Source organism: Amblyomma americanum, chromosome 8, assembly GCF_052857255.1.
Source record: "Amblyomma americanum isolate KBUSLIRL-KWMA chromosome 8, ASM5285725v1, whole genome shotgun sequence".
NCBI classification, from domain to species: domain Eukaryota; kingdom Metazoa; phylum Arthropoda; class Arachnida; order Ixodida; family Ixodidae; genus Amblyomma; species Amblyomma americanum.
In genome coordinates, this window is record NC_135504.1 from 88,210,478 (window position 1) to 88,282,566 (window position 72,089).

At 45.6% G+C, this 72,089-nt stretch overlaps 1 protein-coding gene across 1 annotated transcript; it reads left to right on the plus strand.

Moving 5' to 3' along the window:
* Window positions 1–21,904: 21,904 nt before the first annotated feature.
* Window positions 21,905–54,025, plus strand: B9d1 (B9 domain-containing protein 1). Its single transcript, XM_077633449.1, has 8 exons — window positions 21,905–21,993; window positions 22,566–22,633; window positions 30,231–30,299; window positions 32,106–32,217; window positions 34,393–34,489; window positions 48,328–48,458; window positions 52,391–52,520; window positions 53,913–54,025. Coding segments are annotated over exons 2-8 (597 nt in total). The 5' UTR covers window positions 21,905–21,993; window positions 22,566–22,576; the 3' UTR covers window positions 53,914–54,025.
* Window positions 54,026–72,089: the final 18,064 nt, after the last annotated feature.

Below are 72,089 nucleotides of genomic sequence, written 5' to 3' on the forward strand. Positions count from 1 at the left end.
AGCACTCCTAAAAAAGTATCGCCTGTCCGCAGAGGCCTTTCGGCGCCGCTTCAGGGAAGCCAGAAAACAGCCTAACCAGTCATTTCCGGATTTTGCGTATAACCTTAAGGCAGACCTGAAGGAATGGCTAAAGGGAGAACAGGCTTACGGAACTCACGATAAACTAATAAAAGTGATCTGCCTGGAGCAGTTTTTTGGCTCTTTGAGGGAAGAAATGCGCGTGTGGGTGCAGGACAGGCCGGGAAATAAAGCCCTAGAAAGTGCAGCACAGCTGGCCGAAGAGTTCTATGCCAAGCGCGTAGCAGAGGGTGCGCGTGCCCCCGTAAGCCCCAAAGTAGAAAAAAAATTTCCACGGATCCAGACAGGAGGGGCTGCAAGCCGCAACTGGGAGCGGAACGAGGGCCACAAAGCAGAATCAAGCAACCCCACAAAGGGGGCGACCGAAAAAGAGAGGGATAAGGCTTTTGAAGCCAGAAAGAAACCAGTGTGTTTCCGTTGTCACGACCCCGGTCACTTCGCCCACGCTTGCAGGAAGCAGGAAATCGTTCTCTCCTTGGTGGAGGCGGGCGATGAGAACATGCGCCTGCTAGAGCCATACCTGAAAGACATGCAGGTTAATGGAAAACCGTGCCGGGTTCTGAGGGACTCCGCGGCCACCATGAACGTAATCCACCCCACGTACTTGAACGCAGCTGATTTTACTGGGGAATGTGCAGGGATTAGGCAGGTGGCCGAAGAGAATAGCGCGTGCTTGCCGATCGCACGAGTTACAATAGAGGGCCCGTTTGGCGTTCTGGAAACGGCGGCAGCGGTATCACAGAATCTGCCGGAAAAATTTCCGTACCTCTTTTCAAATCGGTCGGAGCAGATGCTCCAAGAAGGGGGTCGTAGTTTCGGCGATCGAATCGTCCAGGCGCTCACTCGTGCGAAGGCTCGCGAGATTGCAGCTGAAGTAAATCGTAGGAAGAACGAAGGCTCTCCCACGACGGGTCGGTCAGGGGCAAAGCCAAGAGGCGATGCTTCTGAGACGAGCGGAGAGGCTCGCGGCAGGAACAGATGCAACGCCGAGTACAAGGACTCAAAGAGGGTCCAGTTCGATCAGCTCGTGGTGCCGCAGAAATACCGCGCAGGCATCCTTAAATTTTGCCATGGTGGGGGTTGGTTTTGCCACCTTGGAGTGAAGAAAACTAAAGCTAGGTTTCTACAGGAGTTTTATTGGCCTGGCTGCTCCAGGGATGTCAAGCAGTTTGTAAAGTCCTGCGACACCTGTCAGCGTGTCGGAAAGCCCGGGGGTTTAAGGAAGGCTCCGATGAAGCTAGTGCCCTTGATTAGCGAACCCTTCCGTCGGTTGGTGTGGGACGTAGTCGACCCTCTACCAGTGACTCAGTCGGGCTACCGCTACCGAAAAGGGCGGGAAGACGGGAATGCCGACGGTCTCAGTCGTAGCTTTCCTGCATATTCTGGCGTAAAATGCCCTAATGCTCGAGAAAAGCTTTCGTATCATTTTTGGTTTTTGTTTTTTTTCTTGCTTCTCCGTACCTACCTCATTGCTGAAAAAAAATGGTTTCTGACTAAATTTTAGACGCATGTCTTTTGAGAAAAAGGGAAAAACAAAAAGAGGAACTAGTTTGGTTAAGCAGACTTCCGGGCGTGAGCTGTTGGCGAGGGTTAAGTCATCCAAAATTTGCAGCCATAAGCCCCGCCGCGGTGGCTCAGTGGTTAGGGCGCTCGACTACTGATCCGGAGTTCCCGGGTTCGAACCCGACCGCGGCGGCTGCGTTTTTATGGAGGAAAAACGCTAAGGCGCCCGTGTGCTGTGCGATGTCAGTGCACGTTAAAGATCCCCAGGTGGTCGAAATTATTCCGGAGCCCTCCACTACGGACCTATTTGTTCCTCTCTTCTTTCACTCCCTCCTTTATCCCTTCCCTTAAGGCGCGGTTCAGGTGTCCAACGATATATGAGACAGATACTGCGCCATTTCCTTTCCACCAAAGACCAATTATTATTATTATTATTGCTCGGTATTAAAGACCTGGCAATGTTCTGAGGCTGGCCGCGTGCTGCCTAGCCGGAGGTAGGGGCTGAGCTCAGATCTGATCGCTAATGCTCCGTTGAGGACCCTTGCCAGCTGTGCAGGTCAAGTGGACTGACTACTACGAGGCCGACTGGGACTGCGACGCCCATTCGTGGTGCACCAACCAGCTGCAACCACTTCGTGGCGTCTTCTTGGCGGCGGACGGATTGTTGCGATCGGATGCCCCGACAGCTGGAACAGACGAGCCCGGCAGGCGCCATCGAACTATGTTTGACCAAAGGTGCTGTCGTCCTGAGTAGAGGATTAGGAACGGCTCCTGGCGACGGTGAGCTGTGACGACAGGCCTCTCATCCCTTCGTCCGGAGTATGGAATGCGGTGATAACGGGGATTTGTGTGACCTTTTGTACCTGAGCATCGCAGTTGACTGCGGACAGCAAGCAGCTTATTTTTTATTCATTTCGAGAGAGCAGGGAATGCAGGCGCTAAATCCGACGAGTTGAATTTCTTTGGCTCGCCGCATGTCTCAGAAAGATATGTGCAATGTTTTTCTCTAATTTCTATGTCACCCTGTTACACTTATCAAAGCCGACGAGCCATATATCTTTAATTATATACGGTTTAGTTCTTAACTCCAAGAGATATACCATTGCGCTTCATTGAAGGTACAAATACCAGAGGTGCTCCATATTCCACTAACTTTGCACGCATTAAACAAAATTACTGCCACATTTGATCAACTCGATTGCACTTTCCTGCCGCTTTACAACAGCACAGCGCTAAAATTGAAGTTGGTTGATGCAAACGCTTGTCTCCCGCATTAGCGTCGTAGCGGTCACGCGAATGTACCAATAATCCCACGGCATTGGCAATAACACATCGCAAACCTTCATTTCTTCTGACGCAGAAAAGAGCACCTTAAGATGGCTTGTAGTATCCAGAAAGTGTGTGTGCGTGTGTGCGCGAGCGCGGGCTGGAAACGTGCCTTGTATTGTTACAAACCACCAACTATAGCTGAGCTCCATGTGTCTAGTTTTGGTTATGCTCGTTTTCGCAAGAATATGAGTGAGAAATCTAATGTGGCTATTTTTGTTGCGATGCAGACTCCCCGGGCTAGTGGATTGCTTTTGATAATTAAAATGTAGAAAAAGACAGCAATTCATTCACCACTGCGGCCGGAGGCACTGCAGGGGGCCGTGGCTGGAACATAAAGAGAAACGGAATAATGATGTAATAAAGCGGTTTAAAAAACTTCATGGTAATCATACAATGTTTCATAAAACTTGGCACATTGTAGGTTTCATCAGTTCAAAAAATTTCAGCACGACTGCAGTTCCTTTCGCTAAATGTGACAGAAAGAATTGACCAAAAATGGCTGAGTACTTAAAGGGCCAATACCCATACCGCGCGTACATATGTATAGACTAGGGCAAAGTGTACAGCGCATGTTATTTTACAGCAACGCGAACGGTGCCACTGAAACGTTCGAGGGAAGCTAGCAGACTACAAGGCGTCATCTGTATACGCTCGTGATTCACAACTAGACACATGAAATGTTTAGCGGCTGTGTCGCGCACAGCCGTGCCGTGGATGCCAGCAGAGTGAAGACGAGATTAGCTTTGTCGAAACGCAGTATGAGCTTGCGGCGACCTGATTAGATAATCGTTTTGAAAGCCCAAGCCGCGCCTGAAAGGACGCTAATGCATCCATGGTTTGAGAGCAAGATGACGGTAATCTTCGAGCAGCCAATTGAGCCCCCGTCGGCTTCGGGGAAGTGCCTCCCACTTTTCTTATCTGAGCATTTGCACTACACTGGGTTAGTAGTCCCACTGGAAAATTTGATTGTTTTCTGTTCTCAAGCTCTTAATGCATGGATATGACATTCTAAATGCGGAAGCACCGATCTGTGCCCATAAAATGTACAGATTGCACTGCCATCTGCAATATAACTTCCAAAAAGAGGGAAGTAAATTCTAGCATTGGCCGCATGCTTTTCGCTCAAACAATAGAGCGTTAAGGGTTCAGCGAAAAACCCGGGGTCGACGTCATTGGCGCGAGCGAGAAATCCAAACAAAAATACCCAGAGATTGCTCATGAAGGGCAACCTGGGTCTCGCAGCGCACCGGTGTTTGTGTTTGAAACCCAGGGAAGGGGCGCATAGCTTAACCGCTGCAGCAGTAAGCAAGGAGGGACACAAGGACTCCCGGAGATCGATGAATGTAAAGTGGTGAATGACCAACTCCGCACATGTGGGCATCAACCAATTAACGCTGTTGAGTTCGCCTTAAGGCAAACAGTGAATGACCCCTTCAGTTTTTTTAAGGTCTGCCTTCTGCGAGACTGCGTACAATGCACTTTGTAGCCGTTTTGTCTTTAGTCTCCGCTAAACAAAATGAACGGTTTCGCGGGCTTATTATATGGCTTACAATTCTCGAGTCGTTTGATGATTAGGCTGTTTTTAATGACTACAAAGACCACAGCGAGAGTTAAGGATGGCTTGAGACAGTCAGCGTCAGGAGTATTCAGCCCAGTCGACGAGCTAACGCGAGCAGATAATAAGCAAATCAGCTCAGACTGACGACTCGCATCCCTCAAAATTCGAAGGATTCTGGTAAGAAATTGAAATAAGTATTCGGAGGGGCTTACTTTCTTTGGCGCTTGCGACTTCGATGCATCCATTCTTCTCTGTGTTCTTCTTCTTCAGACCGTAGCTCCAGCGTGCAGGTAGAGCGCGAGCTTCTTTTTTTTTTTTTACCGAGATTTATTGCTTCGTGTCATCAATGGGCGAACGTGTGGTGAAGGATGCAGAAATGATTACAGTAATGCAATAAGGTTCTCAGATACACAAACGCCGCAAAATCAATGCATGGGAGTTAATCGCATGTGTTCGTTTTTAATGAAAATAAAGGAAAACGAAGTAGTAATTTGGATGTTTTTCTTCGCTTAAGATATCTCCCATGTTACCAAGAGATTCAGTGCACATAGCATCTCTTCCTGACAAGTGAGATAGGATTTCCAAGTTTTACAATACGTGCTTGCACTCCACCGCCGTGCCAATTACGGTTTTCTTTTTTAGCTTTGGCCTGTTGAACTGCCCTTGAGATATGGACAGACACTACAATCAATTCGCATCTATTCGCGGTCGATACATAAGATCAGCGCGGCTGTATGGCGTCGAGAAAACATCAATCCGAAGAAACCGAAAATGAGAATAAACCGATGCAGAACGGCGTATCGTCGAGATGAGCATCTTTCGCACCGAATTATTTCTGCTGTGTGTCGGTATTATGCGGCGTGGACTCCCTGCTTTCTGGGGTATGTTGGGTAAAGTGCGCAGAGCCGCAGCCTCAGCAGTGCACCTTGATTAACCCCAGGTCCTCCCCATTCCCACTTCTTGGAGAAACTCTTGGAAGTAATGACCTGGTGTGACCCAAACCATCAATACGGTACCTTTCGACCTCAGCTGTTGAATCCACAAGTCGCCAAACCCGGACAAGACTGACAGCTTATGGCCGGGATTTGCTACAGGCCAAAGGCTTCTCGAATGTCTCTCCAATTAACCCTGTTCTGTGCCTGCTCCGGCTAAGCTATATCCGCCAATTTCTTAATCTCGTCCGCCCACCTAACTTTCTGCCACCACTGGCTACGCTTCCCATCTCATGGAATCCACTCCGTTACCCTTAAGGACCAGCGCTTATATTTCCTTCGCAGTACATGCCCTGCCCCAGCCCATTTCTTCCTCTTGATTTCGACTTGGGTGTCATTAACCCGTGTTTATTACCTCACCTACTCTGCCCGCTTCCGGTCTCGTAACTTTACATCTATTAATTTTCGTTCCATAGCTGGCTGCGCTGTCCTTAACTTAAGCTGAACCCTTTTCGTTACCCTCCACTTTTCCGCCCCGTAGGTGACTAGCCCCGTAGGTAACTAGCGGTACGATACAGCTGTTGTATACATTTCTCATGAGGGAAGTTGGTAAACTGCTATTCATAATCTGAGAGAAGCTGCAAAACACGCTCCACACCATTCCGAAAAAAAAATCGGAAGTTCCAGCAATCCATTGCGCTAATCCTCTTTTAAACAAGAAAAAATTGAACACAAATTCTGAGGCTGCAGTCATTTTGCATCAGAAAGCTAAAAGTTATAATCTCAATTAAGCCTACACGAGCGTTGCAACCTCAGCCTGGCGAATTACCGTCACCGACAGAATTATAACAAATGCATTTTTTCTCTTTCGTTACATAAAAATTGTGGGTGACGGAAAAAAAACCGGTTCGCAATGACCGCTTCACCGGCTTCGTCACCCGTAGATGTTGACATTAGAAAAGACAGTTCATGCATGCGTAAGACATTGGAGTAAACTTCAGTACAGGAGTAAATAAAGGAAGCCAAGAGCCACCGAAACCAAGGAGCATAGGGGACGTCTTCTTTTGAATTTACAGCTTTTCATCGATGGGCGTACGATAAAAGCCGAACAAAAACAACCGCATGCCGACGCTGGGATCCGAACTTACGACCACCGAATTTTGCGTCCGGGGTTTTACCAACTGAGGAACGGCGGCGGCTGTCCAATCCGCTGCTTTCGGAGATATTTATGCGAAGTGTAAGCTAACCTTCACAGTGTTCACCAGCACCACGCCCGTTCATAGCGTTGGACGTAGTACGTCCTGTACTACCGCGAGTGCCACGTAGGAACGTTATCGAACGGCGAGGGCGGAAGCTGTGCGAGAACCCCCTTATGCTACCTTTGGTATTAAGGCTGCCAGATTCGAGGCCTTCGTTAAACTATTAAGCATACAAGTGAAGGGAAATTTGAAGGGTAAGGTGTTCGTCATGGCAGTGCGCTAACCACACCTGTCTAAGGAACGTTCTCTGCTCTCTGCTTTTGCAGATTTTCTGCACGCCGCATCCTGCGCTACCTCGCAACGAAAACCAGTTCGCCGTGTCCCAGACAGATAGCATTCTGGAAGCAATATCATCGTTTGCAACGCCATACCTACGTCACGGAAATCTACAGGGGAAGAGGCTATCAGCGCTTCCGGGGCCATTCACGGCATAAAAAGGCATCCGCAACGAGCCCACCACGCAGTTCGGCGGCAGTGCGCTAACCACACCTGTCTAAGGAACGTTCTCTGCTCTCTGCTTTTGCAGATTTTCTGCACGCCGCATCCTGCGCTACATCGCAACGAAAACCCGTTCGCCGTGTCCCAGACAGATAGCATTCTGGAAGCAAGATCATCGTTTGCAACGCCATACCTACGTCACGGAAATCTACAGGGGAAGAGGCTATCAGCGCTTCCGGGGCCATTCACGGCATAAAAAGGCATCCGCAACGAGCCCACCACGCAGTTCGGCGGCAGTGCGCTAACCACACCTGTCTAAGGAACGTTCTCTGCTCTCTGCTTTTGCAGGTGAGAATTCTAGTGTGCAACTGTTTCTACCTTATGTATTTTGTCTGTTATTGTGGTGCACTGCTGCCGAATACTGCCCTTGCTGCATGATGTGTTAGAATGGGGAAGGGGAACGTGAAAAACGCTGGAAAAGAGTGTGAAAAAGAAACCACAGATATGAAGGAGCTGCAAGAGTTGGTAACCGCATTTGAAAATTTTAAGCGTGATTTCAGGGCTGAAATGCGCGAGCTAAAAGACAGCGTTTCATTCTGCACTGATGTTTGCACCGAAGTAAAGAACACGGCCGATGAAATAAAGCAGCTCAGGCAAGAAATGCAAGAAATGTTCAGACAGAACCAGGAACTGAAGGCAGAAAACGAACGCTTAGCGCGCAAATGTGAAGACCTTGAGCAATATGAACGATTGAACAACCTAGAAATCAAAGGTGTTTCCTCCGGATTTGATCCCCTCACTGTGGTTCAAAAGATAGGTGACCATGTTGGTGAAAAAGTTGATACTGCCGATATCGATGCATGCCACTGGGTTCGTACGCAGAATTCAGATGTGCAAAACATCATCGTGCGGTTTGTGCGCAGAAGCAAGCGAAATGACATTCTGAACAAATGCAGAAAAAAAAAGAGTTGATACCACTGTGCTGGGTGATGAAACGGGAAAACTAATTTCTGTCAATAAACACCTAACTCAGGCAAACAAGGTACTGCTTTCTGCTGCAATCAAGAAAAAGAAGGAAAACGGTTGGAAGTTCGTTTGGACTGCAGGCGGAAAAATACTTGCCCGTAAAGAAGAACATGGGTCGGCTATTCAAATCGCTAGTCACGCGGACCTGGTCCTGATTACTGCATAAGAGTAGCAAGCGAAACACCAGCAAACACACCAGCACACCACAGGTTAAGCATGTATAGCTACTATAGCACCCAGGAATTCAATAACCAGCACAGCAACAGAGATAGTACTTTTTCCGCAATGCATGTGAACATTCGAAGTATTAAAAGAAAGAGTGACGATATAAATACGTTTCTCGAACCTTTCAAAATAAATTATGACATCCTGGCCTTTTCCGAGACATGGATTACAACTCCTGATGATGCACCACTTTTCTCCGGCTACATTCCTCGGCATGTATATCGCGAACACAAGAGAGGCGGAGGAATCTCTGTATATTTTAAGGAAACACTCACGTATGAAATATTACAAGATTTCTCGTTTATATCACCAGATATTGAATGCCTAGGAGCACGAGTTGGGAAGTTTGTGATCTTAGTTGTGTATCGTCCTCCAATGGGGCACAAAAGAAACTTCTTGCAATTTCTTGACACGTTTTTTTCCTTCGTTGGTGCAAAACAATATTCCTGCGTTATTCTGGGAGATATAAACGTAGACCTTTCTTCCAATGGCTTGCACGCCAGCGAACTAAAGACTCTTCTTTCTACATACAATTCCGAAAACAGCATACGCATGCCAACAAGAATAACCACACAGAGTGCAACACTGTTAGACGTATGCGTAACAAATTTAGAACCTCATGAATTTTATTCTGGAGTGCTCTCATCTGACTTGAGCGACCACTTGCCATTATTTTTTATTGCGGTATCCCAAAAGAAAACCAGGAAAGACCCGGATGCGCTGCTTCATACGCGTCGAAAAATCACTGATGAAACTCTGCAGCGCTTTGCTCGTCTGATAGAAAGAGTTGACTGGAGTGAAATCTATAAACAAAAAGACGCTAACAAAGCCTTCGATATATTCTTCACCTTGTTACGTTCCTCGTATGATGTGGCATTTCCAGAAGAAAAAGTCATTTCTCGTAGAAACAAAAAATTCCGAAAACCATGGATGAATTCACTTCTTTACAGCCGCATAAAAACAAAGGACAAAATGTACCACGAATTTTTGCACAAAAGAGACCCAGGTTTATTTTTGAAATTTAAAAAGTACCGGAACGCACTAACATCCGATCTGAAGAAAGCTAAGGCAGAATTCTTCCATAGTAAATTCGATAGCATAAGAGAAAATCCTAGAAAGGTGTGGGATGCAGTAAATACACTCACTGGAAGAACTAAAAAGTGTTTAAATATTACTGAAATCACCATTGATGGCAAGATTGTGCGCGGTGATGCTCTCGCCAATGCTATGAACATGCATTTTATTAAAGTAGGCTCGAATGCCTGTACAACAAAGAATTGCACTGATCAGTCAGTATCGACCATAGCACCGTTATGCGAGTTAATTTATATGCGCCCAACAACTCCTCACGAAGTAGAAATGTTAATAAACAAGCTTAAAATAATGCTGCTGCTGGAATCGATGTCATCGGCCCGATTGAGTTGAAGTATATATCCGCAGTGATATCCGTTAGTTTGGCCTTTATTATAAATCTTACGTTGTCCACAGGAGTCTTTCCACAAAAGTTAAAGGTAGCAAGAGTCACCCCTATATATAAAGGCGCGGGCCCTGAAAACTTAGCAAATTACCGCCCTATATCCGTCCTGCCAACGCTTTCAAAAATTTTTGAAGGTGTCATTCATAACCGATTAGTGTCATTTTTTGATAAACATAACATTATTACAGAAAGTCAATATGGATTTCGAAAAGGGAAATCAACGGAGCAGGCTTTGTTATACAATAAGGATAAAATAATTTCTAACATTGAGGATCGAAAATACACTGTAGGACTTTTTCTCGATATTAAAAAGGCGTTCGATTCTATACAATACAACATCTTACTACACAAATTATCTATGTACGGTGTACGTGGTGTTGCCCTGCAACTTCTATCTTCTTATCTTTATGATCGATATCAAATAGTACTCATTAATGGCTCAAGTTCATCACAGTTAAAACTAACTCAGGGTGTCCCACAGGGAGCGATATTAGGACCGTTGCTCTTCCTCGCGTATATTAATGATATTGTGAAAATACCTGAATCACCAGAGATCATTATGTATGCAGGTGACACTAATATTTTTTTCACATCGCATGAGATAACAGCACTCGAAACCAAAGTAAATAACTATCTAGTGCACTTGTCCAGCTGGCTGAAGAAAAATATGCTAGAACTGAATTCAAAAAAGACAACATTTATCGTATTTCGCCCAGTTAACAAACCACTGCACAAAAGAATAACACTTAAGTTTGATGACCAAGGTCTTTCCTTGGTTAAAGAACAAAAATTCCTTGGCGTATGGTTCCAGGAAGAGTTGTCATGGACGCCACATGTGAATCATCTAACAAATGAACTAGCACGAACCGAAGGATGTTTATACAAAGTAGGGCACATAATTCCTCTATGGCTAAAACAATTGTTGTACAACTCCCTGTTCTATTCAAAACTAATATATGGGATGATGGTGTGGGGAACCACAACAAAGGGCAATTACAATAAGCTCATAATACTGCAGAAAAAGATATTACGTTGTTATGAAAATTATTATGGACGTTACCAGCTCCTACAAACTTCTCCTTTGTTCTTAAAATATAAAATGCTGAGGACTGATCAGCTATACTACTATAAACTACTTCAGTTCGTACAACTCCGGAAGCTGCACATTTGTGACAGGGAAGAAAACTCCACTTATCCTTTCCGACACAATAAATGACGCATACCAAAAACTAGAACCAATTACGGTAAACAAACAGTTCCTTATCAAATGGCTTCGATTCTTAATAAACTTGAAGGTAACTTGAATTTCGCATCTAATATTAGCACATTCAAAAAGCACAATAATGATGTCGTAATAATATCAGGTGTTTTGTACGGGGAGTGACGAGTACATATGACATGCATACTCAGGATGTATTCTTCTTTTGTACTATGGTTTTTCACTTTATTTTTGTAATAAGTGTCCTTCAATGTATTGTCTACTGAACAAAATCTCTGTATAATATCCTTGCATTTTTTTTTGTACTTATCATATTGTGGTAATGTTGTGGTTATAATAGCATAATTTACCCATATTTGTTTTAGTTATGTGACTTACCTTCTTGTTATGCTCAAATTTGTATTGCACTTCCGTCGACTGCAGAGGGACAGAGGCCTCGTCAGGCGCCACAGCCTTTAGCCTCTGCCCCTGCAGCAGATGCTGTAACTGCTCTGCTGAAATAAATCTTTCTTTCTTTCCTTCTTTCTTTCTTTCTTTCTTTCTTTCTTTCTTTCTTTCTTTCTTTCTTTCTTTCTTTCTTTCTTTCTTTCTTTCTTTCTTTCTTTCTTTCTTTCTTTCTTTCTTTCTTTCTTTCTTTCTTTCTTTCTTAAATGACAGAAGCCAAGAGCCACCGATACCAAGGTGCATAGGGGATATCATCTTTATTTTTATTTTTCATCTCTAAGTCGCATTTTTTTCGCTTTGTGCCGCATAACAGCACTTTTTGCTTTGTACTTGAATCCGAGCACGATGTTAGATTTGCCAGAAGTGCGAGTGGGGTCACGGAGCGCGGCTTTAACATCCAAATTCGTTATAAGTTCTTTAACTGCATCCCCATGTATTGGCAATCTCGCTCACATTTTCATGCTCATTTTCTGTGACACCTAGAATTTAAATATTAATTTTTCGAGAGTACTGTTCCATTTTTACCAGTAGAGTCACAAGGTTCCTAGATCTTAATTCCAAGACAGTACATCTGGAACCAAACTGCTCATTTTCGCTCATTATGTTTGAGTTTTTCGCTATTTCAAACTACAGTTTTCTTCTTCAGTTCCTCACTGTTCTGTGTACACTTAATGTTGTGTGTCAGCTCCGTCTGCTCCTTTTTTACTTCCCGGATTTCATTCCTCAGGCTGCATTCGCTAGATTCAAGTAACGTCTTCAGTTCTCTTTGAAATTCTTGCTTGATCTTCAGGACCTCATTTCGGAATTCCGCTTTCAATTTCGCAATATCTTTGGCCATTCTACCGCACACAAAGTAGTACACTCCGACCTGGCAGGAGCGGCGACAAGAAAAAAGGTTCGAAAGGTGTACATGTATCAACACTAACCTGCCGAAGGAAACAGGCGAGCGCGTTAGGCGTTTCTGTCAAGCTGTCGTCGCTGGTGCCAAAGTGACCAGGCCGGCCGGCGAATGATCCTTATGTAGCCTTTGGCGTCCCACCGAGTCAGTGCTGAAGATCATGAGAGGCGATGAAGAATTACGCCTCCTGGCGCTGGTTGGCTTTGATGGCATCGTTGATGGCGCGTACGAGCCGCGCTGCCTTGTCGGCTTTCGTCAGGCCGTCTGTGCGGCTTAGCAAGGTTAATATGCCGAAGGAAAGAGGGGAGCTTGTTAGGCGTTTTTGTCAAGCGGTTGTCGCTGCTGCCAATAACCACACTTCGACGATCAAACTCTTCTGACATGCTAAGTGGCGAAAATATCATACGTCGGATATCTGTGCAAGGAATACCCGTTGTAAGTTTGCGCATAAGAAGATTAAATCATAGTAATACTGCTGCGCAAGGCGAGGAAGGATTTAGAACACCGCAGCATTGTCCATATTAATGTTCGCGACCGAAACACGTTTAAGGTGCAAGACCCCATCGGCGTTATGGTCAACAGAAGCGCAATTAAGGTTTCTGAGAGACGCGAGGCCAACACCGATCTATGACATACGCAAAATGCGGGACGCTGCCGTCGCTGGCTGGTCCCGACGGGGGGTAACAGTTAGGGTTACGCGTCATAGGAAAGTATGTAAGCAAAATTTTACGCATCATTACTATTATTTCACATTCCAACCATGACGGCGTCTTTTCTGTTATCAAAAGGCGACTATATCCTACAGCAGAATGCAAATGTATGCAACCTAATTTCAAAGGCGATCACTTTTTAAATATCCATGAGGCGTGCGTTAAGCAGGCACCCTTCACTTGGGTTATCAGGCAGAAGCGCATCGCAAGGACACACAAGTAAAAAAAAAACAATTACTTGAAATATTTTCTTGTTTCACCCGTTGCCCATTCATCCGACCTTTCGTCAACAGTTGTATAGTTCTTTGAATAAGAATGTTACAAAGCATGCAACTACATTTCGAAGCTGATATATAAAAAATCGTAACGACCAACGTGCATTATGCTGCACGACATAGCCCCAAGAGGCGCTCTATTGGCCGGGTGCTTCTCCGAATCGCTCAGGCTTCTTGTGAAATGAGACACGCGGTCGTGCGCGACACATTTGTTCACTAACACGGCCGTGAAACGAAGGTAGACTAGACAGCTGTGCACAATGAACAGCTCTGCTCAAAACCGCTGTAAGCAAACGAAGGCGAACCGCGCACTGCAGCAAATGATGGCGCAGGCAGCACTCCCAGTCGAATTTGTCGTTCGCAAGCGCCCTTTGTGATTTTAAACACGAAGTTGGTCTATATGCGCCCTTAAAAATGCTGCGTGTGTGGGCGTCAGAGCTTTCGTGAGTTTCGTTTCATCTTTATCGCCTTTGTATGCAGTAGCCTGTAAGGTAGATTACCATGCAGCTAAAATCGCCAGTGATCGTCAAAGAATGCCGCCAAATCCTCATTGCGTAAAAAAAAACCCTATGCGTGACGTTCCAAAAATACAGTATCCGCAATAAAGATACTGTGGACGTAGCGACACCATTGTTCAGGCAAAAGTTGGAACCGTCCCCATTCGGTGTTCCGTGGGTTCATGTTTTGAGCATCACTCCCGATATGACATCAAGTTGATTTGCAACCTTTTGTGGTGAAAGAAAACAGCATGTGGTAGGGTATTGACGTAGTTAAACAGAATACACGTGCGAAAGCAAGCGTTTAGCCTGCTTGGCTCATGGTTTTGCTTTGCTGGGTTGCCGGCAAGTCTGGCGACGAATTTAGTTGGATAGTAAAGAAGGTGGTTTATTTGGACGTTGGAAGCGCTGGCGACTAAGACTCTTGCACAAGTAATCGATGAAACAGCAGGGCGATAGGCGAGATGCATGGTCGCAAGGAGAAGTTCTCCGGCACGAGCGCCAGCCAGCCGCCTTAAGAGCTTCGTCGTGGCTAGCTTCGGCGCATGATGACCTTCTTGATTGAAGTGGTATTAGTTGATGAACACAATGTTTTGCAATGTAGAGCGCGAGAGTGTGTTGTAGTTTAACACGAGGAGACCTTGAACACTATGTTGATAAAAACATTTTTTTCTGAAGTCCTCTCAAATCAGCTGCAGCATGCAATACCTTCTTTGTTTGGACCTTAATCAAACATGTGCTTTCAGGGGTTGGTCCATACTGTCTAATCTACATGTATCGCGCACGGTGTTGCAGTATTGTAGTGGCGCTCATGAACAATCAGCACTATTACAAATTGACCTCGCAAAGGCATTCGATCGAGGGTCTCATTGATTGCATTTTACTCTTTAAACCAGGTCAATTTTGGTTCAATTCTTTAAACGGAGATACGCGTTTGTTCCAAAAACTGTTCCACGCGCTTGACTGTTAATGGCTGTCTCACAGCCAGTTCGCATTTAGACCTCATCCAGTCGCATTTAGTCCTCATTCAGTCCGCATTCAGTTCCCTACTCACCTCACTCCTGTTCGCGCTATACTTGGAGCCCCTTTGCATAAGTGTTAAAAAGAGTAGACCTGTCAGTGGTTTCCGTATTATGCGTCAGGAACTGAAGGTATTAGCTTGTGCAGATGACCTCGAGTTTTTCTGCGTTCATAAGCTAAAACGATAAGTTTATTTTATTACCGGAAGACTTTGGTTGAGTGCCGAGGGCTCGGATTTCTCGTTCTAAATGTTGTGGTCTTTGGTTTGATATGTGAGGAAGGACACGTGCTGAATATGCTGGTATGCAATAGACACGAAGGCCAACGAAGTACGGTGTCGTCCCTGTGAGTGCCTATAAGCACAGTTAACATCACTGCAAGTACAGCGTGCCAACTCTGCAGCATGTAATCTGTTTCTCGCTACTAAAATTTAATATGAACTTGAAATTATTCATTGCACAAGAATTTTTATTCAGTGTTACCACGCAGTTTTCCCAACTGTTGTATGGGAATCGTCTTTTGTATAGACGTTATGACCTTTTCCGGTATGTTCTCGCTGCAGGGCTTGGTTTAGCCCACCTGTACGTCCGATAGGTAGTTTCACGTTTCATGTTTTTGCGGGGCACTACACACCAATTAGCGCATGCATTCCTGCAAGTAAATTTAGTTCATGTTTTACGGAGCCTCATTGCGTCTTATGTTTCTGATCATCCGTGTTTGAGGGGATTAATCGATGAGCTGTATTTAGCTTTTCGTTTCCTACTTGTTCGTTTTTCGCCCGAGCTTCTTGCTGTGTCGTGACAGTACATGGATTCGGTTTTGTATGCTCTTCCGTCCTCTCATGTGCAGCTCTGAGTATTTTAGTTTACCGAGACAAGACTTTCACTCAAGAAAGTGCGTAAAATGCCTCTCTCGCCATGGACTCACACAGTTTTGTATCAGCTACGCACAGAGACATTACCCGTTAACTCTTGGTAAGAGAAGAAGGATATTTTTGTGCCTACGGTAAATTGTCGCCCTTGTGACGCTTCCGAAATGATTGAGCATTGCTTCCCAAATTGCAAAGATGCAAAACACTTCTGGGACACAATGCGACGGACATTAAAAAAAAGACAACTTTGAAACGCATTCTGTAAGATATCTCACTGCACTACCTTTGTCGATGAGCCCTAAGACATGTTCTTTTTAATTGAATTACACGTCCTCTGGAAAACTCTCATGATTGACTGACGTTGTGAATCTGTTGTGTCTGCTAGCGATAACTTCAGTGAATTGATTGTACACTTAAAACAAGTGTATGTACAAACTGAGTTCGAACCCGGTTTGTACTCACTTCTCGTGCTGTGCTCTTCATTGCCTTTTCTTCTAGTGCTTTGCTGTTTTGCTTAGGCGTGCCGTATTATGATGTATTAGTTATGTTCTCCGTGTTGCCTGTTTTTTCGTGTTTGGTTGCTTAGTTGTGTCGTGTTATGCATAGTGTTTATTTGTCACTGTCTTCCTAATTTTTGTGCATAGTTCAGCACCGCCGTCAGCACGCTTAACACGAACGCTCGACAGCGTGGCTTGGACTGGCTTGGACTGACGCCAGCGCCGCGAAGCGTTGTCCACTGTTGTTTAAATAATATTTATATTCGCGACGGCTGACGATAGCTGGAGCGCAGCTCGATTCGAATAGTAAACCTGAGTTTCGCCGTTGTCTGACCGGCGGGGAGAGTGCGATTACTTGACTTGAGCCATTTCGACACTTTTCGCTCGTGGCTGCGGTGCGGCAGCTCACGCGCGTTTCCAGTTTTACCTAAAAAGATCAGATCGGAAGATCTTCTGGGTTGTTGCCCGCTCCTAAACTGCTCGCCGCACAGCATCTTCTATTCTGTCTTCATCTCTGAATGCCTGGATGACTCTGTCCACAGCGGAAACGGGCCTCCTTAGTGTAGCAAATGCTTCTCATTGAGACATTATGCGAGCACCGTGAACTATGGCGAAGCGCTCTTGTCATCTTTTGAAGAAGATTCTTAGATGCAAGGCTTTATATGATCTCTGGTCTAACTTCGTTCTTCAGTATCGTAAATCTCATTGGCTTTTGCCGTGCCTCTGCCGGCATTAGCGGTGTGGTGCTGAAAACGAGCTACTTCGCGCTTTCTTTACGCTTCATGCTCCCGTATTATCAATGGCTACGCTGTGTGACATAAAAAGCCCCGAGCTATCACGCCGTGGTCTGCGGCCGTGACGAATTTCGTGCATGAGCAACGCCAAAATACACCTGGGAAGGAGCCTATAACGTTGGGATCAGCAGCCAAACGCCAAAGCCACTGGGAAACTGCGGCTATGCCGGTTATTAGTTTTAAATTAATAATACCTCAACCCAGCTTGAATTGAGTACCTCAAAACAAGGTATTTGTTAAGTGCTTGATGGCGTTCAGTCGTCACAGAGTTATGTTTGTCTGCTAGACGCGCGCATGTGGAAGCCTAAGTAACTCAGAACATTGCTTCAACTTCGTCTGTAACAACCTCCATGCAACGCTGGGCAACAGAATCTGACGTTACTGCAACTTTGCGTGAGATACGTTGTAAATAGTATTTCAGAATTACATCGCAACAACGTTTATGGGCATGCATAGCATCACATTGCGTACAATCATCTCGCCAACGTTTCCCAGTCCATGTTTACACAACATTTGGGAACAGCAAGGTGCTGCATAATACTGAAAAGGCCAATGATGCACTGGTAATATAATTTATCTAATCCTGCTGTTTTTCGCGAACGAAGTGAATGCAGCGTAACTGGAAGATACTGAACGAACATATGAGTAGAGCTCGTAAAGCGGCCTTCTTGAGAATTAGCTTGTGCGTTTTTATAGAATGCAGTTCGATAATGCTCACGCAAACACAGCAGCGCGTACTTATACGGCTTTTTTAATAAAACGTATGTGCTGCATGATCGGGCTCACTTGTATTCTAATCTTTGCCATCAGAAGTTCGAAAATGTACAAAATAACTTCGTTTGACTGGTGAGCGTCACTGGCTCTAAAATGAGGGCCCCATGTGTGTGTGTGTGTGTGTGGGGGGGGGGGGGGGTTGTAAGCATGCTTAAAGTCACACTCGTGCCTTTGTGTGCGCAACGTGGTGGTGTTTTCTGGCTCGTAATCGCTGTGGAGGTGCTTGTTGTGTTAATTACATTTGCCAATGGACTGTAAATAAAAATGAGCACGTTGTGATCAGTTATATTTGAAATGTTCTTGAGATCTGCTCTTCAACTTTGCAGTTTGTGCAGAGGCTCATTATTTTTTTCACGTAGGATATGTGCATATGTTTTTCACAACTGCTGACACAAATTAAGCGGCAACGTTATTTTGTGTACTTTTTTAAATCAAACCTCGTGATAATGTCTTATCAATGTTACCAAATTATGGCATTAAGGTTAGTGTGTACCGTTACCTGGTGATCAAAAAGATTTTGTTTGGTTTATAGGGGTTTAACGTCTCAAAGCAACTCAGGCTATGAGAGACGCCGTAGTGATGGGCTCCGGAAATTTCGACCACCTGGGGTTCTTTAACGTGCACTGACATCGCACAGTACACGGGCCTCCAGAATTTCGCCTCCATCGAAATTCGACCGCCGCGGCCGGGATCGAACCCGCGTTTTTCGGGCCGGCAGCCGAGCGCCATAACCACTCAGCCGCCGCGGTGGCCCTGGTGATTAAAAAGAGCGACATTACCAACACTCAGGCAAGGTTTCACTCTGGCATTTGCGGCCATTCAGATAACGTTTCAGCAACATTTTGCGTTACCTGGGAAGGCACCGTGTCACATTTCTACAGGCAACTAGAGAGCATATATATAAAAAAAGAAATTCGGCTCCACTGCTCTTGCAGTGACGCCTATGTTGAGCCTGTGAGATTTACAAAGTCACCCGTGCCACGACTGGCAATATCCATTCTCTAATAGGCACCGTTTGGTATATACGCTATTTCATATAATTCTGTCAGCAATTTTTTAAATTACGCTTTTTTAGTTAGAGTAGCGCTTTTTTCTGGCTTAGTGATGAAGAAATGTGCAACGTGACCGTATACTGCCACTGAGCAAAGCACGCAAAATTTTCGCTAGTGATCGTATACTTTGTTCATGCCAAACGGTATTGCTGCAGTGAACGAGACAACCTGGTGCACCACCGGGTTATTCTCTGAGAAGCACCAAATCTCGAGAATTTGCTGCGAGATTGCCAAGCCGATAGTACATACGAAGTAGTGTCGGTGGATTGCTGGTGTGCGTGCTGCTTACGGCGGTTCGTGCATGACGCGCACTTGCCATAGACTCTATTAGAGATAGCTGAGGTGTAATGTTGCGGGGTGTAACAACTGGCGCACCGCGGTTTGGGCTCTCAGTTCAAAACTGCGAGGCCACGCTTTCATAGCAACCAGCATTTATTGGCCCTAGGGCGATGCCAAACAGCAGCGACTGTATTTTCACAGCACGCTTGAACTGCATATCACGTTGGAGCAACTTAACTCTTCGGCTATAATAGAGCTGAAGTGGATGTGCGGTTCATGTATTAGTATTCGTGAAAATAGCCTTGACGTTCTAGACGCATTCGCGATATCGTTGCCCCCTTGCTAAGTGAATAAGTAAACCTATTAAGTGGAAGTAAAGTTTCATTGTGCTCATAGACCACCTGCCAGCCGAGAATAACCCCGGAACTTAAGACCTATTCAGCTGCGTGCAGGTGCCACAGCTCTAGCTCCTTATTAGAAGGACCTATTTTCAATAACCCTATAAAGTGAAGGAACCTTAATTTGTGCTTTAATGTGCACATTTTTAGTCATATAAAGAATTTCATGAACGATAGATAAAAAGAACACTAGCACCAAAACCAACACCTATGGGCTTATTCACACCGACAGAGTCGGGGCGGCTGTGAAACGCTAGGGCATATGCGTACCGTCATAATCGAAGTGACGCATGTTACAGTGCTTAAAGGGTCCCTGAAAAATGTGTCTGAGGTTCGCTATAATACGCTTGCCTTATGTAGAGTATAGGCCACCCAGCGTTCATGCCCTGTACAAGACTTCAAAACCGAGCCGATCACTTACAATACATTTTTAAAAATTCGCCCTTCTACGCCTCGGGGCGACCAGCGGGGCCGGGCTTTCGCCCGAATCCGAGCGCTACGCGTCATGCAGCGCTCGTTACGTCGGCATCGGATAGCTGTCATTGGTTCGCCATGCCCACTCTTTCTGACGTCACGCAGCTACCATGCCCCCCCCCCCTCTCCCCCCCCTCGGGAACTCCCGCGCGCTCGGCAGCCGGCGGAGGGGCCTAGTGGGTGGGACCGGCAGAGGCGCGCCGGTACTTCAGTGTGCAAAAGTGGCGAGAGGAGACAGAAATGCGCGAGAACTCGGAAATTGGAATTATAACTATATACAGATCACTAAGCTTCCACAAAACGCTTTTAGAAACTTCTTTCAGGAGAATATTTGAGGAGCGGCGCCCTTTAACATACTAAGCATCCCTCAACATTTTTAAGAGCCCCTTTTATGATACCATGCGCGGCTAAAATAATGACTCCCCATTTATTGGCATGCAAAAAGCCGTTATACTCCTTACACATGAAAGGGATCAGTATAGAAGAAGTACAGTAAAATTTATGGTTTTCACTTCTCTATGCGTCTCGAAGAAGTCACAAGTTGAGAATGAACGCTGAAGATTGTTGTGCAAAATGTTCGGGGTAGTTCGTTTTGCGGATCCTTACACACTTCTTCGAAAATTTCGAAAAATATCCCGGAATAATTTTGTTCTTACATGCTCCAAAGAGCTGAAGAAGTGTTTGTAAAGTCAGCGACATTAGGACGAGATGAAAACCCGGCTGAAAATATTTCTCACCCAATGAACCTGAAACTGCCTTGGATGTCCTGGGAACGTTAGAGACGTCCGGCGGACGTCCGGGGTAGTTTCAGTGCCTATTGGGTCAGGCTCTTCAGAATAGACCATGTATATAGCTGTCTTCTCTGGTGGTCGTCCTCCCGGTATAAATACAAGATTCTCTTTTTGTTATTTATGTATTGCAGATCACAGAATTACCGCTGAGTGGAAAAAAGCTGTTGAATATGACGTATAGAAATTATCACTGCAAAAAACACATTTATTTTGTTTCCGCAAGTTATATATCAGGCATGAAAATTTTCGAAATAGTAAAAAATCTTACTTGAGAGATCCATGTGACTTTTGACATTAAAATTACAAATTTATCGATATTTTTGTAAAAACAATGCTAATTCGTCGGTAGTGGCATATTTTATGCCTTACGTGAAAATTTGTGCTACGGGGCAATACTATATTTAGGACTGTACTTAAGTTGTGGCTGGACGCACTGACTAATAACGAAAATCGATTTCCTGTACAAGGCGTAGTTTCTACAATGAGCTGTTTTTTTAATTACGAGGACAGATTTTCTATGTTTTCAAATATCAAAGTGCGCAAGTCCATGACACTCACAGCTGTTTTTTGAAGAGCATAATACACTAGGGAAAAGCTTTTGTACTGTTTTATGCAGAATATATTCGGGCCACATTCCTTATTTCTTTTAGGGGGCGTATGCGGGAGGTGCGGGGTTCGATCCCCAGTGCCGCCGGGTACCCACCGGTGATACAATGGGTGCAAGCTTTCCCCTGGTCCGGTGCTCGGCTTATTTAGGGTGAAATGCTTGGGAAATGGGTCTTTGACCCCACCTTGAGAAAAAGAAAAATACCTTGTGACATGGCGCTCTTTGGCCATAGCTGCCCTTGCGCCATAAAAATCCACAATCATCATCATCATCATTTCTTTTAAAGGGGGGGGGGGGGGGGATTTAGCCATCGTCTGAGTTTCGTTTCCGCAGCGTCGTTGCTGATTCTCTGCTCCTGATTTGAAATACGCGCGCCGCACTTGTTGTTATTCGACTGCCCGGCAGACGGCGGCAGCGTGCGTGACGGCCGCGCATGAACGCCAGTGGCTCTGCAGGTGGTTTCCATGGCGACGCGTTTTGTTACGGTCGGCTGCTCACGCATGCTTCCTCGTCGGGCGGAACGCCGGCCCGCCTTCGTAGCCATCGTTCTGCGCGACAGCTGCTGCTGGTAAGCCCTGAACATTTTTATCGGTCACACACTTTGCCAGTTCATTGATCCCCGAAATAAGTCGCAATTGTCTACAGTAAAAATCTGAAATAGGAATGTAGCACATCGAAAGTGCGAATGAATGCAAGACCACCTTTGACAACCAATAGTGGCGCCAGCGAATAACTTCAGTTCACCAGCTTCGCAGAAGGTGGCGCGTTTTTCTGGTCTGGTTTAGGCACTTCTCGTTTCAAGCTCGCGTTAAATACGAAAGACGGTAGGAACAGTATCAGATAACTCAGTTCCGTAAGCAATGATATTACTACAGAATCAAGTACTCAGATAAGTGTTTCCACCTTTGTGTCGCTTTGTAGCAATGGGTTCATTTGGGTTTTAAGCCACGAACTACCCGCCGAGCAGTCAATCATGGCAAACTAATTTAGTGCTTAATACTCTAGCATTGTTGCTTTCGAAGAACCAGCATATGTTTCAGTTTTGATTTAAACTGCTATAATGGTACCACATCTAATGCACATAATTTAATGCGCCAGACTTGTCATTTAAACCGGGGATCTGAATCTTGTTCATTACAGATGCCAGAACCATGGAGGCCAACGTTCTTTTCATGCTGAATGTCAGTGGTCAGATTGAATCTGCTCAGGTAAGCGACTTGTTCGCATACAAGCGGCATGTTCATTTTGGCTTCCATAAAACGGCCCACACATATGAGAGATGTGGAGCCACAAACAGCGTTTATCTCGTACACGTCAGCTTCACAGATGGTGTTCCGGACACAAAAAAAAAAGGCTCCACTCAAAATATTCCTCCACAGCGCATACTTCCAGTTTTGTTCTATGCCGGATTCAGCATGAACGCATTTGATTTCTTTAATGTCAGTGACAGCTACCGTGCAACTTGCACTATCGGTCCGAGTCATAAAGAGAACACATATCCCAGTTAAACTAGTGGTTACTGCAAAGTCCGAATGAAGATATTTCCTCTTTGTTCTTAACAGTTTCTTTTATTGATTTATTGATTATTTATTGATTTCTCATGAAAGGTTTTATCGATCTGTGTAGAAAACGCACCAGATTTTATTTTAGTCTGCAATCCTGCAGTTCCCTTTTATACTACAGCTGCTTGCACCCTACTGAACGCTTCAGGCAGGCACGCGAATAAGAAGCGCGAATAACTTGTGGGAAACTTTCGTGCCGGAAATACCAGTTTAGTTCGCATGTACTACAGTACTGAGAAGCAGTCTTAGGAGGCAGAAAATAAAACTTCACATATCGGTTATGTAAACATTTTTGTTCATTATTGTGAGATGTATCTTTGCTGTCTATAACTGCCTGTACACAAGGTATCTGGAGCTGACCTACATGCTCGCGATTTAATGTGAACGATAGAAAAAGTGGCTAACGGTGTCTCCACAAACATCGCCCACTGCCTAAATATCGCCGCTTATACCTGTTGCCGTTAACAGGATGGCCAGCGGGAAACAGTACTGCATGACACTCCGCCCAAATATTGGTGCTGAAAATCCTGGAGAACAAAAGTCCGTCACGTGTAATGGAAATGCAATGATATTGGGACTACTCTTAAAACAGCAGTAAATTACACCAGACAGTAAGCTTTGGCCCACGTGAAGAAAATGTTCGAGCTTGCTAACTTGGTTTATTATTCAGTTTCACTACATCGCCATCTGTGTGGTAAAAAAAAAAAAGGTTCGTCATGTTAGAGGAATCCTCTTTTCGCTAGTACATTAGACGAAAAATACCCAGATCCTCCCAGATGCCCCACAGTGAAGAAGAGCACACCAATATCGCGCACTATTTTCGAGTTAATGTATGGAAATTTTGATTTTCGAAACAATTTACTATTATCGGCTGTATATTGACAATCGGAAGTAACGACAGAAATCTTGATATTAGGAAAGAAATGATACCGAACGCGCGCGTGTAAGGGCCGCACATGTTTTTTGAGAGTTTGGCGACCTAGTGCCGTTGCACGAAAGTGTAATTTTTCAACTTAATTCTTGCAGTTAGATTCGAACATATATTACGCGTGCCCTCTTTGTATGACGACCCAAAAAAAAATGCGATCCAGGTAAACCTTTAATAGAGAGAGCGCATAGAAAGTCTGTATGTCCACAAGAGTACAAAATCGGAATACAAAAAAAGAGACTGGTAAGGCACAGGCATACATCACATCACCCCATGTTGTTCCGAATAAAGATTAAGGCGGTGACATGTGACCGCAGCTATGTGAATTTGTGCTTTCACCATAGTTACACCTTTGGCGGTGGCTCGCCACTTCATGCTCGTAACCCGCGGCCGTCGGTACCAGATGTGCCGTGCGGGGAACAATATAAACACGCACAGCGCTCTTTCTATTCTAGAAGATTTTTTTTTCTCCTGAGCGGCTGCGAGGTTGCGGGAGGAGCACTTACGCGAGGCGACACTAACACGAAAGTTTACGATCACAGTTTAGGAATGACACAGAAATAAATTTATACTAGAAATTGATGGGTTCAACGTCTTGGAGCGACACATTGGCTGTGAGGGGAGCCGCAGAGGAGGGATTCGGATTTAGACCATGGTGTAAAAAAAAATCACAGGCACGCTCTTTAGGTTATGCTTGGCAATGCTATAGCATTCACTATTTACTCATAATTTATCAAAGAACCCAGAGCACCAAGGCATTACAGTGGGAGGGGGTACAATAAGGAACACATAAACTACACAAATTATGCATATTTGCTCCTCGGCAGAGTAAAAAGTATAAACACCAGAAAAAGACAAAATAAATATAAAGCGCTAGATATGCGCATACATTTAAAACAGAAAAGAAAGCATCATTTTATGCAGCACTCACATTACTAGGCAGCCTATTTCATTCCCTAATGGTTTTAGGAAAGAACGACATCCTTAACAATGTAGTTTTTGTCAGAATTTTCCGAACCTTAAAAACAAGGTCCACACGCCTAAATTTGTAATAAGGGTGTTGCAAATAATTTTCTCGATCAAGACGAATAGTTTAATAATAAATGGAATGAAAAAGCTTCAAACGTAGTTGAGCGCTTCTTCCGTACGCGATGCACTGAACTGAGACCAACTTGTGTCCGACGCAAATCGAGAGGCAATGTTTTGCCCCTTCTCCAACTTATTTTTATATGAAGCAGTAGGCGGATGCCAAACAGTACACGCGTATTCCAGAGTCGATCTCGCATACTTCTTGTAAAGAAAGTTCCTTCCGTCATGACGTGGGAAAATTGCTTGCCTTTCGGTGAAGGAATCCTAGGGTTTTACATACTTTAGCAGCGACATAATCGACATGACGGCGCCAGTTCAAATCAGCAGTGAAATACACACCTAAATATTTAAATTCGAATACCTGTTCCAATGGCCCATTGTTAATAACATATGAGTGCACGTAAAGATTTTTCTTTCTAGTAAAGTTAATGTGAACGGTTCTTGACAAATTCAAGTTCATATTCCATTTAACGCACCACTCCGAGTTCCTGTCCAGGTTATTCTGACATGTTTCAACATCGCGATCACAAGTGAATACACTATATAGAACGCAATCATCCGCAAATAACCGCATTTGAGACCTTATTCTGTCACCGATAAATTGACACAGAGAAAGAACAGATGCCCCAGCACGGATCCTTCGGGAACACCGGAGCCAACTTGCACCGTTTCAGACTGAGCACCACTCACAACTACGAACTATTGACGTAAATGTAGGTAATCATTCAGCCACGATATCACTTGAGGGCTGATATCTTAAAACGCCATTTTTTTAATGAGTAAACATTGAGTCGCAGTATCCAGGGCTTTTTGAGTATCCAAAAACATAGTCAACTCCCAGCCGCTTGTCCAGTGCCCCGCCAGGTCATGCGCAAATTCAATCAAGGCCGTAGTGCAGGGCAGGCAATTGCGAAAACCATGCTGATGGGGATTAAACAATGAATGTGTGTCGATATGCGATGCTATACTGGTATACAAAATATACTCAAGTGTTTTGCACACAGCTGAAGTTAATGATGATGGCCTATAATTTGACACAATGTCACGAGCACCTGATTTGTGAATTGGCACAATGCTTGCAATCTTCCAGTCATCAGGAAGACGAGATTAGTAGAGTGATTTTTTTCAAAAATAATCTTTAAGTACGGTGAAACCGACTGACGACAAACTTTATCGAATTTTTTTGACAAGATATTAGGACACCTAGCCTTAGCAGCATTCAGGTTCTGCAAGAAATACTGTATACGATTCGTGGTGATAACAAGGTTATCCGTAACACTCGTCCCTGCCTGGAAAGTAGAGGTATTCATATCAGCATGATCGATTTCAGAACAGAAAAGAGAGCTAAAACACTCATTGAAAAGCTGAGCTTTTTCTGTGCCGTCATCAACAAAGCTCTTATAAAACAGAAGAGGTGGTATAGCTACAGCGTCTTTTCCATTCCTCTTTACATGTCCTCCAGAAATCTTCTGGGTTATCTTTTAGTTTGGACTGCATTGACACGCTTAATGAATATTTGATGAAGCTGTTCGTGCGTTTACCGGAATTGATATCACTTTCTATATGAAGTCTCACTTTAGGTTTTGGTTAACACAACTTGACGTAACTAAATACAGGGGTGAGAAAGCATTGAGTGAGTGCAAAATAGGAGTTAATATTGCCACGCTGCTGACTTTCTGCCGGCGCCACCTGGAGGTCGAACTGTGTTCCCGAGCGCGTGGCCGAACGTCTTCTTTGTCCAGAACGAGCGCGGCGGTGTTGGCAAACCTCGCCCGAGTGAACAGCTTTGTTCTCTGTATTTTCGCCGGTGACATTTTTGGTGGAGGTGCTGGGTATCATCCCATGTACGCTGACCGGGACGATAGCCCTGACGCTTCTCCCCGACGAGCAGACGCCACACCTGTCCACAAAGCGAGCCGTCGCCTGCGAGGCCTGCAACCCGAATTTGAGCCACTCACGATTCCTGCTCGGGCCATGACTTCCGCCACTGGCAGCCAGACAGGTCAGTCCTTCGGCATTGCCCCTCGCCGACGCGACGGCTACAGCCATTCCGACTGACGTGAACCCGCACCTCTCGGCCAGTCAGAAAAACTGCGTGCAAAGCCTAATCTATTCCTTCCGCGACTGTTTTGCGGAAACTTCCAAGGTCCGACAGACGCCGCTTACCAAGCATCGAATTGTCGTTGCTGACGACCAAAGACCAATTTGCCTGCGCCATGCCACCTTCTTTTCATCCCTTGACCTCCGCAGTGGGTATTGGCAAATAGAGGTCGACGAACGCGACCGAGAGAAGACCGCCTTTATTACGCCTGACGGTTTATACGAGTTTAAGGTACTCCCTTTTGGCTTGTGCTCGGCCCCTGCCATGTTCCAACAAATGATGGACACCGTGCTGTCCGGTCTGAAGTGGCAGACATGCCTCGTATATCTTGACGATGTCGTGATCTTCTCTGACACGTTTGATGAGCACCTGAAACGCTTGCGTGCTGTTTTCGAGGCCATACGTTCCGCTGGTCTCTCTCTCAAGCCAGAGAAATGTCACTTTGCATTTCAAGAGCTGAAGTTTCTTGGTCACATTGTCAGCGCACGAGGTGTTAGTCCAGATCCCGAATAGACGGCCGCCGTAGCTGCCTTCCCTAAGCCAACAGACAAACGGAGCCTGCGTCGTTTCTTGGGCCTCTGCGCGTACTATCGCCGGTTTGTTCCCAATTTCTCCCGGCTAGCAGAGCCTTTGACCCGCCTGACGAAGGATTCTGAACCCTTCATCTGGGGCCAAGACCAGGACAGCGCCTTCACAGAACTCAAGTCCCGTCTGCAGTGTACGCCTGTGCTTGGCCACTTCGACGAAGAGGCCGACACTGAACTGCACACTGATGCTAGTAACGTTGGCCTCGGCGCGGTCCTTGTTCAGCGGCAGGATGGTCTAGAACGCGTGATTGCTTACGCCAGTCGCACTTTGTCCCGTTCAGAAGTCAATTATTCCACAACGGAAAAGGAATGTCTAGCTGTGCTGTGGGCCGTTACGAAATTTCGTCCGTACTTGTATGGCCGCCCGTTTCGGGTCGTGAGCGACCACCATTCACTCTGTTGGTTGGCGAACCTCAAGGATCCCTCGGGGCGGCTTGCTCGATGGAGTCTTCGGTTACAAGAATTTGATGTCACCATCGTGCACAAGTCTGGCCAGAAACACAGCGATGCTGACTGTCTATCCCGCGCCCCAATCCTGTGCCCCACTGACGAGTCCGACGACGATTCCGCTTTTCTTGGTGCTCTCACCACGTCCACCCTTGCCCAACAACAAAGGGCCGATTCTGACCTGCTGCCCCTCATAGAATACCTTGAAGGAATCGCCCCATCTCCACCTCGGCTCTTCAAGCGCGGACTGTCATCGTTTTGCTTGCGCGATGGGGTACTCTACAAAAAGAACTGCGGCCCAACGGACACTGTCTATCTGCTTGCAGTGCCAGCTGCGCTTCGTGACGAAGTTCCTCGCGCGTGCCACGACGACCTTTCTTCGGGCCATCTCGAGTTTTCCCGCACGTTGGCGCGCATACGCACCAAGTACTACTGGCCCAAGCTTGCTGCGGTTGTCCGCCGTTACGTCCGAACCTGCCGAGCATGTCAGCGCCGGAAGACGCCACCGACTAAACCAGCCGGGCTCCTGCAGCCTATCGATCCCCCGCGCCTCCCATTTCAACAGGTCGGCATGGACTTACTCGGTCCGTTTCCGGCGTCTTCCATGGGTAACCGGTACATTGCTGTTGCCACTGACTATCTCAGCCGCTACTGTGAGACCAAGGCTCTTCCCCGTGGTACCGCCGCCGAAGTCGCAAGTTTTTTCATTCATAACATTGTGCTTCGTCACGGAGCTCCAACGGTCGTATTAACTGACAGGGGAACCCCGTTTACGTCGGCACTTACGAACGAGGTACTTCGACTCAGTGGCACCAGTCATCGAAAGACAACAGCTTACCATCCGCAAACCAACGGACTGACTGAGCGGCTTAACAAGACAATTGCCGATATGCTTTCTATGTATGTCGACGATGACCACGCGAACTGGGACCGGATACTTCCTTACATAACGTTCGCGTACAACACTGCGCTTCACGAAACGACGCGCTTCACTCCTTTCCATTTGGTGCACGCTCGCGAAGCCTTGACCATGCTGGACGCCATGCTTCTTCCGGATCCTACTCCCTCTTCTGTCGTGGATGCCGACCAATTTGTCCGTGACGCCGAAGTTGCTCGCCAAGTTGCTCGACAGCGAATCCGGTGCCAACAACAACGCGACGCCGAGCGTTACAACCTCCGCCGCAGGGAGGTGATTTCCACACCCGGTGACCAAGTCTGGGTGTGGAGCCCAATCCGTTTGCGAGGGCGCTCCGAGAAGCTTCTTCGCCGTTACTTTGGTCCGTACCAGGCGTTACGCCGCCTCAGCGCGGTGACCTACGAGGTGCTCCCTCAAGGAACTGTCCGGTCCTCTCGACACCCGACGTCCGAGGTCGTCCACGTGGCGCGAATGAAGCCGTTTTATTCCCGTTAGCCCCGGACCCAACCACGCCATTACCTTTCGCATTATTTTTTTTCCTCCCCTCGCGTGCGGCATCGAGTCGATGCCTCTTAGATGGGAGGGGCAATGCCACGCTGCTGACTTTCTGCCGGCGCCACCTGGAGGTCGAACTGTGTTCCCGAGCGCGTGGCCGAACGTCTTCTTTGTCCAGAACGAGCGCGGCGGTGTTGGCAAACCTCGCCCGAGTGAACAGCTTTGTTCTCTGTATTTTCGCCGGTGACAATATCGAAACGGACGCTCTTGCCCGCTCGAAGAAACGCAATGATTATGCTGATACACCTTAATGTGCATTGGGTTACTTGACACCTTCCTGTTATTCTGAATGCAGAGAAACACTGCATGAAGTCGTCTGCCTTGAATCTTGATTATCACTCCGATTTTTTTTTTACGCGAGCTGGAAGTCAGCGTTCGTGACTTGTCCGTTCTTCGTGCCATCTCATCTCATCTATTCCGCACTGTTTAACGTAACACTGTAGTGGGTTCTAAATGATCTGGGAGACAATAAGTTAGAGCTACTGGAAAACAGCACAAGCTAAGTTTGCTGAGAGTTTATGACGTAGTTGCTCATAGTATCCTCGGTGCTGAAAATGTTCACGGTCAGGCATGGTCCATCGCACAGCGTTTCTTGCTCTTTTCCAAACTTCCCTCTCCAGCTGACAGGAGCCGACGACGTCTACTGCAAGTACTGCTTCGTGCACGGAGCTGACTGGACCGTAGCTGCGGTAAGTATATTCCTCGTAGGGCAAGGCTAAATTTATGGCTGAGCTTGTGCTGGGTGACGCATTGAAATTAACGCCCATTTTAGAGTAATAAAACGAGCAAGACGCTACTAAACTGGGTCCTGATAATTTACGGTGGTCTGCAACCCCCATCAGACATTTTGGTGGCAGAGATGGCTAAATAGGTTGCCCGATGATCCTAATTTTAGGAATTTAAATGCATCAAACTGACAGCAATGTTTACAAAGCTTACAATGTTTACAAGCACGGTACACTGCTCAAATCGCACTGAAAATTTACAAGACATTTTAAGTGCTGAAAGCCCAGACAAAAAAAGATTGCTGTCATTTGTGATGACGACCGTTCGTCACGAGTACTCGGTCTTTTCTCTCGCTTCTCATATCTGGATATGATATGACATGTGGTGCATGTGGTTTTTACGTCCCGAAGCGAAACATGGCTTATGAGGGACGTCGTATCGGAGAGCTCCAGTTCAGATTTCATTGCCTGGCTCTTTAACGGACACTGATATAGCATACCAGACGAATGTCTTGCATGTCGCTTTCACCCAAATGAGGTAGCCCCGGTCGGCATTGAACAATTTTTCCGGACACAGCATTCCATTCCACTAAGGCAGCCCCGTGGGAGTGATCTGGGTTCACGTAGAAACGCTCGTAAGATCTTCGTAATTGGCGTCATTCATAGCTATGTGTCCACTCCAGTGCTATTGCGTATGAGGTCGCATAAAGATACCACATAACTGCATCCAAGAATATTAGGCGAGAAAGTACGCTCATCTCATGCCGACATAAAATCATGAGTGGATTGCTTTCAGATGGCGAGAGCAGCATGCCACCATTTTTCTCATTTCATAATTACAGTTTTTTATTATTACCACGAGTTCTTAGCTTCCTTGTTTCTATGATAAGTTGTCCATATACCTTGAAAAACCCTTGCCAGCGAACGAAAGTTCCCTTTAACCATAACGCTGATATCTACACTGTCTGCGGCAAATAATCCGCGCAGCTCAGGCGGGTCAGGGAGCACCGCCTCCAGGAAGTGGGGTCGGCGGAAGAGTGCCGACCTTCTAGCGTGCAAAAAGTGACGAGAGGAGAGGGAAGGGTACCAAGACGCTGAGAATAAAATTTTGACTACAGATAACTCAGGTCCTGCAGTGCGCATTAAAAAAAATTCTTCGTGCACAATATTCGCGAAGAGGCGAGCTTTAATTTCCCAGGCGCACGCCGCAACTTTATTAGGAGCCTCTTTCAAAGCGTCTTTAACAACACTGTAGCCGTGACTATTTGTATCGGTCGTCTCCAAAACCGCCTCCTCCGGGATCCTCCTCGCCCAGTGTTCCCTTTGACGCTGTGCCTTTGTTCTGGCACTTTTTTACACATCCGGGCGAAGAATGCGTGGCACAGTCGATTTCTGGAGCTAAACAGTGAGCAAACATCCGCCGCTTTTGAATCGTGCCGGCTCCATTGAGGTGTGAGGTCAGCGGTCGTATGAGGTGTCGCATCTTGCTGGGAAAGCTTGTTCTTCAACCACTGCTGTTTGGCTTCGGGGCAATGCGTCGTCTTTCCGGCGCCGGTCTGTCGATAGCACAGAACCGCGCGCACGTCCTGCCGCATGTTTGTTCAGTTGCTCCCCGCCTTTCGTGCACGCACGAATACACGCGTGCCTGTCCTCTACCCGCGCGCGAACCAGCGGGCGCGTCAGACAGGCACTACCCCCTCGAAGGCAGTTTTTTTTTTTTTACGAAATGAGTCAGCCAACCGACCAATAAAAATGGTTGTCTCCCCGCAGGGCGTCGAGGAAGGCATCTCGCAAGTGACGAGGAAAAGCAGAGATGCCCGCCGATCCTTCATTTGGAACTTCCCAATTGAAATCACGTACAAGAGCAGCAACGTTTGGGGATGTAAGTATACTGAATGAAAATAATATTTCTTGCCAACTTGTCGTGATCCACGTATGAATAAATATGCTTGTTTTAGACGGAATTCTTTTCTCTGCAATTGTTTTAGCTAAGGCTATGCCACAAATGCTCCTCATTCTCAGTATCTTGTACTCATTCGAGGCACTTTTCTATGAACACAATGAATGCAGCTATTTTACAGTTTGATAAGCCTCAAGCGTATACGCACCCATTTGGTCTGGTTGCTCTGAGGTCTGGGGACACAGCTGCCAGGGCCACTGCAATGTCTTCGTCGGTAGAAACGTTCGCAGCGCAGACAGCCGGAGTGAGGGGCTGAAGCTACTCAATGTGGTGGCTCAGCAACGCCAACGTCACTTGGACGTTGTCTTTTTAACCTGCCAGGGAAACAGACATCTGCAGTTTGCTCGTCCGAATTCCCGAGGTCTTGATTAAGCGAGCGACAGCCGTCGTTGCAGTCAATCATGGGGACACTCACGAGCAGCGGGAGTACCACAGCACCGAGTTCGGCTCGATGGTGTGGCTGACCTCAGTGCTCTGGCTGAGGAATGCAAAACACCCCGGGTGAAGTGTATGCGTATCTAAAGCCTCATCTTTTCTTAGGGTTGCTTTGATGGGGTCGGCTTGGGTTTGTTTCGGTACGAGAAAATGTAGAGGAAGGTGCGCAAAACGCGTTCCACCATTCTGCTTATACCTGTAACCGGGAAAATTTTAGAACTGAATATCCAATAAGCACTTAAAGTTGCTATTTCGATGGAACTTTGGGCATATTCAGTCTGCATTTACAAATATTAGAAGCGGAACCTAAGATTCTTTTTGCCTTTCCTGAACATTATCGCGGTTGCTAACAGGTTAAGTTTCAAGTTAAACTCGGAGGGAGTTATTACGCTCACTCGTTCCAAGTAAGCAGCCACGGAAAAGCTTAGCATTTCATGCTCTGACCGGGTGTTGGTAATCTATATACATATTTGTATGGCAAAAGGGGTAAGAAAAATTTCTTCATTGCATCAAAAAGGCGAAAAACTCGACCGTTGCAACTCTCATAAGTTTAGGGAATAAAACGCGTTGTGGATAAATGCAACGTCTTTGGGGGCTTCCATAGGCCACGCAATGCTGTGGTATAAAATGGTCGCTTTCTGGTACGTCACGAGGTCATCGTGCTAAGGATGCCGGCAGTGCTAGCAAGCAATTTTACGCGACAGCGTTAAGGTGCTCGTATTGCATCGAACATGACGTCGCAGTCGGCGTCGTCGATGTCGTTGAAAGAGGGCGAAAAATTCCCGAAAAATCTCCAGAGAAGCATCCTAGGAGACAGGTCGACCACATAGATAACGTAGCCTTGTGGTGTCATCAAAACCTGTCCACCGGGTTGTGAGAAAACTGCGCACAGTGGCGGGTCACAGTTAAGTTAATGATTGCTCGCTCAGGAAGAGCAACCTGGGTAGCACAAGCCCCACCGGCAGCAGCACCTGCCATCGCACGGCAGTGGCGCATTGCTTAAGCGCTACACCACTTCGCTAGGAGTGCTATGATAACTTCCATGAGTATATAATGTCAAGTATAGAATAACCAATACTGCATCTATGGGTATTAACCTATTAAAGCTGTCGCATCACATGTGCACCCTTAAGGCCGAACTGAAGTCTCCCGCCAAATCTTTGTTATCTCTTGTGGTTCACGTCGATGAAATTTAAGGCATCACCATTTACTCCGCCAAATGCATGCACCAATGTATGCTGCGATTACTACTCAATGGGGCCAGGTGATAGAATTGACAGGCGTGCGCACAGCAAAAATAAAATCGTGCTTTGAATTACTTTTCGTCCGCTCCTCGCAGTATATAAAGATATTCAGTGGTATGCGAATTGGGCCGCAAATGTGGCGTGTTATTGCTCCCGAAAGCATAAAAATGCAGCTGAAAAGCAGCTGATAGCTTGTATTTTGTATAGCAAATCACGTTGTTCCTCTAGATGTATATGATTTTTTCTGGCTTATGTTATTCTGTGTTTTTTCAAGGGGTTCTCGGGGAGACGTTTTCAATGATTCCCCATGAAGAAAAAGCAAAAGCTGTCTGCTATCCTCCCAAGATGTAATATTAATTGAATGGATAAACGTTTCACAATGCCAGACCTTCAATGATTTTTTAATTTCTCCAAACAGGGCCGCAGCTCGTCCTCTCAGTCTACGGTCTGGATGCCTTTGCCAACGACGTGGTCCGTGGCTACGGAGCAGTTCACGTTCCCCCCGTGGCTGGAACGTGAGTGTTCTGCAACCTAGCTGGAGGACCCTAATCTAGCGGAGCTGTTGCGTTCTGGGTAGTTGCAGACTTCAAAACACAAAACTCCGCTCAGCATATGAGCAAAGCAATAGAAAAATTTACTGACCCCTATGCGACAAGCAGAAAGTTCTGGTACGATACCTATGGGTAGTCCTTTGAACGTCCGTTTTGCGATGGCGTTCCTCATAAGTGTTCTCACTGTAGTGTGCTACCTCCAACTCAATCCTCACAATTTAACAGCACATTTGTTCACGTTTATGGTGCATAATGCAAACTACCGGTTCCTGCACTCCATCTCACTCGCGCTTGGCGCTGCGCGAAGAGCAGCTTGTGAGTAGAGGAAAGACTGCCGCGCAAAGCCCTTCCATTCTATACGTTTGGTGATGCACCCAGGGCTGACAAACATAAAGCAGCGGGAACAACGTCATTGCGCTGAAAAGATGAATTCTAGATCTTTTACTACTACTGATCAGTTATAGTTAGTGGCTTGGGAAGCAATTTAAAAAGAGTCTATTGTTCTACAACCAGTAGAAGAAATCGACGACAAATTTTATACTGCCCCATGCGTGGCATCCAGAAGCCGTCGGTTCGAATCGCATTGGCACCTGGTTGTTGTTGTTCTATTTTCTTGTCAATTATATTTAAGGCAGAACAAAAACTGATTGCCCTCGTTATTTTGCATTTATCAACACAAGTAAAAAAAAATTCTCCTTTGCCTTCGTAGTAGAGCGGCAAGCTGGACTAAAGCAGGGCAGAATGGTGGGCCTATTGGTATGGCATGTTAAAGAAGAAAATACGAGCCAAAAAAAGACGAACACACCAGGAGAGAACAACACAGGACAATGGCTGGAGCCGTTGTCCTGGGTTGTTCTCTCATGATGTGTTCGTCTTTTTTTTTGGCTGGTATTTCCTTCTTTAAGCTGGACTAGTTTGAGCACCTGCACCTTTAAAACTGTGGCAACTGCGCTAGCACGCACAAGCAAGTGTGCGTGTCCTATCCACTACCCTCTTCGTCCTGTCTGTGTCTGTTAGTGGTGTTTTCAAAATTTCAAGGACACTAGGCTTTCATCCGTTTGGGTGACTCTTGGCTTCCTTTAAACCGAAATATATTTTTACTTCCTGAAAAATTTAAAATTTTTCAGTCGCAGTGCTATTACATATGTACAACCTTTGTCAAAAAAATTATTGACGATTTAACCCTTTTTGCAATTATATGTGTGATAGCAGTTTTCCGCCCTTGTGAAGCCCTGTCAGGCTACGAAGAAATTCTCTTGAGATCCACGGCATAAGCATATCTCTTGAAAGTGTTCGAAAGGTAGGAAGTTTTGTTGACCATTCTCCGCTTAATATTTACCAAATTGTAATCGTCGCCCTCAATTTCCCACGGCAAAACATTGAGCATGATTTCGGTCTCTAAAGGAAAATTAACAATTTACTGATTGATTACGTACTGCCCAGGCTTACACAAGGATCTTGAACCTGAATGAACGGTATTCGTGGGGAGATCACCCGTCCCAAAACCGTATCTAACGAAAGGAAATTAGTAGGTTTGAGAGGATATGCGTAACCATCACTCACAGAGTATGAAAGACCTCTTGCTGTCTCAAGGAGATCTTACAAGTCGTGAACAGAGAAGAGAAACTTATAGAACTCAGTTAGGGAAATATCGTCTCTAAGACAGCAAAAGTGTTGGCTTCCTTGGGGTTATAGGTATTTATACGCTTGTGCCAAAGTCTGTCACACACAAAACACGCATAACCAAATGAATTGTCCAGGAAATCCCGCTTGAATATGTTTGTCGCGGCAACGTGCTGCTGCTGTCGTTCCTCTGCTTTCCGCTGCCGTCGAGCTGCCTTAGCCAAGCAGCCCGCTTCCAGTCGAAGGGCTTTCTGCTCTGCAGTTTCCGAAACTTGTCAATCCCGTATGTCAGCAGCGCGCTCTACCGGAGCCTTCGAGATTCGTTTCCGCTTGGGGGTAAGGGCATCCGCATGGTGTCGCTGCGCTCGTTCTTCGGCAGCTTCAGCTTGTCTGGCACGCTTATACCGTTCATGCCGCACCGCTTTTGCCTGTCGCTTCACTATGACTGCAGGGTCTGTCGACTCATGCTGTTGTTGCCGTCTTTCGCGTTGGCGTTCAGCCCGCTTTGCTCAGCCCAAAGCATCTGGATCGCCATTAGCAGGCTCGGCGTGAAGTGAGCACAAAAGCTGCGTTTTTGTATCTTGAATGCTTGTGCAGCCAAACACAACTGTCATTCCATGGCAGCAGTCCGGGGAACTGGCCAACAAGTTCACACAAGAGAACCCCTTTCTCGGGTTTAACAGTTTAACTCTTCGGTCGGTCGCCCCTCGCCGTTATATTATTAGGTGGCTGGAGAGAAAAAGGCTCTCAAGGAGCGTGCTCACAACAGGACAACTCTGCGAGCCGCCTGCTCTTGGGTTTCCGGAGGCGGGGTGCACAAACCCTCGTTCGCTGACCGGACTACTTGGCGCAGTAAGACTGCAAGGTGACAAAGGAACACTCCTTTTTTTCTTGCCTCGCTTCGGCTGCAATGAATACTTTCAACCAGAAGCGGGCCTCTAATCGTTCAGAATGTGGTCTCGTGCGCGCAGTGGCCCAAGTGGCTAACTGCAGCAGTTTTTATTCAGCCTCCCAATGGAACACTTGAAGTGCCGGCAGGGCAGAGCAGGTTCCCAGCCGCACCGAGTGAGTCACGTTACCCTCCTTTCTCATCCTTCCGCTTGGCGCCTACCTTTGCAGTAGCTGGGCAGCCTCGTCAAGTCACCCTCTGCGACTCCGCCAAACAGTACGTGCACACGAACCTCTGCTCCCGGCTCATTCATCTTCATCGCGACACAGGACGCCTTCTTCACTAGAGGCCCACTTAGTGATGTCGTACTGAAATGCACAGGCCGATCGGGTTGGTTTGCAACTCATGAAGCACCCACGCGTGTCATAATTTTCGAAGGGTCCACAGGGAATGTTGATAGCACCTTTTAAGAATCTACAACGCTCAGGATTCAGAACGAGCCTCACAGCATAGCGGTGGAGTGAACCCGTTCCCCTCTGTTTATTTTGCTGTAGTTATATTGAAGAGATTTGCTGTCTTTGAGTGCGCAGCTATCATTTTCATTACATGAGATTTTACGCAATTCCTATGAGAACGCAACCTGAAGAAGATTTTGCAACATTACCTATTATCAGCTGGTTCCTCAGTTTCGCACCATTGTCGGCATCCGCAGCGTCACTTGCCTCGGTTGGCAGGAAGAAAAGTGTATAGCTTGGGAAGAGAGAAAAGGTTGGAGACGACAGGTGACCAAGGGTATTGGGTGCCCGGTTTGGTTGCTGGAAGTGGTTGGTTCGAAACGCGTCATGGGACAAGAATAGGTACAAACGTTCCCCAGCCTAGCGCCCGGCTTCTTTAGGAATGTCCACTTGAAAGAGCCTCCGGAAACCCCTCTGCGCCCTTTCGGAGGCAAGCACAATTTCGAGCACACACATTTCGTAGTTTCTAATCCCACCAGCTGCATGCAGTTGTTGTTGTTCTGCTTTGATTAGGCATTATATTTCAGTCGTAAAATAATCACGCTATAAATTTCCAGTTCATTAATCACAAATTGAGAACAAAATACAGGGGATACTTAAGCGCTGGCTCTTACGGTATGACGCGACAGTGGTTCCTCTTGCCAGTGCGGACACAGATACTGTTTCCTCTTTCACGCTCAGTAATTATGTGGAAGACTACACCACGTACAGTCGTGAGCAAAAGTGGTATACAACTCGCAGACGGTGGCGGAGCTCGGGATAGATAAATGGACGGACGAACAGACAGGCAGACGAAGAGAAGGAAGGAAGGAAGGAAGAAAGAAAGGAAGGAAGTAAGGAAAGAAGGAAGGATGGAAGGAAGGAAGGGAGGGAGGGAGGAAGGAAGGAAGGAAGGAAGGAAGGAAGGAAGGAAGGAAGGAAGGAAGGAAGGAAGGAAGGAAGGAAGGAAGGAGCGTCCTCTTTGAAACGGGGTGATTGCAGTTGCCGCCATACTCAGCTGTTTTTCCCTTTATTTTTGTTCAACTATGTTTGTAGGTTGTAATTGAAACTTGCCATTTTCTTTAAATACGTCTTCCCACACTTCTGAACTTATGTCACCTCTCTACTTTTGAGCCACCAACCTTCCAATCGCTTTTTGCTAATTTCTACCGCAGACTTATTTGCATGACCATTTTTATTTCTAAACCCCAGGGCCTCAGGAAGAGTGACTATGACAGCATCGACATCGGGATGGATACCACCACATTTCAGTATGAGGTGTTCTACTGTTTCTACGGATTTAGCACACTCAGCACAAATGTCATCTTCGTTAAATTTCTTTTTGTAGCTGCGCGTTCTAAGGCACCCTGACCTAGCTTCAAAGAGTAGGGCACTGCCTCTTGAGTTATCATGAAAGGCTTGCTTACTGATCTTCTTTTTCCAGTATCTATATCGTTCTGCACTGTGCTTTTTTTTTCAATGAATTTCTCCAAATTTCACTTTCGGCGTTTTTAACCAGTCGTTTAATGCTCTTTCTTTCTCCGCCCTCGTGTCTGTCATACTAACTTGTTAGCTTCCTAGTTCTTTTCCGCCGTTGTGAGTCGACGGCTTGTCTGTTTAGTTATTTAAATCTATAGCTGTGCACCTGTTACCGTCCAATTTCCTCAGGCGTTCTTCAGATAGTATCTTACTCTGAGCTTCCCGTGCTTCGAATGATGCCCAGCACATATCCCCTTAATGCCTCGTTTGTGTCCCGTTAGCACCTAGTGCTAACCTTCCAACAGCTCTCTGATTTTCTTCTAATCTCGACTGAACTTCTGCGTTTAAATACATAATCGCAATCCCATAAGTAAGCCTCGGCACCATTATTCTTTTCCAAATACCTCTCAGTACATCATATTTGCTGTACCCCCACAATTCCCTATGCTTCATTATCCAGGCATCTCTTCGCCCTTTTGCTATGAGAGACTGCTCGTGCTTTTCCGTTTGCATCTGCCCTTCGTTTGCCCATATCCGGAGACATTTGTATTCGGCCACTCAGGGTATTTCATGGCCTGTTATTGTAAGCTCCTGATCCGTTGTATCGTTCAAAATCATCTGACCTGACTTAGTTGCGCTAAAACTGAAACCTAGACGGTCTCCTTCGTCTGCCCAGCAATTAACCCGAGTGCAAATCTTCCTGGCTATAAGCTAACAGTACAATATTGTACCCACATTAAACCCGGTAGTCGCTGCTCAATGACCGTTCCGCCTAATCTGTACGACAGATTATAACCTACAATGCTTCCTTGTAGCCTTCTTTCCACATCTATTATATAAACATGAACAACAGCGGTGATAGGAGGCAATCTTGACTTAATCCTTTGTGTACCTCAAATGTTGTCGTACTCTTGATCCCTTCGAATGTTATTTCAGCTTTATTTTCTCGATTTATTTCCTGTAGAAAATTAATTACCTCGTGACCGATACCTTTACCTTTTAATATGGTGCTCAGGAGTTCCTTGTTAACGTTGTTGTATGCACCGCTTATGTCCAGGAAGGCTAAATACAGAGGTCTGTTTTCCGCCTTAGCTATATCTATCCATTGGGTAAGTACGAACAGGCTATAATCTAAGCGCCTACCCCTTCTAAACCAGTTCTGAAATCCTCCGAGTATTGTATTACTTTCTACCCATGCCTATATTTTTAATTTCACCACCTGCATCGCCAGCCTGTATATGACTGATGTTATCGTAATCGACCAGAATAATTTTATGGTCATCTGATCGCATTCCCCTTTATCAATGAAAATAATTGTACTGTGTTTTCAGCTGTGCCTAATTTGCTTATTTGTTATGACTGCCTCAAATGGTTTTCTTAGTGTTTCCTTGCCTCTCGGGCCAAGTTCATCGATCAACTTGATTGGAATTTCGTCCATCCGTGCGGATGTGCATTTTGGAATATTTGCTTCCGCCTTTTTGCAGTTAAGACTGACCAGCTCTAAGCTGTTTTCTATTGTGCTCTCCTGTGTTGCTCACTCATTTATGGAGGTTACCCTATCGTCGTTACTAAATAACTCACCTATAACCGATGAAATGTAGACGCTCGAGATCGAATGGTCGCGTATCACGAGATCACTCTACATCACCGTGAGCAACGGCTAACGTATCCCCCTCCGCACAAGTCTCTCACTAATTGCAGCAGGTGACGTGGCGACAGCTACAATCCCGCACCTTCCTCTCCCCTGCCCACTTAGCCCTGGTTCACCCGGGACTGTTCACGCCAGTATGCACCCTCTGCGGCGCTCCAAAAGCGGATTTTGCACACATTCTTTATTCTTGCTCTGAGCTGCTTCCACCAGCCGATTGGCAACTCACAGACCTCGAGCGATGTGAGGCTGCGGTGTCCAGTTCTGACCCGGCTGTCCAACGGCAGCTAGTGGACTGGGCTTTGGAAGTCGCTGAGAAGCATCACCTTCCGGCCACGACACGCATCCAAGAGCAATCCCATCACTAGGATGTAACAATTAAGGCTTGCTCTACTTTATAAAGTTTTTCACCACCTCCACCATCCCTCTAAACTTTTTTCCTCGGCATCCTGAATCTGTTCCTACTTTCGGTCATTCGCTTTACGCTGCCAGCTTATATGGTCCCAGAATATTCTTGACCCCCCTTTAGTTGCATCGTGAACTACAGCCACCCAGCGATGAGAGGACTGTTTTATTTTAGCCTGGACGAGGACCTGCACTTGCTGTTTCTTTTGTCGATAAGATTCCCAATTTTGGCCTATTTCCTTTTCAAATAACTGCGGCCTCTTAACTTCCGTGTTCCCTTGAAGCCAACCGTCATTGTTCGATGGCCTCCCTGATTTCCTTATTCCACCAACTTCGTGGCTTCCTCTTTCCTTTACAGCGGTTTACTCCTTTTACATGCTTTATTTTTTACTAATGAGTAGTTCTGACTGATTATAATCTATTTTCCCATAGAGCGTTTCTCTATTGCTTCTGCTATTGGCGCTATTTGTTCGTCGGTTAATTTTGCGTTCTCTTTCTGACTTCTCTGTATTTCTCTTTTGAGCGGGGCTCCCAACTGCAGACTAATACACTTATGATCACTTCGTAGGTTGTACTTCTCCTCTTCGTCTATATGCATTATTGCGAGCTTGCTGTAGATCCCCTTCGACATTACGCACTATTCAAAGGTCGTATTCCTCTTACGGAATTCACACGTCGTTTGTCCCTCACATCCAGTTTCTCTGTTTACAATGACTAGGTTGCGCCGTTCACAGAAGTCTAGAATTAACTTCCCGCTGCACTCTGTGTATCCATCCAGATCCTCGATGTGGCGTGTAAGGAAGTATATGGGTCCAGTGAAGAGGGGACCACTTCCAACGACGGCGTCTAAGAAGACGTCGTAATTAGCTCTGCTCAATAAAGTTGTTTCTCTCTCTCCATACTGTTTATATCGTCATTGGGTGACTTAACTAGGTCTTTGTTTTCTTGCCTGCATTGACCCCTGTCAGTGAATAAAGTACCGCTAGCCATGTCCTTTTACCGGAAATTGTACCTGATAACCAGACATGTCCTTTACAAGTTGACGTTATTATTTGACAATTTGTTCCTTGATGTATCAGCATACCTGACCCTCCACATTCTTCTTCGTTGTTGTTCTGTTGGTCACTTCGCAGATATAGCCGTCAATAAACGATTGATCTTCAAAGGTCCCTGAGATGTGTCTCGCACTACGAGTACACACCTACTTATTCTTCCTTTAAGTGCTGTTCTATTTATAACCATTTCGCTCTCTTTCTACTGCCTTGCATGTTTACGTGCCTCATTCTGTTGCTACATTTCTTTTCAGTAATTTTATTCTTGGTGTTACTAGTGGTCAGTTTGTTGGGCTCAGTCGCCATTGTTACATTTTATACTTCGCTCCCACACGCCCCTACGCCCCGAGCTGCCGTGGACCCCATAAAAAAGCTACTGCCCGGCCTGCCAGGCGCCAGCCGATCTCTGATCCTAGCCTTCCGCTAAAATGAATGCCATCTCCTGTAAAATCTCTGCCAAAGCCTGCTCTATACACTTCCCTGTTTATGTCTGCCACTTCAAAGCCTTTCTCCTGGCTTAAATTCCATATCTCCCGATTAACAGCCACAACGTCCTTGTCGATTTCTCCGTTCCGTCCTTTCACCTCCGGCACTGTGCACACCGCGATCTGGACTTGCTGCGCTATCGCCCTTAAATCGTCCACTCCCTCCGCTATTTCTTCCACTACTTTTACGGCTTTACCATTCAGGACACCATTTAGCGCCGCCGCTGGCACTACCAAATTGGGCTCTGCAACATTATCGTAAAGTTTGCTTTTTTGTGTATCTCAGTACTGCGTCCATTGTCCTGCCTGGAAATGCCCCGACAGCTACCCGCTTATCCCCCTTTACACGCTGCATTATAGTTCTTTTGCACCAACTCATATTTGAGTCACCACCGATAAGCACTAGGGTATTCCCTTCCTCCACGCTAACGTCCGGATTATTATGCTGCTTCTTATCTGTGACTGTCACCCCATTTCTGGGAGTTAGCTTGTTCCCCTTCTCTCCATCGCCTTCAGTCTTCCTAGCTGCCACGTGTGCGTAGCTGTTCCTGTCTGAACCTGCCTGACCTAATTCCTTATCGCTGTCCATGTCAGTGCAGGACCCATCCACGTGGCTGGCGCTGGAATGTTCGCCATTGCGGCTGCGCATGGCGGGGCTATTCATTTCTACGTCCAACAATTGACTAAGCTGTTCTTGAAGTTTGCGGTTCTCTGCCCTCTCTACCTGAAGCTCTTCTAGAACATCCATACGTAAGGCTAGGTTGGTGTTCGCTTGGTCAGCTCTGTCCAGGCGTGCTCTTAATACGCAACATTTCCGCGCCTTCGGCCTCCTCTGCAGATTCGAACCGCGTTTCCTTCAAATTCACAGACGTCCCACACTCCTTGCATTTCGCCTTCAGTTCCTTGACCATCTCAGCAGCACCCAATTTTTGCTACCGCAAAATGCTCGAATATCTACTGGCTAGAAAAAAAAATACTTCCAAGGAAACTGCATCAGAACGCCATCTTGCGACAGCGACAGGGATCGAGACAGCCCAAAGAGGACCTACCTTATCTGCATGCGTGTCATTTCGTTTCACTAGGTGCGTCGTGCTACTGTTCGGTGAAATGCGGAGACACCACAGGGATGGCCTTTTGTTCACCGACTTAGCATCACGCGAACGCCCATTACGCTAGCGATATCGCAGCCAGGCGAGCGCTGCTCATGCGCTGGTTGCCTCGCTGTAACTCGACCATGCCGTGAAAACAAAAATACGAAAAAAACGCCACCCACGCGAATTTTACCACATCGGAGCATTTGGGCAAGAAGGAGCGTGACTCATTGAGTCGAGCTAACGGACATGCTTGTAGGAAAAATGGGGCGGCGACACGATTGTCTCGATCGCAGATAGCTGTTGCTAGATGGCATTGAAAAGCAGTTTTCTCCGAGCTCCGACACAGACTGCGTGTTGCAAAACACGCGACGCTAGGAACGTGAGTCGTGGTCAGCTGCGTGGTTATATGAGAGTGAGGATGGTTTAGTTTAGGGGGCATGATGACCCAAGGCGACTCAAGCTATGAGGGACGCCGTAGTGTAGGGCTCCGGAAATTTTCGGAGTCTGGGGTGCTTTAACCTACACTATAATTTCGCCTGCATTGAAATTAAACCCTACGGCCGGGGTCGAACCCGCGTATTTCGGGCCACCAGTCGAGCGCCACAGCCACTGTGCCATCGCTGCAGCTTAGGGTAAGGACGAATACAACGCGACGGGCGGCTCGTGCGTTTCGCATTTCAAGCGGTTGCTCTGATCATTGCTGATCCGATGCGTTTTTGTGCATTGCGCCATCTGTGAAACCCTCTTGTCACAGTCACTTTTTGGACCAATCCTGATAATTAGCTGACAGCTGAAAAGCCGATGCTGGCTATTTTGCTGAACGGGGCCTTCACACTGTGGCGTAAAAAGTAGTTCATCGCGGTCTTTGGTTTCGATAGGTGTTGGCTTGCTTCACATGTCAGCCTGCAAAAGTGGTTTGTGTTACCGTTTCCAAACGGGGATTGAAGTTCAAGCTCTTACGCGCTGACCAGCGACGGGTGACATAGTAGAGAGAGAAAAATCACCCTCTCCACTTCTAGGAGACATTGAGATTTCCGTGGCGGATTAATAGTCACTGCTGTAAACAGTCTTTCGAAAGAAGTTTGTTTCAGAATATCACTGCAGCCCTCGGCAAGTCTGGATTCACATCCGGCTGTCAGACATTGCGAGAAACAAAAAACATGTCCGTGAAAGATTCTTCGTAGTCCCACCAAACTAACGCTCAACGATTTGTGTGGCACACTCGTAACCGTCCCGTGAATTTGTTTTGTTCATCCAAAATCAATGCACGTTGCAAGCTATTTAGTGCACATTTCCATTGAGAAATTTTCGTGCGAAACAATACAGAGCAACATCTTTAACCGTGTGATGTTTGGTCGTAATACAGAGTGGCCAACTACGGTTTCGCCCATTTTATGTCGTTCCTATTTGTACGTTCCTCGGGCACGCTCCTACCTTTTTTGATACTTCCTTCAATCATCGAGGCAATTTCACAGAGATACTCTCAGTTTTTAAGCCTTTGCAGCAGGAATGTAGCTCTGCACGGTTCTTTTCTTGTTCATGAGAATTTGGAAGAGCACCGCGCAGGACATTTTACACCTAATTTCATTTTATCAATATCAGACACGAGCAGATCGGATAGTCTGGAATGCTCTTTTTAGAACAGGGCTGAAGCCTCCAGCACGTCATGGTTTTTCCGCACACATTACGAATGTACAGTAACTGCAAATATCCCTGCGCTATAGCAACTCGCGATTGAAACTCAGAATGAAAGCGCACTCTTTGATCGTGTCTACAACTCAGTTGGCAGCCATCGAACAATTTTTGCTTGAATTTTTTTGCTAGTTTCTCATCGGCAAGACTCTTGAGAAAGGACAGGCTCTGTCCGAAACGTCGACTCAAAATGAATCTATGGCTAAATAAAGCGTTTTCAACTTCGAATTTTTGCCTCTAACAACCAAATACGTTTATTTTTCTATACTATATATATATATATATATATATATATATATATATATATATATATATATATGTGTGTGTGTGTGTGTGTGTGTGTGTGTGTGTGTGTGTGTAGGAAGCCAACAGTAACCGAAACCAAGGTGCATAGAGGAATGTTTCTTTTTTTTTATATCTAGTGCCAATCAATAATTTTTTAAAGAAAATTACTTATAAAGCAGCAGAAAAAACAACCATGCCGCCGTTGGGATCCGAGCCCACGACCTCCGAATATCGCGTCCGGTGCTCTTACCAACTGAGCTACGGCGACGGCTGTGCAATCTGCTGCTTTTCGTGGGTATTTATGTTTAGCGTGTAAGCGAACCTTGAGAGTGTTCACCAGCGCCACCCTCGTCTATAGCGGTGGACGTAGCAAGTCCTGTAATACCGCAAGTGTGACGTAGAACGTCATCTAACAGCATCTATATATATATATATATATATATATATATATATATATATATATATATATATATATATATATATATATATATATATATATATATATATATATATATATCAGGTGTTTCAGCGAAGGTGATCACTCGTGTTTAAAAAAAGGGTTGTTGAGGTAAACAGAAGCTTTTTCGGCATAGTAGTGCCAGTGTTGGCGGACGTCAAAAAAACAGGCGAATCATCTTAACAAGCTAGGTGATTAAATAAATTCCAGTAGTTTACTTTTCAACTATTACTTATAGGCACTTGATTGCAATTAGGGATTTGTAGCCAGCCGTTAATAATACTCATATAAGTTTATTGAATTTTACAAACGCCATTACTCTTGCCGCGGTGGCATGACAAAATTTGGCTACATCGTGCTAAAATACATGCACTTTGGAAAAGTATGTAGGCAAAGTAACCCCTCCAGTGGTGCCAACTAATCGAAATAGCCACATTTTGTCGTGCCACAGGGGCGAGAGTAATGGCGTTTTCGAAATTCTAAAAACATATATGGCTCTTACTAACGGCCGGCTACAAATATCTAATTGCAATCAAGTCCCCATTGGTAATAGTTAAAAATAAACTATTAGAATTTAGTTAATCACATAGCTTCTGAAGATAAATCTGTTTTTGACGTCCTCCAACACTCATATTATATGTCGCAAATTGCTTCTCGTTACCTCAAACCTTATTTTTAAAAATGAATGAATACCTTCCCTGAAACACCTGGTATATGCCGTTAGGTATTTGGTACGCCTGTGCAGTAAAACTGACTGGAAGCGCAGGCCTTGTCCTCTCTTTTTTTTTTTATTCCTGTGCCCTTGGTTACTTGCGCGGTTAAAATGTGTGTCCCTCAGAACGCTCCTTCATTACAGTCCGGGCTTCTTACTCTACACGAAAGTTCTGGGTTTGTCGCCATGAAAAGATGAAGTTTTTAGTCATTTCAACGTGGCTGAAAATTCGCAGTGCCTATCACATAAAAGCTTCTTTTCCCGCATTACGCAGACAATTCACTTTTTATTAAATTGTCAGCGAAATTCGGAAACATAAGCTTCTGTGTGATAATTATTTTTTAGAGCCACCGCGGTGGGTCAGTGGTTATGGCGCTCGGCTGCTGACCCGAAAGACCCAGGTTCGATACCAGCCGCGGCGGTCGCTTTTCGATGGAGGCGAAGTTCTAGAGGCCCCTGTACTGTGCGATGTCAGTGCACGTTAAACAACATCAGGTGGTCTAAATTATTCCGGAGCCCTTCACTACGGCGTCCTTCATAGCCTGAGTCGCTTTGGGACGTAAAACCCCCATAAACCATAAATACATATTTCAGTGCCCTAGCCCTAATAGTGGCTGTTCCCCACATTTGCGCGTCGTGTGTTCGTCTGCCTGTCTGTCCATCCATCCGTCTGTCTAAGCCGGATTTCTAACAGGCTGCTGACCTGGCCACCATGTCAGTCGGCAGCCCATTTAATCACAGACTGCTTTGGAAGAGCAATCTGGGTCACAACCGAACCCAAGCAACCCAAGTCCCATCGATTCCAACACTAGCTACCACAGCACGCGTCTTGCGCCGCTGCGTCACAGCTCACCTGCCCACAGGGTGGCTTACATGACAAGGTGTAGCCGGTGGTAATAAGGCGACGACATGGGGCTCTAAATAGGCGGCACCGCCCCTAAGCGCACCGAGCGAAGCGGAATGTGCAGCAGCGGTTAAGGGGAGAACGTGATTCGAATGATGCTTGCAAAGTAGCTGACTGGAAGAAGACGTTGGGTTGGTAATTAGGTGGCAGCCGGGTGCCACCTAGTAGGTCGCACCTCCAACCGACAATGCGCGCCATGCTAGCGCAAATATCCGCATTTGACCTAATTACCCAAATCAACTGACATTTTTTACCAATTTGACTCTGAGCTAAATAAGGGCAATAGGTGGGCCGGTGAGTGCGCAATCAAAGATAGAAGGAACACTTACGCATTAATGAGGCGAAAGCATAGAACCGTGTTTTTTTTTTACTTCTCCGAACTGTATGAGCGGTGTTTTGACCGCTGATTCCCAGTAGTATTTCCAGAAAAGACTTAAAGATTAGTGTGCTGTTTCGATGCGTACTGACATTTTGCTAGAGATTATCTTCAATAAAACAGAATAATATTTTAGCAGTGCCAAACAACCATAATAAGAAGAGCACAAATGCGCCACTAAGCTCTAGTGTGTGCTGTCCTTCGCAGGCACCGGAAGTGTGTGCCCCTCTTTGTTCCGGAGTCCTCTTCGACGATGCACAAGATGACGAGCTGGCTGACGGGACGACGGCCGGAGTTCGTCGACCCCAAGGTGGTGGCTCGAGGTGAAGGTCGAGAAGGTACGCTGCATAGAGAGCGTCATTAGTAGATGCTGTTGTACCCAGAAGCTTAAATGGAAAACAACGTACGGCAAAAACCGTTGACCCCCAAAGAAAATTAGAGGTGCCCGACAGGTACTATTCCAAAACCGAATCTAGTATTAAATCTTAGGTTATTGTATTGTCTGTATGCAAACACCTGTGTGTATTCGCGTATACTGGCCGTTTTGTTCTCGTTAATGCCTGCCCGACATCATTTACTACCGTACCTAACGAGTGTAGTTCAACCTTTCTCGATTCTTTATTTTGCCCGATCATCGTTGTGTATTTCCCATCGTCTCACCGCTTTCTGGAGATTTGTGCGCAATATAGGTTCTGAAACCCCGTCAGGCGTTTGAATATGCCTTTTGCCTCGGCTCTCCAGACAGGATGGAAAAATTTAATATATATATATGCATGTACACCTTACCTGATTCTGTCAAGAAATGTTAGAACTGCGCAAAAGACGAGGGCACATGCAACGAGAAACGTACAAAACACCACGGGCGCGGATTGCAACACAGTCTACATGAAGCAAAACCTAAGCACGTGACCGCCTCGTCACTCGCACATGTGCAGATGGATGTGAGACCACAGCTGACTAATCGTGTGATAATGCTATATACTAAAGGGCACTAAGAAAACTATATAAAAAATTGAACCAAAGGCACACACTACGCTTATTTAAAAAATAAAAAAGGGCAACAATAAGTGAGCACGACTAAGATGAAAAGAAAGCACATGTCACCCAACAATTACCCAGTGTAAGGGCGAAAAGTTCGGGAATAAAAACGAGAAGGCGAAAAGCAAAGCAACTGACAACCAGAGAAAAAGCCTGAAAACCAGCAGTCAACCGCAGTAAAGATTAAAATGGGGAAGTTAAAAACATGGATTGCAAAAAATGAAAAAGCCGGCCTGAAAAGACAGAATGGGTGCGAGTGTGGGCAAAAAAAAAGCCAATGACTTGTGAACAATTTCATCCCTGGAAGACTCAGCATTTCAAAAAAAAATAGAGGATTTTATAAAAAAAACCTCCAAAAAAGGAATTTTCTGTGGTAACAGCGAAATAGAAGGGTTACTGACCCACATGTTACTGGATTTTCTCACGTGCAACGCTTCCACGACTTCCCTTTCTGTCTGGTTCCTTGATCTGAACACAAAGGTCGTGTTTATAAACAGCGGCTTGTAGGAAGTCTTTTTCATGCCCTCACCTTTGCCCTTGCAGTTCTTGCAATGTTGGGATCTCCTGCATTGTTTTTCACAGTCCAGTGGTGTTCACGTGCCCTTTCATTGAAACGCCTACCGGTTTGTCCAATATAGAGCCTGTCACAGGTGAGCGGAATTACCTAAACAACCCCAGAAATGCACTGTGTGAATTTCTTCTCGTGATTGATGATACACAGGGGTCTACTCTGCTTTTTTTTTGTGTCACCGAGGGGCACACTTTCCTAAGCCTACACGGAGCCGAGAGGACAACCTTTACTCCGTAACATCTGGCCAGTTTTTTTATTTTATGTGAGACACGATGGATGTAGGGAACAACCTGCTATGTATATTGCTTGAATGACTCTCTCTGTTTTCTACAACCTTTCATTGTTTTGCAGCAGAAATTCACACACACATTGCTAATTAACAAAGTAAGGCATTCAGCCGAGCAAAAGCGCTGTACTTGCTTATTGAAGCTATGTGCCATTTTATGCACGCAGCATTTCTCGAGAGAAGACTTGCAATATAGGGTTATGCTTGCAACTTTGAAAAGCTTGGAATGCGCGCTTTCAAGCGAGAGCGGGTTCTTCTTTCGCCTATGGTTGTAATACCAACAAAAATTCTGGGAGGCGAATTCAAATTTTAGGTCCAGGAACTGTAGGTGGTTGTCAGTTCTTATCTGGTGGTTATCAGTGGGAAATCCTGCTGCAAAAAATGAACGTTTGTAGAAAACAGAAAGAGACCTTTAAGAAAGATACACTAGAGTATGTTCCCTACATCGATAGTGTCTGACATAACATCAAAAAAGTGGCCAGCCGTTAAATGGTACAGGTTGTCTTCTCGGCTCCACGTAAGCTTAGCAGAGTGTGCGCTCGGTGACACAAAAAAAGCAGAGTAGGCCCCTGTGTACCATCAAGCACGAGAAGAAATTCGCACAGTGGATTTATAGGGTTGTTTCAAATAAAGGGCACATGGGCACAACTGGGCTGAGAAAAACAATAGCGGACGGCACTTAGCCCGACATTGTAAAAACTGCAATGGCAAAGGTGAGGGCATGAAAAAGATTCCTTGAAAGCCACTGTTTAAAAACATGACCTTTGTGTTCATATCGAGGGGCTAGAACGAAAGGAGAGTCGTTGAAGCGTTGCATGTAAAAGAATCCAGTAGCATGTGTTTTAGTACCCCCTCTATTTCGCTGTTACCACAGGAAATTGCTTTTCTGGAGGCTTCTTTGTAAAATCTTTTTTTCGAAATATCGAGTCTTCAAGGAATGAAATTGTTCACGTTTCATTGGCTAAGATTTTTCTTTAGCCCAAACTCGCGCCCATTCTGCCTTTTCATGCCAGTTTTTCCATGTTTGCAATTCGCATCTTTAACTTCGTCATTTTCACCCTTACTATGGTTGACTGTTAGTTTTTAGGCTTTTACTCTGGTTGTCTGTTGCTTCGTTTTTCGCCTTCATGTTTTTATTCTCTCATTTTTCGCCCTTAGACTGGATTATTGTTGATTGACATATGCATCTCTTCCACTTAGCCTTAACTGTGGTTAGTTGTTGAATGACATGTGCCCCCTTTTCATCTTTGTCATGCTCACCTGTTGTTGTTTTCCTGTTTTTTGAAATAACCATAGTGTGCCTTTGGCTCAAGTTTTTACATTGTTTTTATATTGTCATTTAGTACACAGCAGTCTCCCACGATTAGTCAGCTTTGATCTCACAACTATTTAATCTGCACATGTGCGAGTGACGAGGCGGTCACGTCCTTGGGTTTTCGCTTGATATAGGCTGTGTTGCATTTTCATGAAGTCAGGCGCAGAACATCGTTGGCGAGTTGTCGTAATGGAACGATTTAGTAATTCAGCCCGCCTGAATATTACTTTCTTCCTTTTTCACTTGGATGGGCTGTGTTTAATGATATCAAAAATTAAACAACGTTCTGTGCCCACAAGCCCGTAAAGAAAGGTAAATGAAAAACAGTGGAAGTGTCTTAGGTTCATAGAGAGCACGTCACGCGTAGGAAATCGGCCACCGCGCTGTTACCACAGCGTTTAAAGCAGCAACTGCAGACACTGTAAGCGCCAAAAGGGAAAGCTGAGACGGACGCCAATGTATGTCCCGCCAAGCACAGAACTCGATATTTGAAGAGCGCTTAAGGCATCGTTTTCAAGAGCGTTAGCTCTTACTCATCACGTTCCGAGATTTCGTGGGGTCTGCTACCACCCGGAGATCACAGCGCCATCTGTGGCAGCAACTAGAAAAGAGAACATATCGCATTGAGACATGTAGCAATATTCTACAATAGCATTTCAGAAACAACCACCTGCCGCGTGTCAATGATGACGTCACGGTCCAATATGGTCGATAGAGGTGGAATTTTGGGAGTCTGACGTCAGGGGGCGAAATGGCGAAATAGGTTCGGTTTCTCCATTCCAAGATGACGGCCATTAAAATTGGTTCTGCCCTCCCATCCCTTCCCCTTACCCCCAGTATGACGCCAGGGGGCCAAATGGGGGATTAGTTTCAGTTTCTCGAATCCAAGATTGCGGCCATTAAAATTGGTGGTGGCCTCCCATCCGTTTCACCCCCCCCCCCTCACCCCTGCACTGTGACGTCAGGAGACAAAATGACGGCATAGTTTCGGTTTCTCGAATCCAAGATGGCGGCCAATAAATATGGTTGCGCCCTCCCATCCCTTTGCCCCCTCGCGCAGTTACAAGAACCACATCGAATGGAACCGTAAGCGTGGTGTTCAACGTCCTCACGAAAGACCTGAAGAAGCTAGGCTACAACGTTGGCAGCTGTGAGTCGACAACGAAACAAAATGTTGGAGTCCCTTTCTGGTGAGCGTGTGATAGGCTGGCTGCTATATCTGCTGGCAGCTTCAGTGCTGAGGCGCCTGCGTAGCACGTGAATAATGCATAGATTAGTGTGAGTAGTTGCATAATTTTGCCCGAAGGCGTGTACGCACGTGTGCAGAGGACGCCCATTTGCTCGCGCCAACCGACAACTTTCCTGACTGCTTGGTTGAATCAAAATCCGCTTGCCATTTTATACTTGTTCCGAACATAGCTTGGTGAGGTAGTGAGGTTCCATGATAGCATGGAGCACTGGGAAGAGATCATAGACATAGTTAAAACGACACAGTAGACTGAAAATCCGTGTGCTGCACTCATTGGACCTGGGCTTCTCGGCCTTCTCTGCGGTACATTGCTATTTTATATCCTGAACGAACGGGTGAGCCACTGGTCTTAAACACTTTGAGGGTACAGGTCGCCAAATGCAAATGGAAAGCTACGCGAGGAGCATGACGTTGAGCGGAAGAAAGAAGAAAAAATGACCGTGAGCTCACGTGCAAAAATTGAGGCGCAAGTGTGGAACAGGCAGACGCATACAACGAGCTTAACGTCGGAGACCAGGATCTCTGCTTCGGCACCGGTCATGAAAGTAAACTAGCGCCGAAATATCTGGACCTACGTTTATTACTGCCAAAGAGACAAAGCCCTTTCCGGCTTGATACAGGTCAGCGAGTTACCGTAGTGGTGCATGCAAACAGCCCCGAGGGATCGCGCTTGATGGAGGCAGGCAAAATGTTTTGTGAGATTGCGTAGAACGGTCGTCCTTTAAGCAGGCAGTCAGGTTTCTTTTCTTTTCGGTGGAAGATAAACTAGGACTCCCTGAATTTCAGAAGCGAGGGGAGATTTTCTGAGAGCCGGTCATTTAGACATCAATGAATCTTCGAGATATCGGCCCTACAGAATCGACATGCACAGCATATGTGACCTAAAGGAGGTTTCGCCTCGTGGTCTCCGACACCCCTGATTATGAGTCATGATTTTGATAAGGAATGTTTTTGGTGCAAATACATCTCGACCGAACAGCGTCATACACAACATGGATGGCTCATGTTACTAGCATATGCTTTGATTAAAGATTTATAAACGTGCAATAAAAACTGCGATGGTTATAAGACATAGGCATTGCGGTTATGTGCATCATTCATGGCGCATTATGAGGGAAATAAGTCCGGAGAAACGTATAAAAGACACAAGGTGTAAAGTTCCTAAACTAATGGCTTGAATACACGGATCAGGCAACCTCACCCACAGTCCTTGTTGAGGCAAGGACCGTGACGTCCCTGACGGCTGCCCTGAATAAAAAATATAGATTCTTAGCTCGCTCAGAAGGTCATCAACGTTGCACGTTTACTGAAATAATTGTTCCCTCTCTTCCAGATAAGAAATTCTACTTAGGATACGCAGAATTTCAAGGTATGAATCTGTATGCCGCGTTGAAGAGAAGACAAAAATGAAATTAAATTAAAATGACAAAGCTTCCGGGTGTCTTGAAAGAAATAAACGTCTTTTTTTGTCTTTAGCGTGCGCATTTTTTATCGTCCTCTTCAAAGCCGTGCTCAGCTCTCAGCACACTGACGTATGTGCTAAAGTTTACGAGCCATGTTATCTTTGACAGTGGCTCAAAGGCTTGAAAAAGATATAATGATGCCATGGTAAATGACAGCCAGTAATAGTTTGTGGTGGCTGACAAAATCGCTGTGGTGGCCACTGAAGATAGCGGTCAAGTGTCACTACTAACTGCACACTTTAAAGGCCAAAAGCTGCGAAGCTTTTCGTCCGGCTAAAATAATTTTTTTCTAATAGGATATATAAAGCTTGAGCCACAAAAACAAAATATAGCAACTCTGATAGAATTGAGGGCTAACTCCCAAAAATAACCGTATCTCGAGAAGCTCTAAAAACGACGGCCACCTGCAACGAAATTTCACCTTTGTTAGAAGGCCCAATAACGCGCTGTTTGTGTCAAAAAACTTATCCTGGCAAAGTTGAAAGTTCGGCACTTTGAAGGCCAAGGCTTCTAGTTCAAAGTACACTGAGGGCAACTTCATCGAGCAATTGTTCTCAGTAAAACTTTGTCCTGCGGTTCAGTGCAGGTAAATAAACGCGATAGCGTTAAGAGCCCCGTGTCGCAGTAATGCCGGTGTCGTCGTCGGCGTCCTTTACTCTGAGTGAAAATGCCGCGAAACACCCCCTGAGAAACAACCTAGCTGGGCTATCTAGGTCACGTGACCATCGGCATCGTCACAACCTGCCCATCATTGCAGGTGGCAGTTAAATTAATGATTGGTCGCGAGAGGTTGCTCGATAAGAGCAATCTGGGTCTCCCAAGCCCCACCGATGGGAGCACCTGCCATAGCAGGGCCGGGACGTAACGCTTAACCGGTGCACCACTGCGCCAGGAGAGATGTGAGGACTCCCAGGAGTGTAGGAATAAAGGCGGTAAGCAATTAACGCTTAACCCCTAATGTGGAGCTTAAGTGCCCCTTACAATTTCTTAACGTTTCTCCGGCAGCAAGAGACGCATTTAAGGCGAAGGAAATTGAACTCGAAAAATTTCTCGCCACTCGATTCAGACTCGTGACGTCAACACTGAGAAGGACCGGTTGCCGCGGATTTGGAGTGAACAGCGGCATAACCTATAGCCGCTGGTGTCTCGCGTCCGAAAGCAGATGTCTACGCAAGCAGCCAGCTTGTGTTGTCGACACCTGTACTCCGTTTTTTCCAGTTTTCTAACTTATAAGAGCTTGGTTTTTGGTGGTATCTTTATCGCTAGGCTGCCGCAGTGTGTCTATACACGCCAGCTTCCGCTTGTTCTATGTGCCGATTGAAAGCTCTGGTGGTGTGGGGAAGCGGCACAATCGTGAGATAAACACCGGTTTATCCTTGGTCCTGAAAAGAGCCAGAAGGCACGGAAAAACCATTGTAGCAAGGGGTCTTCCAAAATTCCGTCCAATATGCGGAGGTATCGCAGCGGTTAGAAGCACCTTGCGCTTGTTAAAGTTAATGCGGTGCATTGCCGAGGCTTCGAGAGTCGCAGCCACTCGCTTCGAGTGCCGCCTGCCTGCCGGTGGTTCCTCGCTGCAGGGCCATGGAGGAGGGCACTCCGCCAGGTGCAGCCCGGGAACCTCTTGGCGATTCCGACGGGCCGCCACAATCGCGATGGCCACGACTTGTGCGACCATATGTTGCCATTATGCCCGCACCGAACTCCTGCCATCGGCTGCTTGCTAATTCCAGAGTTGACATTGAGTTTGTTGATTCTACCACAGCTAAAAGTTTACATCATGAAAACATACGAGAAAAAATGCTGTACAGAAAACTATGATAAGGAAGGCGAGAAAAAAAAACCACGCTTCTCTGGCATGACAGGCCTCACCACCCCTAGAACAAACATCTACATCAACAGTGGCAGCAGGGAAAAGAGTATCAACAGCAAAACATCACCAAAAGAGGAATAACCAACAGAATATCATGTAGTGGCAGAAAATAAATGAAAAAAATGAATCTGGAATTATTATTAGAAAAATGATATACTCAAAGAAACGCCATTCGTAGTTGCCTGATGCGATCACAGCGACCAACTGCTTTTTTTTTTTTGTAATGTACTCGGGTTTTCTGCGCTCAGGTGCTGTTTATTTAGTGCTTGTGGAAGACTGAAAAAATCATCTGCGTGCCGTAATTTGTGCGAGGTGTGGGTACGAACTAAATTTCTGGATATCAAGTAGGGCGAGACAAAGTGTTTTCTCTTAATTTTGCTAATTTATACAAGATAATGCGCCTTTTATGTATTTCTGATTTTAGAATTAACAGAAGCTTGTACACATAGAGCATACTGACTTGAATTACTTGATATTTTGCGAAAAGTGAAGGAGTGTGGGCATGGCTCTGCTGATTTCCAACTGCGCGTAGGGCATTTTTCTGCATAATGACCAGCTTTTGAAGAGCTCTTTTTGTGCTGCTTCCGCAGACTAGATGGCAATAACGGCACTGTGAGTCAAAAAATGCGTTGTATAGTAAGCGCATGAGATGTGGTGGAAGCAAATGTCGACATTTTCTTAGCATACCTAAAACCCGAGCAAGTTTAGTGCGCAGAAAATCAGTATGATGGCCCCAGAGCGTGAACTCGTGGAAGAAAATCCCAAGAGTTTTATTAGTGGAAGAAAATTCGATTACAGAGTCATTTATATGCTTGACGTAAGTGCAGGTGTTACATGAGGTTGATTTCGAACAGTAAAAGAGCGCTTTGGATTTGGCATCATTGATTAGTAATGAATTCTCAAGTGAACATAAATATAATTTACTAAGTCTTTGGATTCCTCTTTTCACAATGTTGTCTGCATCAATTCCAATAAAAAAAAGGCTAGTGTCATCTGCTTACATTACGTAGTTTGCTGAGACATGAATGGTTACAAAGTCGGTAATGTAGATAATAAATAACAGAGGCCCTAAAATACTGCTTTGAGCCACACCACATTTAATTATCTTCGAGCTCAATGGTACTTGATTTATACAGACAGATCGGAAGCGATCCCTCAAATAGCTATTTATTATTTCGGCTGCAATGCCACGAACACAGCAAAAGAAGAGCTTTTCTCGGAGTGTATTATGGTTTAGCTTGTGAAAGGCCTTCAAAAAATCAACGAAAAATCTTAGCGTTAATTTTTTGTCCTCTATATTTTGAAAAATAATTCTTTTTGACAGAGTAAGGCGGTTTCTGTGGACAGACCCGGCCTAAAAACGCGTTGTGAAACTGTGATCAGCGAGTGATAATCAAAAATTGCGGACATCCAGAGATAAATTATTTTTTCGAGTGCCTTTGAAAAAAACGGTAATATTAAAATTGATCTGTAGTTGCTAGGTTATTTTCTCTCCATTTTTATGCAACACAGTTACCTCAGCATGCTTCAAATATTGCGGAAACGCCCCCGTGCTTAGAACAAGGTTGTAAATGTAGGTTATACATGGTGTGATCAGGTAAAGAACAAACCTGACTGGTTGCATTTTTAAGCCACAGATGTCCTCGCACTTTGTGCTTTTAATCTGCATGAACACATTTTGTACCTTCTTCTTGTCGGCTGGATTAAAAAAATATAGATGATTGTAACGGTGGCCTCAAGTGACGCAGTGCTCTATTAGAGAGGTCTGCTTCCCTCTCGCGTCACCAAATAACCTAGAACACTGTGCGGGGCATACTCAAATAATAGAAAATAACCGAAGAACAAAGAATGTAAACGTTTTACGGCAGTATATAGCGGCTACTTTTTTCTGCGCAATGGCTCCTGCGTCCTTCAGTAGACCTCCAGGTACTGGATCCTCTCTGGCTGATTTCCCCTCTGCATTGTAGCCCTCATAGCCTATCCTTAATGTCTGTGTTCGAAAAACAAACCATCACTGTTAGCATTGCGTTAGTGGTGATGTGTGTACGTCGGGACCTAACATGACAGCTCGCAACTATTTCCCACCAGCACGCATCACTTATCACTAATGGCGATTTCCACTGGTCGTGCTGGAGCAGCTTTTCTTGCTCCGCGACGACGAATTCGAGCTCCACTCTTCGACCTGGACCGACCGCGCGAATTCCGCTGATCGTTTCGAGCAACTCCGTTCCATACGGAGCGCACTAGGATGATCCGCCGAACAGCGGCGGATCCCTCCGGAACTTGTAGTCGTCACTTCCGAAAGACACGTGCGATCTTCGGTTATATTTTACGCGTGCAGGAATGTGAGCGGGAAACACTGAGCGCTGTTTCGCGCGCGTATGTCGTCTGCGTCATCTGCATCATAGCGGTTACAACTCTCAATTATGGCATCGTATGGAATAGCAATAGCCCTCGCGTTGTTTGATGAGAGCTCGTCTGAATCTGAGTCCGCGCACTCAGACAACAACAGCGACAACGAAAAGTACCTCTTCGAAGAATTTTTCGAGAAACCTTTCGCAGAAATCCCTGCGAAGCACCCTAAAGTGATGGACTACATCACTAATGTGGTGAACCTGTACTCTGACGAAGAGGTAATCACGTACGCTATTCCGTACGTGAAAAAAAAAATATTCAGGTCTTGTACAGCAGTTCATATATATGTTTTTGTACAGTTCCTCAGGAACTTTCGCGTGTCCGGGAGAGTGCCGATGTTACTCACCGAAGGTTTTGAGGCGTCCCCCGTTAACCCTCGTTCCGACAACCGTGGTTCGCCGGCCAAAACAGCCGAGGAACAAGCCCTGACTTTCCTTTGGTAAGTGCGCGATGAACCAGATAATTCAGATGCACTGGTGGTGAACCAGCGGGCGCTTCAGCTCAGTTGACTGTATAACCAGCTTTAGCAATTAAATGCAGTGTGATCCGTCTTTATTCACGATATAAACTATGTGCCTAATGGCAGTAAAGAAAGCTTCTGTGCCCGCAGCCTCAATGTCTGAAGTGAACAAAGCGCGGCAGTGTTTTGATTACGATGTGTTTCACCTGTGACTATTTCATTCGCCCATGCGTTTGTGTTCTAAACCATAGTTATATCTCAAAATTAACTGCACATGCATGCATAATAAAGATTGTCAATTTCACAGCTATAAAGCCGATTTTGGATATTCCTGCAATTGACTGAAATTTGTACATTCCACATTCATATCATAACGCAAATTTTTCCCCCTGCTTTTCAGGTACGCGGCGAATGAGACCTGCTCAAGAGACGTTGCTGGGCGTTTTGGGCTTGGCGAGACGACCGCGTTCCGGATTATAGAGCGCATGATGGAGTACCTTCGGGAAGTGGCAAAGATAGTTATCTCATTTCCAGCCGACTTGGAACAGCTAGCGAAGAACTTTGAGCAAGTAAGACTACTCCTCAGAACGTCTTTTAGAATGTTTTATTCCACGTACAAGGTGTACAGTACAGCTTCTTCGCACAACCGCCCCAGTAACGCCACACCAAGAAAACAAAAATACTCAACAGTAGCACGAGAACAAGTTCCACTTCTGCTAACTGTAATCAATTACAGACAGAATTCCAGGTTAATGCATGAACAATAGAATGGCATATGCTTAAAATACTGATCACCACACACTGTTCATTTGCAGCTATCACAGTGCAGTTAGAACTCAGGCAAATGCATTGTTCAGTAACAAGTGCATCTGAGATTCTCTTGATTATCCAGGTACAAGTAGTAAAGTGAAGCGACATGAAATAAGTACGTGAACAATGAGTGAGAATAAAACAAAAAAGAATGCGAGATATATAAGCACTCAGTAGCACTATCAAGTGGTACTCGAGCAGAAGCATGATCAAGCAGATTAAATTAGCAGGCAGGTAACGTACCGTGATCTGCAGTTGTTCAGCTAGCTTGGAAAGCCTGTGAATAATATGCAGCTTGCATATTATTTGTTAAAAGAACATTAAATATACATGCCACTAGTGAGAAAATAAAAAAAATATTTCAAAGGTAAACAAAATACCACTGAGTGCTAAAACATATTAAATTACAAATTAGCACTTGAGCAAGTTGATAAAAATGGAGACTGACTTTCAAAGTGCCACGTTGGTGGCCACATTATATTAACAGTTTAATGTAGAAAACCCTGGGGAAGCGAATCTGTTAGGGCATGTATATTGAATTTATATCATTGTCGAAAACACATTTTCAGCCAGTTGGTTGTGTCTGAAAATAATGCAGGCTTAGAATGTGGCCTCATATCGAACAATTCGCTAAGATGAGTAACATATGAACCTTTCAGAGTTGCGTCTCCTTATTACATTTTTGGTAAGGAGAAGCACACACGAAAAATACGTCTATGGGTACTTAAAGAGCTAAAATCAGCTTGACTTGCAGTTTTTGTTTTTTTAATGCAGGTGTCTGGCGTGCCTGGTACGATTGGCTGCATCGACGGCTTCTATATTAGCATTCGCTGCCCGGCGAACAAGATCCGGTAAACCTATATCAACAAACACATGAGAATTTCACTGACGGCGCAGGCATGCGGCGACAGCAAGATATTTGTGAAGGTTACCGTAGAAAACCTATGCAATATCTATGATGCCCGAATATTTGAGAAATCAAGATTCTCAAAAAAGCTTGCACAGGTCAGTGCGGGTGGAGAATTTCATGTTCTCGGTGATGCTGCCTAGCCGCTCAGAGAGTTTGTATTGAATCCTTTCAAAAATTATGGAAACCTGACTGAGAGAGAAAGCACATTTAACATGGAGTTTTCTGGTACGCGAGTTCGGATAGAGAATGCTTTCGCTGAGTTGAAGGGTTGGTTCAGCCAGTTGCTGGATGTTGACCTTTTTGTTTTAGACAAAATGAACAAGGTCGCACTGGCATGCTGTGTTTTGCACAATCTCTGCATCGACTCAAGAGACAATACTTTGCCACCGACAACGGATGACGTCTCATCGAATGCAGAGTGGAAGAGTATGCCTCCTGGTGAAAGTGAAAGCTGCAGTCCATTTACAGTCACAGAAGCTGCGCTCCGCCGTCAAGGAGAACTGAAGCGAGAGCAAGTAATACGAGCCATGAACCTGTGAACAAGAAAAAACAACCCTTTTTTCACATTTTCTGTCAGAGCTTTTGCAAATATAGTCTGAATCTTAACCGAACGCCTTGCGGAGTAATTTCATTTTTTCTTTGTGCATTTGTTGTCTTCTTTCTTCCTCAGCTTTTCTGTTTTCTCTGCTTCTTCTTCTCTTGCTGCTTCCCTCCCAGCTCTTTTTTTGGCCTTCTGCTCCACTTGTTCTTGTTTTTTTTTGAAAAAAAATAAGTTAATTTCCCTCAGTCGAGCTGTGCCTGGTCTGTGTCGTCTTTTCTCAGCAACCTTATCTTCTTGTGTGGCTCCTTGTTGATTAGTGTCTACATAGGTCGGTATTGAGGGCTCAGGGGGCAATTTCTGGGAAACAATGACTTGGGCATCTCCGACAACCTCGGGCTCTAGGCTGTCTTCAAGCCACTTAAGTTTTTCCAGTTCACCGTCAATGGGCACATCTTGCGGTGAATTGCCCGACTTGCTGTTTCTGGCTGCGGCAGTTCTTTTTCTTTTCCACACGGTCTTGTACCTGGTGCAGAACTGCTCTTCTGTTCTTACTACTCCTATAGTTTTTTTCAGCTCCATGGCAATTTTTTGTCATTGCTTTTTGTTCCAGAATTTCTTCAGAGGCCCAACTTGTTCAAAGTATGTGGCATTAAAATAAAGAAGTAATTTAGTTTTTCCTCCTGTCCATTCGCACGTATGAGCTGGAAAAAGAGGCACTAATTAATGCGCAGCCACGCCCACAAGCATCAATGCTTGAGCAGGCTGGTTACTGTCATGTGCACTTGCCCGCAAATAAACTATTATTATTATTATTACTAATGGAAGGAAATACAATGTCCACATAAAATGTGTTCCTTGACTGCCACTTGGTTCTGCCCACTGAGTGTGGCTATGCGAGGGGCCAGGCCGTCCTTCCACACCAGGAACTGCAGTGGTGCAAAAAGATTTCATCGCTGTTGATTACAGTGCAAATCTTAAATGAACTAGGAAGTGGTTGGATGCTTCAAGATATATGAGCCAGTCTATGACGGCCAAGCATAGTAGATTGCTAAAAGATTGAAGGACACAAACAGTGTGAAATAAAGCAGTTCTTTGTACTTAAAGTTAAATCAACTCTCTCACCAACTGTAAGCTTATAAATTAAACAGTGGAATCTGGTACAAGGCACTGATACATAAAATCTATCGCGTCAAGCAGTGAGTGAGAGATTCAGTTAGTACCCTTCAACCAAAGTAGGTTAGAGCACACTTGCTAATTTCTGGTGACACCTCCTCATTACACACGCTCTGCTCCTGCCTCGGCAACAATATTCACACAAAGAGGTTGAGAGGGTATTCTGGACGGTCCAAATATATAACGCTACGATGCAATATGAAGGGGTGTCTATAAATATATGAAGACGCCTTAATGACAAGTATTTCGATTGTGACCGCTGATAAATTTAGCGTTGCACACCGCATAAGCAGCGCCGCAGATAAGGGGCTGCATCTGTCAGCACCACAACGGCGTAAGCAAACCAAAGGATAGAGCCGCAGCGGCTACCCTGCTCCGGCCGTTGCCCCAAAAAGAAGCTGACATGCAGGGTCTGTTTGCAATCGTTGAGCGAGGATAGCAGTTGCTACATACTTCATGCCGGTTGACAACACATGACAGAGTAAAAAATCTAGCTGGGCGAGTTGCTAGACCGTCGCACCCTAAACCGTACCGTACCATAAGCACTCTGCAGACATGCGATATATATTCATTTATGATCTTACCTAGAGCATAACTGTGCTCCTCGTTGCCTACGAGGTTCACCAAAATTCGGTGCACTTCAGGCGTAACATAAACAAAGCGACGGGTAGGTTCCATAGTAAAAGAAGTGCCTGCTCACTGCTATACTCGCCCCATCTCGTCGTCCGCTTACGCGTATTTTCACGCCGGAATTGCCAGACCTCAACTTCCGGAACGAGGAATTCCGCTGCGCCCTCTACATGTTTCTCTGGTCGCCAACGGTCGCTGTGCTCCGAGGCGGTTTGGGGCGCTCTTTTGCGATTTGAGCGCCTCGCATCGGATGCACCAGTGGGATTCGGCATAGGTGTGTTGTCACTAATGTCTCTCTGCGGGACCATCTTAGTCTGGGAGGTCCGTGATGGGGTTCCTCGCTCGTCTCTTTTTTTTTTCCTGTAGCTTTCGTGGGAGGTGCAAGTGAATTTTATCTGCAGAGAGGCGACGTTGTTGTTCATATCAGTGGTCGCTACACTTCATTACTGCTCGGTTGCTAGCCGCCCCATACCAGCGGATAGGCCTTCCGCGAGCTCATGCGTCCCTAATATGGTTACCAGCGTAACAGTGCGCAACCTGCCCTCGCTTCGGTAAGGTTTTATGTAATTCCAAGCCCGGCTCATTGGAAGAAAGTTTCCCAATCCCTTGAACGAGAAACTATAATTTCCACCATATTTTTCCCTACACCGATATGTGATAGCTGTCTCAGTAGCCGCCCTCTGCGCGAATATATATTATCATCAGTTACCAGAAAAAAGATTGGTACCATAATGCCTTCATCAACAGTGGAATTAGGACAACTGGTAGCTGCAATGTCAAACGGCTCTTGGTAGATCTGCACTAAAGTGAATGGTATAGTCGCCTTTATGTATTGTCGAAAACATTCTCCGAGAAATTTTTGAGGCACTCATGCGCTTTCCTTCTCTCGTCTGCAAAAAGAACCCATGATGGTCATTATAGCCACAGCATGAAACCAAAACTGTGTACTAATTTTAAATGTAAAAAATAGGCATATATGAAAGCGCCCTATAAAATTCTGGAACCACTGCGGGGTTCATAGTAAATGTTCCTGATATAAAAGTGCTCTAGGTCCGGAGCAGTTTACGAATAACGAAAGCGACCTCGGTTGAGGGAGAGTTGCCTCCAGAGATCTTCGCTCTTTTAATGCTCGTCTTTACTATTCTACCATTACTCCTGTTATTAAGTGCTTTCATACTAATCTTAATCCTCTCTACCTATATTCTTCCAAATGTGTCGCAGGACAATCTGAGTGGTCAAATGTGGATGCTTTCTAAAAACTGTCCGGTTTAATCTAAGTGCTTCAAATCACCGCGAGAACGGGCTTTCCACACAAAGTACGTCAAAAGACAGGGAACGTCGGTCCCTTGAGGTATTCATCGGCATGCTTAGCTCTTCCATACTTTTGTGCAGTCTAGCCCATAAAGTACTTGAAAATCTTCAGTGCTCACTTCGTTCACAGCCGGAAGACTGAGATACAGTGTTGCCTTCCCATTTACGAGCACACTCAGCCATTGTAATACCAGTGTCAATTTTAAATCGTCCAGTTATTGGTCGTAGACATAACAAATATCAAATGAAGCCAATGCAGATTAGCGCTTTTGTAAAGTTGCTGAAACCTTTGAAGGATTTTTTTATAAATTCACCAAACTATTCCAGTGGCAGCAATGTCGGAAAACAAAGCGCACTTTACGCCGGTATGGCAGCTGGCTATGCTTAGATTATTGCGCTTCCCCCATGATAGCACAGTCAGATCGCAAAGCGCTGCTTGTTCCTGTCAGACACGCATTATGTTCTACTAGCCAAAATTAAATGAAAAATTGCGTGTTTGTTTTGAACCCCGCATGTCACAAATATAACATGAAGGCTCACAGTCTTTGTTAATTTATTCAGGCCACTCACTTGCGCGCTCTCAACATTGCAGCACTATTTGAGCTAGAGGCCATGAGTTCAGACCCTACCAGCGGCATATGGCTGTTTCTTCTGCTTTTATAAATCTTCCATTGATAAAAACTACAAAATAATATAAAAAGACACCCTTATCCTCCTTGGTTTCGGCGGCTGCTAGCTTCCGCCATTACGTCACAAAGAGCACTTATTTCCATTCCCTTGCCTGCTGAATAGTTTAACGAGGGCCTCGAATCTGGCAGTCTTGGTGCCGTAAGTAGCATAAGAAGGTTCTCGCACAGCTTCCGCCCTCACATTTTGGCAACGCTCCTACGTGGCAATCGCGGAAATACAGCACGTACTACGTCCGCCGCTAGGGGCGAGGGTGGCGCAGGTGACAACTCTCAAAGTTCGCTTACACTACACACAAATACCCTCCGAAAGCACAAGACTGCACAGCCCTCGCCGTAGCTCAGTTGGTAAAGCAGCTGATGCGAAAAATCGGTGGACTTGGGTTGGTATCCCCCCGGCGGCCTGTAGTTTTTTTTTATCATCTGCATTTCTTATTATCCCATTGTCAAAAAAACTAACAAATTATATAGCAAAAGACATCCTATATGGTCCTCGGCTTCCTTTGGTTTCTGTCATCTTTGAGTGTCGTGTTTTTTAGAGCAATTATCCCATGGATTCTACAGACGATCACCAATTAGCCCGACTACAACTCCAGTTAAAGCTTAAAGGGCTCGTGTCGCAGAAAATTCGGCGTCACTGTCACTAACCGTGAGCGGAAAATCCATGAAAAGTCCTCACAGAAGCAACCAATGAGGCAGTGGGTCACATGGGTCCCCTGATCTTGCGGCATCATTACAACTTGCCCACCTGACTCTGAGCAAACTGCCCACCCTGACAGGTGGAAGCTAAATTAGCCGCTTGCGAATAGCAACTTGGGTCGAACAAGGCTCATCGGTGGCAACACCTACCATCGCAGAGCTGTGGCGCACCGCTCAACTGTTGCACCACTGCGCAAAGAGCAGTATAAGGACACCTAAGGATCTACGACCACAAATTAGAGAATGATCAATTATCCATAGCGAGAGAGAAAGACGAACGGAAAGGCAGGGAGGTTAACTAGGAAGCGACCGGTATGCTACTCTATACGTGAGACGGGGAACGAAGGGAGTGATAGAAAGGGTAGAGAGCAAAGGAAGATGATCACTTTTCCACATGTCCGTTGGCCATTACTTGCAGGGTACACAGGGCACGCACTGATAGTTCACAACTTTGCACTCAGTCCTCAGTCCTTCAAAAACATTAAAACTGCCTTCAAAGTTGTTCTCTGCGATGAACGCTTACTCCAAGGACCCAGAATCTTGACTTCAGTAAGGGGCCGAGGACCTAAACGGCGGAGTGTTGCAGCCGGGAGTGCGCGCTCACGCTGAAACCAGGGGCAGTTACAAAGAAGGTGTTCTATTGTTTCGTCGCACCCACCGATACCACATGCAGGAGAGTCGTTCATGGCGGTTATGTGGGAGTAGTATTTGTAAACGCCACTCCCAGCCACAGGCGACATCAATTCTGCATATATGAGAATTAACCCTATAAGCTGTGGTGTCATACCCTTAAGGCGGAGTTTTGGTCTCCTTCAATTTTTTCTCAAGAGGAAACATTTATGAATTATTAAATATTTTATATATCGTATACGTAGGAAGCTGTATTCACAATGAAAACTCCGCTACTTTGTCCTTAAGTGACACTGCCCACCGCGGGACAGAAGAGAAAAGTTACAGCAGCAGAAAGCACTTCCTAAGCGCACAATAAAACTACGCGATGCCCATCTTTATTTCGTGCTTGCCAAAAGCGAGCCTTTTTGTAGCGATAGCTACATGACGGTAGCATTGAGAGCCTTAAGCGTGGCGGCGCCACCACTCTGTCACGTGGTTGGTCACGTGGTGGCATTGCGCCGTGGCTAGTCACGTGATGCGGAGCAGCTGGTCATGCTGGCGGTGCGCCGGCGAAACCGGGCTGCAAAAGCTGCGCGCATGCTCCGTGTCAAGTGGGACGAAGATGAAGAAGGAACGCCCAGAGAAACGGAGCGGCGAAAGGCTGACTTTGCAGTTCAATTGAGCAAGTTCCACTCGGCCAGTTGTAGCAATCACGTGCGTTACTCCAGGTTTAACCAGAGCTAAACCACAGCCAATCTTTTCTAGGCGCGAAACGACCCTACCATTCGGTCCAGCAGCGATTTGAAATGGTCAGCTAGGGCAACCGCTGCCACAGCAGACCATCGTGCAGTCCAGTGTTCAGGAACACAAATGTACACACAGAACACGAAATTTGCGAATATATGCCCGGATGGGAATAAAGTGTATTGTCCTCTATCGCATTCCCTTTTGGAAATTCACTTCATTCCTTCAGAAGCCGATAAATAATTTACGCCCACCCAGGGAGGATTTTTCCTGAGGCAATAGGAATATTTAGTACTTCCTTCAAGGAATTGAGGAATTGGTACGGGGGGCTGAGGAAAATGTTTTTCATGGCCAAAGGGAGGTTTTTAAGCAGCCTGTAAAAGTAATTTTACAACCATTCAGGTATTTTTGAGGAAATTATCGAATTTTGTTTTACTCATTTAGGAACGTATATATTTGGGTTCTGTACTCCCGTTGGAGCTTTTTTTGAACATCCTGCTGTCTGGGAGCCTTTGAGCAACAGCCGAAGAGCTACTATGCAAAAATTTTATTGCAGTGCACATACTAAATTATTCGCTGCTCACAAGAGACGTAGACTGACAAATCACAATACAAAGCGTCGTTTTTGAATTTATTTTCACGCAGTTAGCTTACATTTACACAACGCAGCGCATAGGCGCGCGCAGGAAAAAAACTCACAAACATACAAGAGATATATCGGGCTCCTTGATAGCGGCGGTGAAAAACGCTTTCCACGAAGCAACGCCAAAAAAAGTAGATGCCTAAATCCAGAAATATATTGAAATTGTTAACCTGGACCTCGTGGGTCAGGGTTAGAGGTTGAATCATAAAAAAGAGAAATGTGAGAGTCAGCGCACAGAGTACTAGCCTTGGACACCACGAGATAATCGTCCACATACCTAAATACACAAACAATTGGCGACCCCTGATATCGACGGCTGAAGTCACTGTCGCGCTCTGCAAGGAAAATATCGCTCACCACGGGCGCGACGCAGGAACCGATGCGGATACCGTTCTTTCGGCAAACAATAGTATTTTCCCAAGTCGAGAAAGCGGACTTTACGTGTGTTGACAGAAGTTCTAAAAACATTTCTACTCAAATTGCAATGAAAACACACCATGCCTATCTATGCAGTTCTGTACACTCCACGTCAGTTCGTCATGCGAGATGGAGTAATATGAACCTTTTATGTGACTTGAGAAAGCCAAGTAGACGGCGCCAAGACTGTCTTTGAAAACTGCAATCCCCTCACTCGAAACTTTTACCTTAAACGTGTCGTCAATAGTAAGACCGCTCAGCTCAAGCTGAAAAACTTATCTAAATACTTCTGCCACGTGCCTTTTTAAGAGAGAATCACACGCAGCGGACAATCTATTTTGAAAGTTTTTTCCAGGAAAAAGTCTAAGCTGAGCTTGCTGCCTTGTCAAAAGCCTAGACAAGGTTAACGCAGTTGTTTTACCACAGACAGTGTGTTGAAGAAAGAAAAATAACAACCTGCCAGGTGATCTTTTTGCTGCGTTTTTCACTAGTGTCAAAGACACACCGGTCCGCTGGTCGAAAACCGAAAGCACAGCATCAGTGGCTGTTGTTTTGTATGCACTTTCTAAGAGCACTACAAAACCACCCTCCATATAGGCGGGAAGCAGCGCCAAGGAATTGTCTTTAAAAAAAGGCAGTCTTCTGGATGGGTAACTGGCGGCCACGTGCCTTAGAACGTGACACATCATCCACGCTTTCCGAAATGCATTTATGGATTTCACAGTTAGGAGCAAGCCTGGACACTTGCCTCACCATCGTCAGTTGTTAAGCTCTTGTCTTCTTAGGCTCTACAATGAATTCGGGCCCGCAACTGAGAACCTGCTGCACATGCGGCGGTAGCTGCACCTCACGCAGACTGTGTGGATGGCTCTTCTGGAGGCAGAGGCCTTCAGTGGAAGAAGCTGACGAAGTCTGTGAAGCACTTGCTGCCAATAGATATTCGTTGTCATGTCGATGTCACGGGACATCTCCGGCCACCGGAGACCAGAGGCCCTGATGCTCACTGTGGAATGCCAGTACACTGAAGGTAATATCCATGAGCGTGAACTTGCCGTTACCAATCAGAGTGTGGGATTTTACATATCCTAGTTGCATGGATTTTGACATAAAGAAGCCAGCGAATAGCGCCAACACCTCTGGAGGAAAAACTGTGAGCCGAATGCAGAATCAGGGTGATCTTGCCTTTCACGAGGCCAGCACCACAAAGGAAACACCACATGAATTTTAAGGAAAGAAAAAAACTTTGAATCTGATCAAATTTCACTGAACTAAGCCTTGAATTCGGTAGGCGATGGGACGAATAAATGGGGAATGAAGATAAGCTTGAACAAATCAGTGTTTTTTCGCGTCATGAGGAAAAAACGCTCTCTTCAGTTCACGTACGCCATCCAGGACAGTCTTCTAACTGAGGCCTGTGAATTCAAATATTTGGGAGTGACCATGACAAGTGACTAATAAAACTAAGTTTACTACGTCATAAGCTTACATATGCGACATTTCAAGTTTAATACCTAATATATACTTATCCGATGCGTCCGTTCACTGCAAATAACTCTGATACATCAGAAGCAATCCAGCGCTGGGCCGTTCGCTTCACATATTGTATATACGGTCGCGCAGATTCCATTTCTACTGTAGTGGCATCCAACCCAGTTCATACCCTGCAATCAAGACGGCAGTTCTTAAGCCTAAAATATGTGTGGCAATTATAAAACTGTAAGCTATCACTGGACTGCAACCTACGTTTAATGCCGCTTACTAGATGGCAGATGTGACACACTCATTCGCTTCCTTTAAAGCTGTACTTCGCAAGGACAAAAGCATTCCAATATTCCCGTTTTCTTCGAACTGTAATCGATTTGAAAAACTTGCCCAATAAGTCTCTTATAACTTGCAGTATGATTCAGGCACCTATTCCACCGCCTAAATATGCGTCTCTGCCTCCCGCCACATAAGAAACTTTCCCCGGGGGACTCCACCCGCCTAAGCCGCCTCCAAACGCTTACTGTCCCAATCTCCACCGCCTACACCGCATTCACCCAACATTATACGGAGATACATGCCCTTGGTGTGGCGATATTCTCACATTCACGGACATTACATGGACATGCCCAGATAAACCGAATCACTTAAAGCCGCGCAACGTGGCGCTGGAGGAGCGGGAGGTGACGCTGGCTAGCGGCACCCTGGAAGACCATGAGGCGCTAGTCGCCATCGCCAAAGCGTCGGCGGAAGCCACTGGAGTCTCGGACTGAGGACCCCACCCACAATCCCACGACCTCGTAATCAGCATGTGGACGTCAAATCCACTAAGATACAACGGCGGGTGACTGAATTTTGAGGATAAACCCCTTCATTTCGTCAATCTGAACACATTATACTAGTTCTTCCTATATAAAATGACTTGTTTTAATTAAATAATACATAAAATGTAGGCCACTTTTCCCAAAGCAATGAATTTGCTTTTATTTCGCGCCCTCTTGTCCAAATTTGAATCTTTATGGTCGCTGTAGCCATTGACCGGCCGCTGTAAAAAATTACAGCATTGCACTTAAGTCTGCTTAAAAGCAGAATTGCGAAAGCCTCTCCCTGTCCTCGCTTTATCTCTCCATTTTCATTACTTTCATCGTTCTTGTTTTCCTTAATTCTTGTTTCTTCTTCTTCCCTATGTTAGCTTATTTTTTGTTTTGTTTCATATAATTTGCTTATGAACTATTGCTAAATCAACTTTTACATTTTATTTTTTTTACCGTACAATTTATGATTGACAGTTCGTGCGGGCAACTTCCGTACACAGGATTTCGTCTATACCTTGAATCCACGCCACTCAGCAAGGCAAGTGCCGACATTTCAGACAATCATATACATGCTCGTCTATACGTACCCCCCGTGGCTAACCTTAACCTGGTGTCAGCTTTTTCGACTCTATTCTTAAAACTCAACCATTTTTCGTACAGCGTTCCGTGTGGTGTCATACGATTTTTCGTCGCATATAGCTTAGATGTGCTAGTTAAGCTCTCCCCCGGTTTTCTTAAGCAAACCGAGATAAAAGCGTTAAAAAAAGTTGGAGGCTATCTTGCGAAAGGGATTCGAACCGACGATATATGCACCTTTAGTTGTATACCTTCCTAAAGAGTAATTTATTTAACAAAATTACGGCGCAACCGTTCGTGGTCCAATGTTGCGAGGTGTGTCATACGATTTTTCGTTGCATCTAGCATACGTCTGTAAGTCGGCGGCTATCTAGTGACAAGCATTCATACCGAGCACGCGAGTGTTGAAACACTCGCGTGCTCGGTATGAATCCTTCGACCTTTAATTGTAGGGTCAGCGGTTGTGGAGTCGGCTTTCGGAGGCGCGTTTTTGTTTCATTTATAAATGCTCAACCGGCATCGAGGTCGAATGCTCACATCATAATCATCAACAATAACAGCCTGACTAACCGACTGCAGTGCAAATGCCTCTTCCATATTTTTCCAATTAACCCTGTCATTTGCCATCTGCGCCCACCGTATGCCCGCAAACTTCTTAATATCATCCGTCCACCTAACTTTCTGCCGCCCCCTGCTACACTTGCCTTCTCTTGGAATCCACTACGTTACCTTTAAAGACCAGCGGTTACCTTGCCTTCGCAGTACATGCCCTGCCCAAGCCCATTTATTCTTCTTTATTTCGACTAGGATGTCATTAACCCGCGTTTGTTCCCTCACCAACCTCAATTTACACCTTGCAATGAAGTACCCGTCGTTTTGAGGAGAAGGGCGCCTAATGAGCGCGGAACTAGTGTTATCATTCAGAGTACCCCCGTGAAAATCGGTTTCCTGACATCGTTCAGAGCCGGTACGCTACCACAGGCCCCTGTTTACTAAGTATTGACTGTTGTTGTCAACAGCGAGCGGAAAGTCAAAAAGCTACATTCCTGCTCCTCAGCTTGATGAGTGTTGCAGTTTGTTGTGCTTGCTTGGTCGACCGGTTGCAAGGTATTTACTTAATGAACATGCGCCTCTGGCGATTTTCGAGTGTCTTCAGCAAGAGGTATTTACTGTACAACGTGTGTACAGATTCGAATAGGACATTTGAGTTCCGAAAACAGAAACTGCGCATTGTGCAAAACATTGTTTGCGGA

Bases quoted from the DNA above. Each gene is read 5' to 3' on its own strand.
- B9d1 (XM_077633449.1), top strand. From the start codon at position 22,577: ATGGAGGCCAACGTTCTTTTCATGCTGAATGTCAGTGGTCAGATTGAA. The intron at 22,634-30,230 runs GTAAGCGACTTG...TTCCCTCTCCAG, and splicing joins GTCAGATTGAATCTGCTCAG to CTGACAGGAGCCGACGACGT. The intron at 48,459-52,390 runs GTACGCTGCATA...CCCCTCGCGCAG, and splicing joins TCGAGGTGAAGGTCGAGAAG to TTACAAGAACCACATCGAAT.